Source organism: Oryctolagus cuniculus, chromosome 3 (genome assembly GCF_051225735.1).
Source record: "Oryctolagus cuniculus isolate XC-2025 breed Fujian yellow rabbit chromosome 3, ASM5122573v1, whole genome shotgun sequence".
NCBI classification, from domain to species: Eukaryota; Metazoa; Chordata; class Mammalia; order Lagomorpha; family Leporidae; genus Oryctolagus; species Oryctolagus cuniculus.
The window spans coordinates 161,902,315-161,974,403 of NC_142869.1; the positions used below are offsets into that span (position 1 = coordinate 161,902,315).

A 72,089-nucleotide genomic window follows, 5' to 3' on the forward strand; every position below is an offset into this window, starting at 1 on the left:
ACTATGTTGCTTCAAAGAGGGAGAACATAGAGAAGGCATTTAGCCTAGCAGTTAAGACTCACATTACACACCACAGTGCCTGGGTTTGATACCTAAATCCGGCTCTTAGCTCCAGCTTCCTGCCAGTGTCAACACTGGGAGGCTAACTGATGGCCACTCCCATGGCCACTCACACGAGAGACCTGGATTGTGTTCCAGTCCCCTTGCCCCAGCTCCAGACCTGTTGCCACCGGTGTCTAGGAAGTGAACCATTGGATGTGAGCTCTCTCTATGCTTGTCAGTCAGTCAGTCTTCCTCTTACTCTCTCTCTCTCTGCCCCTCAGGTTAAAACAAACAAACCAATGAAACTAAAAAAGAATAAATACACTTGAAGTATTTTTAATATTTATTTGAAAGTCGGGTTTACAGAGAGAGAGGGGAGAGAGAGAGAGAAAGAGGGAATTTTCTGTACACTGGTTCATTCCCAAGGTGGCCCCAGTGGTCAGGGAAGAGCCAGGACAAAGCCAGGAGCTTCATCTGGATCTCCCACATAAACAGCAGGAGCCCAAGTCCTTGGGCCATCTTCCAGTGGTTTCCCAGGCTATCAGCAGGTGGCTAGATCGAAACTGGAGCAGCGCGGACATGAACCTGTGCACATATGGACTGCTGGTGTCACAGTGGCAGCTTTATCCACTACACCACAATGCAAGCCCTACATTTGAGCTTTTGGATAATCTTTTCATGAGCAATATTATCTAGGGTTAGGTGTAACAGATTAACTATACAAATTATAATAAATACATATCATTTGCTGAAAATTAACTTGCATGAAAGTGGCATAATATGCACTGAAATGGGAATATGTGAAATTTAATATAAGTTTAATTGATGATTCTGAGTGTAAAAGTTTTATTGAATTAGTTTCCATATGCTCAGATACTTATTAAATTATAGAAATTTATTTCACAAGGAGAATATGAAAATGGAAGTACTTCATGGAAATTTAAATAGTTGAGGTAATTTTATTTTAATTTCTTGAATGTGCTTCAACTTTTAATGTTGTCCTGTGTTAGAGATATTTTTCCTTTTTTTCTTCATGCCGACAAACACATATGCTAGAGAAATCCACATAGGTAAATAGAAGTGCTGAATATGCATCACACCGCATTAAAATAATAAAATAATGAGGATGGGAGGAAGAAAGAGAGAGAGAGGGAGAGCAAGAGAGAGAAAGAGAGAGAGAAAATGTTTCATCTGCTAGTCTACTCTCCAAATGACTACAATAGCTAGGGCTGGGCCCGGCTGAAGCTTGGGGTCTGGAACTCCATTCAGATCTCCTGTGTGGGTGTCAAGGATCCATCTACTTGGATCATCACCAGCTGCCTCCAGGGTACACTGAGTACAGTGCTGGAAACCGGAGCTGAGCTGAGACTCGAATCCTGGCACTCTAATGTAAGATGTGGGCATTCCGAGTACTGTTTTAACCACAGAACCAAACACCCCTATTTCATTAATGCGCAAATAATAATTATGTCTACTTATAGGGTACAATATGATGTTTAGGTACATATAAAATGGTCAAGTCAGACTAGCTAACATACCAATCAACTCAAATCCTTGGCATTTATTTGTAGTGGGAACATCAAAAATCCACTTTGACTTTTTGAAAAAAATAATATATATAAGTTTAAATATATAATAAGAGTATATATATTGCTGGTAAAAGCCACCCCCTGACACTGACATTCCATATGGGCATTAGTTCTTGTACTGGCTGCTCCCTTCCCAATGCTGCTCCCTTCCCAATACAGCTCCCTGCTAATGACCTGGAAAAAGCACCAGAAGATAGCCCAGGTGTTTGGACCCTTGCCACACATGTGGGAGTCTTAGAGGAAGTGCCTAGCTCCTGGCCTTTGCAGTTATGTGGGAAGTGAGCCAGTAAATGGAAGGTCTTTCCTCTCTCTCTAAATAAATAAATAAATACACTCATACATATCATACATATATTTTTATTGATAACTATTGATCTCAGCTGGTCCAGGAAATCTGGATCTCTCACTCAAAAGTCACTAATTTTCAGTGCTAAAACTGGAACAATAGCAAGCATATGTACACGTACATAACTTTATTCCAATATATGTTTACATTTATATTGGATAAGTATCTAGAAATGAAGTGGAAAGGAATTGTGGACAGTATGTGTTCAATAATTTAGGAGATTTCAAACTATTTTCCCAAAGTAGTTGTTTGATTGAAAAATAATATTTTTATTCAAGAGGCTCAAAGGAAGTGTCAGAGAGTGCTCCTGATGCTTATTCACTACCCTACTCTCTGCTTCAGCCAGGCTAGGCTGGCCCAAAGTAGGGAATCCAAACATTCAACCAAGGTTTCCTGTGGCAGGGAGTCAGTTGCTCGAACTGTCACACCTTCCCTCCAGAATCTGCACTGGTAGGAAGCTGGAATCTGGAGCCAAAGGCAGGAATCAAAGGTAGGCACTCAGCATGCAACATGAATGATGAAGTACTAGGCCAAACGCCCACTGCCATTGCATCATTAAATTCCTACCATCCACGTATTAGAGTTCTAATGGCATCACATCTGTTAAACTTGAAACTGATACATCTTATAGTTATAGCCTTTGTATTAAATATGTAATTGTCATCTGGGACACTCACATCCCAGGATTCCTTGGTTTGGTTTCTGGCTGCACCTCTGCCTCCAGCTTCCTGCTCATTAGTGGACTCTGGGAAGTCCTAGGTGATGGCTAAACTACTTGTCCCTGCCAACCACAAGTGAGCAGCTCTGAATTCACTTCAAGGCTCCTGGCTATAGCCTGGCCCAGCCCTACCTATTACAGATATCTGGGGAGCAAAGCAATTGTTGGGAGATCTCTTACTTTTTCTCTGTCTTTCAAATAAATATAAAAAATATGTTTAAAGTACCAAGTGGAATGGAATTGTGATTTTGATTTGCATTATTTTGTGGCAGATCATGTTAAGCAACATTTCCTGTGTTTATTTTCTATACTTGCTATTGTGTATCCAAATATTTATGCTTTTAATAGGCTTTATCCTCTTCATATCTGATTTGCAAGACTTCTTTTTTAAAATTATATTGATATAAAGAGAACAGATTTCATGTATTTCACAGGAAGAATTTTTTTATATATTCTGGTACAATTACTTTTGTCCCATAGATGTATTGAAATTCTAGTCTCCTATTTGAAGGTTTGCATTTTTGTTTCCTTTAAAGGTGTATTTTGAGCATAACTTGCTTCTGTTTTGATATACTCCAATTTATCATTTTGTCTAATATGATTTATATTTTTTCTGTCTTATCTAATAAATATTTGCCTAATCAAGATAAAAAGATGTTCTTTTATGTTTTCTTCTGGAAGTTTTATAGCTTTAGCTGTTAAGTTTGGGCTTATGATCCATTTCAAATTACTTTTGGTGTATATATTAATTTTTCTCCCAAATGTAAAACCAAACACAGCATAATTTTTTTGCAAAATTTAGCCATTAAATCGCCTTGTCATCTTTGCTGAAAATTATTTGAAGTATATGGATTATTCTGTCTCTAGATCCTATTCTATCCCGCTAATCTATCCATCTGTTCTTTCATGAGTCGCATACTGCTTTGATGAGTATATCCATCATACTCTTACATTTTATACTATACCTTAAAATTGGACAGTGTAAGCAATCAACTGTGTGCTTTTTTTTTTACAAAACCTTTGTGACTCTTTTCAGACATCCTTATTTCCATAAAATTTTAGGATAAGTTTATTTATTTAAAAAAAAAAACAGCTGGAGTAATTCTAATAGTTGTTGTTTTGAATCTGTCAATTAGCCTGCAAGAATGTTGAATATTAAGATGATTTATTTTTTCTCAAACAGTAAATTGGATATGCTCAGTTTTAGCTTTAAATTTAGTTAAGAATGTTCTTTAGTCTTCAGTGAAGTGATTTGCAAGGCTTTTGTTAATTTATTTTTAAGTATTTTATATCTTTTACTGTGAATGTAATTTTAATATTGTATTATTCAGCTTTCTAAGAAATCTATAGTAACATTTTAAAATATGCATATATATATAAATGTAAATTATTTATATTATTTATTTCAAAGACAGAATAATAGAGATAGATCTTCCATCTGCTCGTTAACACCCTAAATGTCTACAGTAGCCAGTGCTGGGCCAGGCTGAGTCAGGAACTCCATTCAGATCTTCCACCTGTGTGGCAAGAATGAAAGTACTTGGGTCCTAATCCACTGATTTTCCAGGAGCATCATCAGGGAGTCAGGATATGAGTTGAGCAGCTAGGACTTGAACTAGCACTCCAATCTGGGATGCAGGCACCCCAGCAGTGGCTTAACCTGCTACTCCACAGTTTCAACCCTTTGACATACTTTTCTATTAATTATATAATCTGTGTCTTTTCAGAGTTAGTTTTGATTTTTATTTTATTAAAATCATAAGTCATATCACTTTTGAAAATTTTTTTAAAGATTGTTTAAAATTTATTTTAGAGGCAGAGTTATAGACAGAGAGAGGGAGAGACAGAGAGAAACATCTTCCTTATGCTGGTTCACTCCCCAAATGGCCACAACTGCCAGAGCTTGGCCAATCCAAAGCTAGGAGCCAGGAGCTTCTTCCAGGTCTCCCACATGGGTACAGGGGCCCAAACACTTGGACCTTCTTCCACTATTTTCCCAGGCCATAAACACAGAGCTGGATTGGAAGAGCAGCAGCCAGGACTTGAACTGGCATCCATACGGGTCGCTGGCATCAAAGGTGGAGGCTTAGTCTACTATGCCACAGAGCCTGAATACCACTTAGTTTTTCAAGATTTATTTACACAACAGACTCATAGAATGGCAGATGTCCTAAACAGCACTCTGGCCTCAGAATCAGCCCTTAAAGCATTCAGATCTGGCTGAAGAGCCCATGAGAATATTTTAGGCATGGAAAACCAAGACACTCTGGAAAAAACAAAAAAACAAAAACAAAACAAAACAAAACAAAAAAAACCACCAAACTAAATGAAAGATCTCTGTGAGTGAGATCCCAGTAGAAAGAAGGAGGTACCTTGGTACCTTTCTCTGAAGGGAGGAGAGAACTTCCACTTTGACTATGACCTTGTCTAAATAAGATTGAAGTAAGCGAACTCAAGAGTTTTCCACAGCCTTGGAAACTGGAGCCTAGGGAGATTTCTGACACCATAAACAAGAGTGTCAAATTGTTAAGTCAACAACAGGAGTCACTGTGCACTTACTCCTCATGTAGGATCTCTGTCCATAATGTGTTGTCCAATGTGAATTAATGCTATAATTAGTACTCAAACAGTATTTTACTTTATGTTCTGTGTGGGTGCAAACTGATGAAATCTTTACTTAATATATACTAAATCGGTCTTCTGTATATAAAGATAATTGAAAATGAAATTGATGTGAATGGAATGGGTGAGGGAGCGGGATATGGGAGGGGTGCGGGTGGGAGGGAAGTTATGGGGGAAAAATACATTGTAATCCATAAACTGTAACTTGGAAAATTATATTTACTAAATAAAAGTTTAAAAAATTAAAAAAAGAAAAGTAAAAATGCTGAGGAAGCCCAAGTTTGAGTTGGGAAAACTCGCGCAGCTTTAGTGTGACAGCAGTAGTTCTGGAGAAGCCACTGGGAATGAGAAAGGTGCTGAAGATGAATGAATTAATAGGCATGAACCACTAGTCCAAAAATCTGTTTAAAATTTGGATTTTAATAGTGACACATAAAAAGTCCTATTTGTGGAAAAATATTGCACTGTATCCCATAAAAAAGTACAAGTGGTACGTGTTAATAAAAATATTAAAGGTTTAAAAATTCAAAAAATGATTTATTTCTTTGAAAAGCAGAATTATAGAGACAGGAAGAAACATAGAGAGGTCTCCCAACCTATGGTTTTTCCCAAAATGGCCTTGATAACCAAGTGTGGGCAAAATGGAAGCCAGGAGACAGGAACTTCATCTGGGTCTCCTTCATGGGTAGCAGTGTCTCAAGCACTTCAGTAATCATATGCTGCCTTCCCTGAAGCATTAGCAAATAACTGGGTCAGAAGCAGAGTACCTAGGACTCAAACCTGTGCTCCAACATGGGATGCCAGCATCATAAGCTGAGGCTTAAACTTTGGGGCCATGTTCTGTCCCTGACTTGCTGTTTGCATGCTTGTCACTTTTAAAATATAGTAGTTAAAGTGAATTTTCCTTATGAGTACTTGGCATTTCTATATGCTATAAAAATTCTCAAGTTTATTTTTCATGTTTTGCTTTAAGATTTTAGATGGAAGGCCGGCGCTGCGGCTCACTAGGCTAATCCTCCACATTGCGGCGCCGGAACAGCGGGTTCTAGTCCCGGGGTCCGGGCGCCGGATTCTGTCCCGGTTGCCCCTCTTCCAGGCCAGCTCTCTGCTGTGGCCCGGGAAGGCAGTGGAGGATGGCCCAGGTGCTTGGGCCCTGCACCCCATGGGAGACCAGGAAAAGCACCTGGATCCTGGCTCCTGCCATCGGATCAGCACGGTGCACCGGCTGCAGCGGCGGCCATTGGAGGGTGAACCAATGGCAAAGGAAGACCTTTCTCTCTCTGTCTCTCTCACTGTCCACTCTGCCTGTCAAAAAAAAAAAAAAAAAGATTTTAGATGGAGCAGGGCATTATTTTGTCTACATCTTGTTTGCCCATAGTTCTGAGATAAAACAAAGCCTTCTGAATACTCCAGTCAATATCCCATGAAATAAGATACTCTCCACTTTGGCTATGGGAAAAAGACACTATTCTTGGTAATCAATGAATTGATTTTTTTTTCCCAGTTAATCCATTCAGGTCATTTTTTATTAACCCATTATCTGAAATTATATTTCCATCATAAAGTCTTCTAATAGTTTGGTTGGATGAAACATGGATAAAAAGGTGGAAATATCTGAACTCCCTTGAGATTTAAAAGCTTAGAAAGATTGGAAGGCTAGAGTGGACTTGTCACTTAAGTCCTATTCACCCACACTAAGAAAGTCCAGAATAAATACCTTTTATGAACACATTGCAAAATAAACTTTTAAGGAGAGTTCCAACATTCTAGAAGAGCTCCGTGATGGTTATTTTCTGTATGTGAGATCTCACAGTGGGTCAGCCACTCAAATGTATTGAGAATAATTAGATCCCTGGATGGCAGGTACAAGTGGTTGCACTCAAGCACCAAAGGCAAAGTGGACTGGTAGTGGACAAAAAAGTTTAAGCAGCCATCAGAACAATTTCACCTGAGCAGATTACTCATGATGGCTAAACAATAAAGATGTTCAAAAGAGTGAAAAAGATAGGGAGCCTACTAGATTCTTACAGTAGCTGCATAAGCAGAAAGTTCCTAGGTCAAATGAACAGATGCCTGAATGGAAATATAAAGACAAGGAACACAGTCTAGAAATCAATGGGTAAAAATGGGAATGGCACCAGTCACAATTGCCTCTAATGTTCTTCTAGAAGCATGTTTGATTGCTTTTCCAGTGCTCTGGTAGCCTAGAAGTCTTATATTCACAGAGAGAAGGCTTCCACTAGAAGATACACCGATGAATCCCTTGGTAAGGAAATTAAGACTACCACCAGGCACTTTGGGCTACTAATGCATCTGAATCAACAGATAAAGAAGGTCTGGCTTTGGTTAGTGATCTGTAATTCCAAGGGGAAATTCCCTCACAGTGAAAGTAAGGTAGACTGTGTCTAGAATATAAGAAATCCTTTAAGGTACCACTTACTATTTCCATAACCTGTATTTAGAATGCTCCAACATGGGAAACAGTCCACACAGCAGACTCACAGAATGCCAATCACTTTAAGTAGCATTCTGACCTCAGAACCAGCCTTCAAGGCATCCTGGTCTAGCTGAAAAGCCCATGGGAGCATTTCAGGCATGAAAAACCAAGATACTGTGGCAAAAAATGTTCCATGTGAAGGATCTCTGTGGGTGACACACCAGCAGAAACAAGTGGCCCTCAAAGAAGGATGTACTTTTCTCTGAAGGGAGGAGAGAACTTCTACTTTGCTTAAGGTCTAGTCTAAATACTGACAGAGTTTGTGGATTCAAAAGGTTTCCATAGCCTAGGCAGCTCATGTCAACAGCCTTGGGTGGTCACTGATGTCATATATGAGTGTTAATTGTTAAATTAGCAACAAGGGTCACTGTACACTAATTTCACATGTGGGACCTCTATCCTCAAGGGGTTGTATTATGAGAGTTAACTGTAAAACTTGTTCTCTGTGTGTGTATGTGTGTGTGTGTATGTATATAAAAATTGCTAAAATCTTTACTTAGTGTAGAGTTGATCTTCTGTGTATCAAGTTAATTGAAAATGAATCTTAATGGAGAACGGGACTGGGAATGGGAGAGGGTGGAGGAGGAGGGGTGGGAGTGTAGGTGGGAGGGCGGGTATGGTGGAAAGAATAACTATATTCTTAAAGTTGTACTTAGGGAATTTGTATTCCTTAAACAAAAGGTTTCTTTGGGAAAAAAAATAAGATTAATGGAAAAACACAATTCTGTGCATTCCTTACTCCAGATACCTAGAAAGACATGATTTCTGGAATTGCCAGTGAAGGTGCTTCCAGATAGGTTAGCATTTGAATCAGTAGACTGAGTAAATGAGTTTCCCTGCACCAATGTGGAAGTGGATCACTAAATCCACTATGAGCCCAGATAGAACAGAAAGGTAGACAAAGGGAAAATTCACTCTCTGTTCTTGAGCTAGATCTGTCTTCTCCTACTCTTGGATATTGGCAGTCCTATTTCTTGGGCATTTGGATCTGGTGTAGTCTAATGAACATTGTTGCCCAAATCAGATTGTATTATACCAATGGCTTTCCTGATTGTCCAGATTACAGAGAGCAGATGAGAGGTTTCCTTGGCCTCCAAAACTTCATGAACCAATTCCTAAAACTACAGAGAGACACATAGGTATATATACATACATGCTATTCTCTGGGAAATCCTTACTAATCCAGATCAACTAGCAAAATCACAGTACAATATTATATTCAGCTCTTTACTACAAGAATACTGTCAAGCTGTCAAGATGTAGAACATTTCTATCTTCAGAAGGATCTCTCAGAACTCCCATTTATAGCTACTTCATTTGCCTCCTATTCTCTTCCCTTGCCTTAAATTTTTGCTTGTTTTTGCCTTCATTCTTAACTCCTGACATCCGCTCATTTGTTTATATATATATATATATATATATATATATATATATATATATATATCTTTAATCTCAACAATGATATACAAATGTTCCTTAACTTATGGTGGGGGTCCTGTTCTTAGAAACTGAAAATATTGTAAGTTGAAAATGCATTTAAAAAAGTAATCTACCCAAAGTCACAGACTACCAACACAATATACTAAAGAGTATCAGTTGTTCAGCTCCAATCATCAAATGGTTGACTGGGAGCTGCAGATAGCTGTGCACATGGGGGTTCCTGAAGTTGATACACAAGATGACGTGGAAGATTCATTCTCCTTCTTCTATACCTGACTCTATTTTACATCTTTCTGTTCATCTGTATCCTTTGAAATATCCTTTATTATTAATTGGTAAATGTAAGTAAAGTGTTTCCCTGAATTCTATGAGTTGCACTGGCAAAGAGATCGAGCATGAGGAGAGGTTTGTGAGAATCCAGGTTTATATTGGGATGCTCAGAAGAACAGGTCACGACCTAGGACTTGTGACTGGCATCTGAACTGGTGGATTGCCTTGTGTAACTGAGCTCTCAACCTTTGAGACTTGGTATAAGCAGGGAGACAGTTTCAGAATTTAAATGAAGTAACATAATACGCTTTTTTCCCTCAAGCACTTAAAAAATAAGACAGATATATAACACGTTTTTATGATGAAAGCATTCAATAAAATAGGAATGTAAAGAACTTCCTCAATCTAACAAAGTGTATCTTTGAAAACCCCACAGTTAACATCAGACATGGTGCAGAAGGATAATGCATTCATCCTCAGATCAGGAGGAAGAACCAGATGTCCATTCTTGCCTCTTATAGTAAACATTGTGCTGGAGGTTCTAAGCAGGACAACTAGGCAAGATTAAAAAACAATAAAGAATAGAGAGTAGATTGAAAAGGAAGAAGTGAAACTATCCCCATTCACAGATGATATAATTTTTATATAAAAATCCTGAGATCACAAAAAAATCACAGAACTTTCTTCTGAAAATTACAAAAATTTTAAAATTGAAAATATTTAAATTAGTGGGAAGACATTTGATGACTCAATATTGTAAAGATGACAGTTCTCCCCAATTTGGTTGGCAGATTCAACACAATACCTGCTAAATGACATTTTTTTTTCAATACTTGCAATCTGGTGTTAAAGTTCTTGTTCAAGGGCCATAAAATTACCAAAACAATTTGAGGAGCACAAATAAACTAGATATTGACTGCTAATGGGGATGGGGCTCATTTGAGAGGTAATAAAAATGTTATGGAATTAGATGGTGATGATGGTTACACAAAGCTGCAAACATAACCATGCATTTCCTTAAAGGAATCATCAAAGAATTCTGCTGATGGGAAAAAAAAAGCTAATTCCACAAATACACAATGATACTTCCAATTATATTTTGTTTTCTTTAATAAAATCTTTAGTGATATATAATTAATTGAGTATATTTGCCTATTTTAATAGTTCATTCCTTGCCATTGCTGAGCAAATCTTCATGGTATTGAAGTACCTGATTTTTAAATAAATCATCCCTTGAAAAGGGGCATGGGATTAATTTCTACTTTGGGGCTATTACAAATAAAACTGCTAAGGAAACTTTGTTCAAGTTTTGGAAACACAATTTTGCATTTCTCTGGTATAAAATCCTAGAGTTAGAATTACTGGATTACATAGAAATTTCACATTGAATTGTTTAAAAAACTCCCTTCTTCCAAGAAAGGATATGCTATTCTTTTAAAAAATTTACAACAACAATATATAAGATATCCATTTTATCCACAATATTTGCCATTCTTTTTCCATGGATGGCCAGAAATTGGCTTGCCACTATTTTCTGCTTCATCCATTCTGATAAGTGAGTAGTGATTTACTAATGTGAGTTTAACTGGCATTTTCCTGTTGAGTAAATTGAACTTCTTTCCAATTATATAATATATGGTGTACACTATTTGAGAAATGTCTGTTTTTGTTTTTGAACATTTTCTAATTGGATTTTCACTGTTGAATTTTCAGAGTTATTTATATAGTTATACATATATGGCATATATATATATAGTAGTCCTTTGTTAGACATTTTGTTAATAAATATCTTCTACCAATTAATAGCTTATAAGGTATTTTTTCATAGAGGAAAGAGAATGCATTTGGGAAAAGTTCAACTTTAAATATTTTCTTTCAGGAATTAGGTTTTTATGTTAACTCTAAGAACTCTGCCTAGCTCTATAATTCAAATATTATTTTATAGGATTTTTAAAAATGTGTCATACTTTCATATTTTACATTTAGTTTTGAAAATTTGAGGTTGAGCTTGAAGGTTTGTTTGCTTCTTTGGTTTGATTTATTTTTTAATATCATTAAGTCACTTTTTAAAATTTTGTTTTGTTAAAAATTAGTTAAGTATATCTATGTGGATCTATTTTTAAGTTTTTTTTTTCCTTCTACCAACACCTACACCATTTAACTCTTGATTACTGTGGCTATATAATAAATCATAAAATTAAGTAGAGTGATATTTACAACATAGTTCTTTGTCACATTTATCTCATTCTACCTTTATTGACTTTTCATTTAAATTCATAAACAACTTATATATGCAAAAAATCAACCTGTGATTTGGGTTGTAATCATTTTAAACTTGTACCTCAATTTTATGAGAATTCATATCATTAATATATTGAGTTATTTGAATCTCTAAACATATACTTCTCCATTTATTTAGATTTCTTCTGTTTGATTTAAGAACTTTTATTTTTGGAATAAAAGTCTTCTAAAATTGTGTTAGGTCAGCATATAAATATTTTAATTTTTGACATTTTAGTATTAATATTATAATATTAATTTTGGTGCTCACTTGTGCATTGTTAGTGTATAGAGCCACAATTAATTTTTGTGCATCATTCCTGTATCCTATCCCCTTGGTAAACTCACTTAGTAGACTTAGGTGGTTGTTTTTTCTAAACAACATGGAATGTTCTATGTGGATGATCATGTCCTCTGCAAATAGGAATAATTCTACTTATTTTTAAGATCTGTGTGTTATGGTTTCTTTTTCTTCTTTGCTTCACTAGATAATGGGGCTTGCAGTGCTATGCAATTAATTAAGCATTAAGTTTTCTAGTATATCTATAGATTTATATATATATTTATATAGATATATCAATATATCTATATGTATATTTATATATCTATAGATATATATATCTATACATATCTATATCTATATATAGATATATTGATATATCTAGATAAATATATATAAATATATAGATATCTATATCTATAGGTATAGATATATTTATATCTATAGATTTTGTGTAGGTGGTATTTTTCAACTTGGCGAAGTCCTCCTTTTTATAATCTGTGAGTTTTTATCGTAAGTGTGTGTTTACTTTTGTCAAATGTTACCTTGCTGTTATGTTCTATGGTCACTCAACAAGAACATATATTCTATTACTGGGAGAGCCATTGTATAAATATTGTATAAATCTTATTTGATAATGTTTTTGAGTTCCTCTTTATCTCAGTGAGTTTTCTATTTTTTTATAAATTGTCAAAAATGATAGACATTGAAATCACTGAATTTTCACTTAAGTTCTATCAGTTTTTGTTTCAGGTATTTGTCAGTTCTGATGTTTTGTGCATAAACATTAGGGACTGCTATGTCTCCATGGCAGGCTGAAGTTTTTATCATTATGTAAGTTCCTTCTTTGACTCTGGTAACATTCTTTGCTGTGAAGCCTAATATCACTGGATATAAAATGTTGGGTCAAAAGTTACTTTCTTTAAGCACTGGAAACAGGTCACTTCCTTCTGACCTATGGTTTTGATGACAAATATGTTACCAAGCAAATGATTCTTCTCTTACAGGGAAGGTATTTTTGTCTCTCTCACTGTTCTTCATCTTTAATTTGTATAAGCTAGCCCATAATGGGTCTTCTTGCATATTTCATTAGGCTAGAGTGAGATTCACTTAGCTCCTTGCATCAACAGGTTTATAACATTTGCCAGATTTGGATTTTACAAGCCATTATATTTGTTTGTTAGTTGTTTTAAAATTCATTTACTTTTAATTGCCATATGGCAAGTGTACATAGCCATCACCTCAGGCAGTTATCATATTTTTGTGTTGGGAGTATTTCATTATCTCTTTTTTTAAAGTTGCATTTATTATTTTGAAAGACAGAATGACAGAGAGACAAAGAGAGGCAGAGAAGAAAAGAGAAATCTTCCATTCATTCATGCGCTCTCTAAAGGCTGCAATAGCTGGGACTGGGCCAGGCTTAAATTTGGCACCAGGATCACCAGCTGGGTCTGTCAGATGGAACAGTACTTGAGATTCAAGTGCTTCGATCAGCATCTACCACCTCCTAGCTGCATTATAAGGAAACTGGATCAAAATCGGAGGTGGGACTTGATCCCAGGCATCATTCAGGCATCCCAATGATGACTTAACTCCTGCACCAAAACACATGCCCCTGCCATTTCTTTTCATCTTTCATTTTTTCCTTCTGATATTCTGATAAATATAATTCAATCTTTAATCAATCATTCCACAGATCCTAAGGTTCTATTCAATTTGTTTTCAGTCCATTTTATAGTATTGAGATTACATGATTTCTAATAGTCTATCTTCAATTTCCTGTATTAATTCTGCCCGCTCCAAATATTCTGAAAGGTCTACACATTGAATTTTCATTCCAGTTTTTGTACTTTTGAGTTCTGAAATATCTACTTGATTCTTTATTGCTTCTGTATTTTGATGGTATATCCTTTTCTGAGACTTTTTGTTTTACTTGTTTCAAATGTATTTATATATCAATCAGGAAGAACTTTTAGAATGACTTTTCTAAAGTTTGTGCTTAATACAATAGCAGAAGGATATAGAAATATCTCTTTCCTGTTCCACATGACCCTCACTGACACCATGGGGGTGGTGGCCTCATAATTACTTGGAAGGTGGTGAAAATCCTAACTCATATCTCGGTTTCTTTTGATCTCATTCCATCAGAGTGGGGGGCAGGGAACCATATTAGTGCTGCCAAAACAGAGTCCCACTGATTGGGTGGCTTAATAGAAATCTGTTTTCTCACATTTCTGGCAGTTGAAGGCCCCAAATTAGGTGCCAGCAGGATTGGTTTTTTGGAGACCTGTCTGCTTGGCTTACAGACTGCTGCTTTCGCATGACGTCCCCAAATGTCCTGTCCTCTGTGTGTCCCTGTGTCTCTTCCTTGTTCTCTTTCTCCTCCTCTTCCTCCTCTTCTTCTTCTCCTTCTTCTCCTCCTCCTTTAAATAAATAATGAAACCAGTCTAACTTTTATTGGATAAGGAAACGACATTTGTGACCTTTTTACTTATACTCAGATAAGGACACTGCCTCTCTGAACTCTGATAGCTCTTAATTCGTACTCGTATTGGAAAAAGGCACCTGTTTGTGATCTTAATTACTTCTTTACAGGTCTTTTCTCCAAATGCAGTCACAAAACAAGCATTAAGCTTTGAAACTCTGAACTTGGGAGGGACAGAATTCAGTCTGTAGTCTTCTTTGTGTCAGTGGAGGTGGAAACCAGGATCCCTATGTGATCTCCAGTGACACCATGGAGTGATGAGTTGGTTGATGATGATGTCTTACTGTTTCCCAAAGGCAGATGAAAGTCCCGGCTCTTTATTCAATTTTTTTCATTGTTACCCCAGCAGATTTTTTTTTTTTTTTTGTATCTCATTATTTCCTGGTACAAAGTCTAGAATCCTCTTGTCATCTCTCCTAGAATGGGAGATGGTAGAGTCACTGTTTCTCTGTGATATTTGGCCAAAGTAGAGCAGCTATTGTCTAAAAGTTTTCCATTTGGCAGGCTTGTCATTTCCTGGCCCTTTAGCTACTCAGAGCAGGTTTTTGTTTGCTTGTTCTTGCCTGGCACATAAGACATATTTCTAGGATGCCTGTGTCTTTAATTCTGGGATATATATGAGGCACAAAGAAAACCCAGTGAAGTCACGACTATAACATTTCCTGAATTCTGATGTCCTTAGCTAGTTTGTCTTTTCTCCACTTTTCAAATTCTTTTTGCTATATATAATCCACAAGTTTTAATTGTTAAAGATACATAAAATATTAAATAAGCAGTAGCTTAAAGTATATTTCTTCATTTTTCCTGAAAATATAAGCTTCGTTACTTCTAAATATGCTAAAGCTACCCATTGATTTTGTTAGATCTGATTTTTAATATTGTTATTGTCGAAAGACTTTATATCATATGATTAATGGGATTTCTAAAGACTTTTTTTCTGGCTTTAAGCATATTCTTTTTTTATGTTTGTTTCGGAAAAGATTCATTTGTGTTTGAGCCACTTGATTGACCATAGGTGGTGACGTTTATTTAGGGATCTTCCAACTATGCATTAGATAAACTTTTAACTGATTTGTTGAAAATATCCATATTTTTATAATATTTAAATTTTTTTTTCTTTCTAATTATTGCAGAGCTGTATTACAATATCATTGTCAGATCAAGGCAAATTTATTTCTCCTGAAAATGTGTTCTTTAATTTATCTTTATAGATTTTAAACTGTTGTTTTCAGGTTAATGCAACATTTAGTTTTTACCTTTACTTAAAAAATGATCCTTTTCTTATTTAATAGTATATCATAGCATTAATTTCATTAATATTTTTGTCTGAATTTCTAGTTTTTCTGGTAGTAATTCAATTTTTATAAATGTTTTGGATAATATTTGTTATATGTTTACTCAGTTTTTATTCTTGGTTTTCATTCAATTTTAGTGTATCACTCATATTTGTTCATGCTATTTGATTCCATATTTTTTAAAATCAAGTAAATCCATGTAGAGAAGATTTCATAAACTCATTCATACCATATTTAAAGTGTTTTCTATTTGCTATAGAGTTTATAAAATTAATTGCATTAACTTTATAGTTTTCTAATTTCTAAACTTCTACTCACTTCATAATGTATTTTATTGTGACACATTTCCTTTTTTTATGTTTGACAGAAAACTTTTTAATTTTTTAAAATGTATTATTTTATTTATTTGAGAGGTGGGGGGTGGTGGAGGAGAGAGAGAGACAGAGAGATGCTGCAATTCATTGATTCACTCCTCAAATGCCTGCAATGGCTGGGACAGGGACAGGCTAAAGCTGCAAGCCAGTACTCTCCATACTTCCAGTGTGAGTGGCAGGTACTCAACTACTTGAGCCATCACTACTGTTTCCCAAGAGTGTGCTAGCAGGAAGCTGGAATTGGTGGTAGAGCTTCGACTCTAACCCAGGCTCTCTGATATGGGATGGGAGCATTCCAACTGGTGTTTTAACTATTAAACCAAACACCCACTCCTTCTTTTGTTTTAAATTGTTAACTCCAAATTCCACTACTAAATAGTATTAATAAATTAACCTAAGTTATGGATATGTATCTTACTTAGAAACTAGACAAGAGCCTGGGTACATGGAAATAATATCTCCCATATTCCATGTTACAGGTTTTTTTTTTTTTTTTTTTTTTTTTTTTTTTAGTTAAGCAAAAAAAAAAAAAGCATTTTATAGTCTTCATTTTTACAAGGCATAGTAATTTACTTACATAAACATGCTTTACTAATTTATTTTTCCGACTGCTTTTATGTCAGCTACTAATGCACTATTTTAATATGCAACCCGGCTCAGATACTTTGTCGCCCAGGAATCCAGATAGGGCTGGTTCCAGAGGGTACTGACTATCAGCCCTCTGCTGAATTTACAACTAGAATGAAAATATCTCAAAGCACTATGAAACAGGGGTTAGCATGGTGGCACAGTGGGTTTAGCTGCTACCTCTGACCCCGGCATCTAATATCAGAGCTCTGGTTAGAATCCTGGCTGCTCTGCTTCCAATATAGCTCTTTGCTAATGTGCCTGGGAAAGCAGTCTACATGGGAGACCTGGATGAAGTTCCAGGCTCCTGGTTTTGGCCCAGCTGTTCTGGCCTTTTGATGAGTGAACCAGTGAATGGAAGATCTCTTTCTCCGTCTCCTCCTTTCTCTCTGCTACTCTGCTTTTCAAATAAATAAAACCTTTTTAAAAAATGATGTGGAAAAACCAATCTTACATCTCAAGCTGCATCTCTAAACGCATGTGCTCTAATCTAGTCTCTGTTTTGATATCCTCATTCGTGTATCTTGTTTTTGAGTTTGGCTTTGTGTTCTAACCATGTCTGTAATATTTTTTTTCTGTCATTGATCTGTGATTGATGGGCTTTTCTTTTGAAATCACAATACCAGCAAGAGAAATTTGATAATTTTATTATTACTAAGGCACTGTTTTCCTTTAACCAATGTTTCTTCAATTACATGGTGATATTGTTAAAATTCAGTAGATCTGAGTGGAGTTAGGATTCTGTAATTCTAACAAGCTCCCAGGTGATACCCTGCAGCTGGTCCATGGTCTACACTTTGAATAACAATGCTTTAAATATCCACACTGTTTTCTCAGAGTGATGAGATCAGCAATTACAAAATTGTGCTTGCTTTGTCCAAATTTGATCAAAAGCTCATTAAAAACTCCTCATTTCCCTGCTTTGAAATCAGTGTCCATAGGAAAAACTGGGCTTCTGTTCATTTAAGAACTGATTTTCAGACAATCTGGTATACATGAGGAAGGTAGCTAGCAAGGAGGAGCTGAGGTTGCCAGCCCCATCCAATAATTAGGCTTGTGCTACAGCCGCCCCTGCTGCACCCAGACCCCTCCCATACCTACAGTGCAGCAGAAAGACTGCAGCCTCTGTGAAATCAATGATTAGCACAGGAACTAGATAAAATTATCAACCTTAGCTGGTGGTGCAACCCTCATGATTTCCTTTACCTCTTATAATGTCAGCATAATAAAATTACCATGGTTGACACTTCCACTTCCATCACGACCCTGATGTCACTATACTTACAAGATCTCCAAAATGGGCAAGGATATGGGTCATTCTCAATCAAGGCCCAAAAGTCTATTTCTTCGTAATATTACATGAAGTCTCACCCCACTGTCACCTATGAGCCCAGATCATAGGATGCACCTGCACCTCATTGAGTGTAGCTGTCTTTGGATTGTGCCCATACTCTATTTTTTAAAATTTTATTTATTTATTTGAAAGGCAGAGTTACAGAGACATGGAGAGAGAGAGATCTTTTATCTGCTAGTTCACTCCCCAAATGGCCCTATGGCCAGGGACAGGGTCAGGCCAGAGCCAGGAGCCTAGAATCATCTTCCACAGCTTTCCCAGGTGTACTAGCAGGGCGCTATATCAGAAGTAGAGTATCCATTACTCAAAATAGTTCTTACAAGGGAAGTCAGTGTGGCAGGCAGTGATTGACCCAATGTCCCACAATGCTGCACACATACCCATCTACACCCACCCTGCACCCCTTCTTGAGTATGTGTTTTCACTTTGCTTTCAAATAAAGCTTGCTTCTCTGATGATCTTTACATACATCCCATACTGTAATTCCTTCTTGTAGCTGAGACAAGAACCTGGACTGAGCTATCCCCTACAAACCGATGGCAGATACATTTCCATCTCTGTTCTTCACAATTTAAACCAAATCAACTCCACTAAGTAGGGAGATGTGTCATTTTATTATTTAAAGCCTATCTATATACATTCTTTGATAATTAATTGGAAATTGAGATTTGGATAAAAACTGGGTAAGGGGGTTTGTTGTGGCATAGTCAATAAGCCACAATCTAAGACACTGGCATCTTATACGGGTGGGTTCATGTCTCAGCTGCTCCACATCCCATCCAGCCAGCTAATGGCCTGGGAAAGACAGCAGAAAATGGCCCAAGTGTTTGGGCTCCTACCACTGACATGGGAGACATCCCTTGTCAATGCATCCAACCGCGGAGTGAACCAGCAGATGGAAAATCTCTTCCTCTGCGTCTCTCCCTCTCTCTCTCTTTAACTCTTACTTTTAAGTAAATAAATGAATCTTTAAAAATAATTGGGTAAAATATTGTCCATATGACCAGCACATGCCCCCTAATAAGGCATTTTTTTTATTTTCCAGTGGTCTACTTCACAAAATATCTTAAATACAGTTTATTTATTTATACTTGCAACAGAAATTTGTATACAAAGTAACTAATTGCAAGATTTTTTGGATTTTTCTAACCATGCAATACTGAGATGAATATCTTCCATTCATACAAAAGCACTAAAATTGTTCATATTTTGGATTGGGTATTCGGCCTAGTGGTTAAGACATCACATGAGATGCCTGCATTTTATATCAGAGAACCCAAATCCAAGTTCTACTTTCCTTCCAGTTGCAGCTTCTTGCTAATGTAGACGTTGGAGCAGCAGTTGATGGCTCAGGTAGTTGGATTGCTTGCACCATAAAGGAGACCCGGATTGAACGCCTCATTCATGTCAGTGACCTAACTTTGTCCTGATTTGGAATTGTATTTGGGGAGTGAATCAGTGGAAAGGAGATTTCTGTGACTCTCAAGAAAAAAAGTTTTTAAAATTATATTTTAAAGCAAAAGCCACCTGATCTCTTATAAATGCCAAAGAATATGCTTTTCAGTCACAAACATTTGCTGATATTTTACCCATCCCTGAAATAAACCACAGCTGTGTTATTTTTGCATTTGTCTTATTTATGTAGTAAGGTCATAAACATGATGTTCTTATTAAATAACTGTATTTTAATTCTTAAAATGAGCAAACAGAAGGAAAACAGGAAAGATGTGACTGCTTCCATTTCTTGCATACTACTTCCTAGAAAAAAAAAGGTTGCTGATATGCTAGTAGATAGTAAGCTTACATTTTTAGTTTATAGTAGAAAATAAAATATATTTAGTTCCTAAGACAACAATTTTTAGTACACTCTATTTCCTTTAAAAAAAAGACTGATTTTGCCTAAGGAGTAATATCTTACATAACAAAATGTCCTTGAAGGATTCCACCAATGTCGTTTATAGACAAACAAGTCTTCCTTCAGCATTAGTCATACTGTGACATTGAAAACACTTTGTCTTATATAAACATATTCATTGTATTCATTAAAGTAAAATTCCATTTCCTCTTATTCTCAGCTCCATATGTCCCTACTCCACTACCAAGCCAATGATGCAGCACAAGATTCTTGCCCCAAACACACATTTGCTTTTTTTGGATCCTTTCTTGTGCTATGTCATAGAACAGCTGGTCAAGAACAGTTACCTTCTGTGGCTGTAATTTATCTCTTGGAGCTATTGCTTCCTATTTTTATACAAAAGAATATTATTTTACTTCCAACTTCTAAAATAATGATATAAATATGATAAAATATTTAGGGATACTGTAAGAATTAAATAATACTGCTGGAAGAGACAATTGGACAACATTGAAAATGAGCTTGCCTTCTACTCAGAATCTGTGTTTGTAAGCAATTTTTCCTTAAGATATGAGGTTGAAAATTCCACTTACCACTTTTTTCAAGTAGTTAGAGGTATTTAATTGTAAATATTACACACCTAATTCACTCACAGTGCATTTGAATTTACCTGTTTATGCGTAAGAAGAAATGCATTGGTGAGAAGTAAAAGGGATAAAGGCAAAGTTGTTATTTGTGAACTAATGAAATTTTTAATTTAAATTACTTAAATTTCTAATAAAGTGTATTTTAGAATTATTCTAGTGTGTTTCTTGGTATATCTGTTAGCAATATATAATGGGTAATGGAATATTTTTGTTAAAAGTAATTTGATGTGCATGAATCAAAATATGTATTTTTCTATTGCCACATTGGAAGTAAATTTCTTTGAAATTCACAGATCTATTGTACTAATAAAGTGTACTTATACTACATTTGTGAATTTCCAAAACCTAGATCTAAATGAAAATTTTATTAGGGAGAATGCTGAATGAAATCAGACAATATGAATCCCAAATTAAAAGCATTTATGTTTTATGTCCAACAAAATCTATATTTATTTTTCAAAGCTTGATATTTAAAAATTTGTGCTATTTTATTATTCCATTTACTGTTTATGGGACTACAACAACAGTTCATCACTACAGTTCATATTAAGTGGGCCAACTGAAGGATGTTAACCAGCCTTTTAAACTATAGGGCACTTAAGAATGCCTGGAGCTTTGTCTTTTCATAATTCTTTATCTAAGCGTTCTATTTTAAAGAGAGATACAAAATCCATTGTTACACTTGGCATAGCTTGCTAAACCTAGTTTAATGAAAAGAGAAGAGAAAGAGGTAAAGATAGTGAAAGATCACATATAAGCAAAATTCTGTAAACCCTGGAATAAACTGATTGTGGGAAATCTTTGTTCAAACACCCTTAGGAATAAGCCTTTGTTGATTTATCACCATACAGCACACAATCAAAACAACTGACACAAGCAAATAAGACTAGGAGTTGCTGTACACCACTATTTCTTAGGAAGAAGCATGATTAGAGCACTAAAAGCAATTTAGCATGTTACGCCATAAAACATTAAATTTGGATCAGAATGTATCAGAGTCAGTAGCACTACAAACTCATTCCTCTTGTTGGATGGTAAGGAATTGGGCAACTTCTGTGGAAATTCTTGTACAAGAGAATCCTAAAAGTATATCTGGACAACATCCACAAACTTTCTAATATTTTCCAAGAATAAGTATAGGCCAGCGCTGTGGCTCAATAGGCTAATCGATTACTCCACCTGTGGCGCCAGCACACCGGGTTCTAGTCCCAGTTGGGGTGCCGGATTCTGGCTTGATTGCTCTTCTTCCAGTCCAGCTCTCTGCTGTGGCCCGGGAGTACAGTGGAGGATGGCCCAAGTCCTTGGGCCCTGCACCCACATGGAGACCAGGAAAAGCACCTGGCTCCTGGCTTAGGATCAGCGTGGTGTGCTGGCAGCAGCGCACAGGCCACAGCAGCCATTGTGGGGTGAACCAATGGAAAAAGGAAGACCTTCCTCTCTGTCTCTCTCTCTCATTGTCCACTCTGCCTGTCAAAAAAAAAAAAAGAATAAGTATATGCAAGAATAAGCAAGACTTCATGAAAAACAATTTTTCCAGACATTAGATATGGAACTCAGAAATACAATAATCAAATTACCAAATTCCAGGCTTCCTTCCTAGCTAGTTGCTTAGGAGAAAAGTAATATGGAAAATATTGGTAAAGGGAGAAAAAGAAAAAGAGACAAGAAAGGCATGAAGGCTAGCAATTTTTCTCCACAATAATGGAAAAGTAAGATTATTAAAGCCATAGGTAGAGGGATGCAATTCTACACTCAAGCCATCAACTTCAGCAAAAGGAGTGTTAAAATATAGTTCTGAAGATATATATCAACTTCCATAAGTAGCTTATAGACTTATCTTCTTCATAAATGCATATTTTAGTGATATTTCTAGCTTAGAAATTTTTAATATCTTTCATTCTAGAGTACAGTTTCCAACATGGTAGCTACTAGCAATATGTGACTTTTCAACACTTTAAATGTAGCTAGTTTGAATTGAAGTGCATTGTAAGTGTAAAATATATTCTTCATTTAAAAGATTTAGTATAAAAAGAAAAACTATCTTAAAATTTTATGTTAATCAAAAGGTAAAATTATGATTAATATACTGGTTTAAATAAGAAACGTTATTAAAATTAATGTTACTATTTCTTTTAAATTTTAGAATGTTTAATAGTATGTTTAAAATTATACATGTGGCTAACATTTCCAGGGAAGGTTATATTTGTATTGGACAATGCTATAGTTGTGACTAAGAGTCCTGGTGAGATCAGCACACACAAAAAGTTGGAATACATACTCAAAGTCTTTCCTGATAAAATTTAATTCCTGTTTGTAGACCTTATCATGTATTCATAGACATAGATTTGCATTCATTTCTCAGGCCAGGGACAATTCCGTTTTCCCAGGTCACTTTGATTTCTAAAAGATGACTATTTAGTACTTCCTTATGTAAGTAACAAGTTATTAAGCACTGAGATACTACAGTACAAAATAAAATTGTGTGGCCAGCAATGTGGCTTAATGAATTAAGCTGCCACCTGTGACACCAGAATCACATATTGGCACTGGTTCATGTCTCAGCTGCTCCACTTCTGATCCAGTGTCCTGCTAATATGCCTGGGAAGCAAATATAAGAAGGTCCAGTACTTGAGCCCCCTCACCCACATCAAAGCTGTAGTTGAAGCTCCTGGCTCCTAACTGACCTGGCTCAGCTTTGACCAATGGGGCCATCTCTCTCTCTCTTCCTCTCTCTCTCTCTTCCCAATGCTACCTTTCAAATAAATAAATAAATCTTAAAAAAGAAAATAAATATACAAATGTCTTCCACTCAATGAGTGTGTATTTGGAGGTGGAAACTAAGCAACGTTAATTACATAACTCAACTGAATTTGGTGTTAGAAAGAAACACAGGGTCTTAGCTCTTGATGTGGGGCGTACTTAACTTAGCCAATTTTTTTTTCTGCTATCAAGTCCAGGATACTATATATATATATATATATATATATATACACATATATATATTTGACAGATAGAGCTAGACTGTGTGTGAGAGAGAGAGAGAAAGGTCTTCCCTCCCTTGGTTCACCCCCCAAATGACTGCTACAGCCAGAACTGCTCCGATCCGAAGCCAGGAGTCAGGTGCTTCCTCATGGTCTCCCATGCGGATGCAGGGGACCAAGCACTTGGGCCATCCTCCACTGCCCTCCTGGGCCACAGCAGAGAGCTGGAGTGGGAGAGGAGTGTAAAGACAAATTTTTAGGATGGAAAGGCTTGTATCTAGGTTCGGCTCTGGTAAACAAGTAACTTGTCTTCCGGATGACCTTCTCCTGCTCCTTGGGAGCCTGACCAGTTCCCAAGGAGGAGGATAAAAGAATGTTTCTGATAAACATGTGGGCATGCTTTGTGTCTTGGCTCTCTGGCCAAGATCTGAGACAGGACGCACTGCTTACCTAAAATCTTGGCAATGAGCCACCTTTGTCCTTGGGGTCTTTAAGAGGGAGCCAGAGCAAGCCTCTGCTGCTGCTGTTCCATCCCGGGGGAACACACAGTCATGCTGAACATTGACGTGCCCGTGTTGATTACTGATGATGTTTAATTCTCAGTATGGATCCTTTTCCGGTGCTGTATGTTGCCCGTGATGATTACTGATGATGTTTGGTTCTCAGTATAGGTCCTTTTCCAGTGCTGTGTGAAGATTGCCTAGGGGTAAATTGCCGGGTTGAGTCCCCTACTCTTGGGGACTCCCCCCTACCATTCTTTCTCTCTCTCTCTCCCCTGCTTTTTAAAATTTGCTACTTAAATAAACTACTTGTTCCTTTATACTACAAGGCTTGCAGAGTATTTCTTGCAGATCGAACTAAAAGCAACTAAGTCTGTGCAGAGCAGACAGCTGAAAAATAATTTGCTGTCACAAGGAGCAACCGGGACTAGAACCGGCACTTATATGGGATGCCGGCGCCGCAGGGTGAGGATTAACCAAGTGAGCCACGGCCCTGGCCCAGGATACTATATTTTTAAGGAAGTCAGAATTCAAATAATTTTGAAAATTATCAGAAAACTCTTTGGCTAGAGTCTTTTTGTTTTCTTTTTTGGTATATTTAGCATGTCATTTTTTGGTAATGTTAAAGACAACTTGAAGAATAATATATCAAGCACTTATGGCTAAGCAGTTAGTGGTTTTAATGATTTTCAAAATATTTTTATATGATTCTTACCTGAGAAAATCTCTGTGAAGGATGTGATTTTCAGAAGAGCAAAATAATCCTTAGTGATAAAGAATATTGCAACCTTAAGCATCTGATCTTTAAAAGAATGGTTTGATAATATAAAATAAGTAATGTATGTGGCATATAATTTATATAAAGTATTTCATTAATCAACTTAATAATTCTATATTTCATATATTTTTCTTATTTTATACATTAAACATTTGAGGTTTACTGAGTTAAGAATTTAGTTATGGTTATACAACCCATAACTTGTAACAAAGGTTGCTATAACTACTATAAAAAGCAAAGCGTTTAAGCTTAAAAAAAGGATTTTGTAATTTTTGTAATTTTTTCATTTATTTTTATTTTATTTGGAAGAAAGGTGCACAGAGAGACAGCGCAAACTCTTTCATCTGCTGACTCACTTCCCAAGTGCTTGCAACAGTTACAGGCTTGAGAAAGCAGAAGCCAGGAACGTGGGACTCACTGGTGACAAGGACCACAACACTTACTCCTAGGATGCACACTAATGGGAGACTGGAACACAGAAGGAAACTGTTGCACAAAAAGATAATTATTTCGCAGATTTATCATAGTTAAAATATCCCTGAATTGAATTTTAATGTTTTAGAGCCTTTATACAGCTAATGTTTTGTTTGATTTCCTTTTTTAAACATAATGTTGGATTAACCAAGAACTGATGTCATGGATTGAAATGTTATTGAAAAAATATTGCATGAACCTAATGATGCTATAAATATTAATTTCATTCTTACAAATCAAACCAAATGTTTTATGTTAGCTTTTTTTTTTCTGTTTTGCCTTGATTGTAAGTGTACATATTTGGCAGGACACTTAAAGCTCAAGAGAGCTAATTGTAGATTGAGAGGATTAAGCCCTGAGGCTGTTTCAGTATGATGACATTACAATTAACTGGCAGTTTGACCAAGCACTTCATTCCAGATTCTGAAATTTTTTGAACTGATTGCAATTGAACATGGTGACCTTGATATTCTTGCAGAGCAATTAGAACTTGTTTAGTAGCTTTAAATTGGTGAACTACTGGTGCTCTGTTTATTATATTAAAAACTTTAGATTGTTGCCTGTTCTTTACATAATTTTCTAAAGGATAATTTACCTTCTTTTTTTTCCTCAAAAAAGAAACTTTTTATTTAAGGAAATAAAATTTCATAAGTACAAAATTAGGAATACAGTGATTCTTCCTACCATACTTGCCCTCCCACCCAGATTCCCATCCCTCCACCTCCTAACTCTCTCATTCCCATTCCCATTCTCCATTAAGATTCATTTTCAATTAACTTTATACACAGAAGACCAACTCTATACTAAGTAAAGATTTCAACAATTTGCACACAAACACGCAAACTGTTTGAGAATAACTTTTACAGTTAACTCTCATAATACAACTCCTTAAGGACAGAGATCCCTCAGGGTAAGTTAGTATGCAGTGACTCCTGTTGTTAATTTAACAATTAACACTTTTATGTATGACATTAGTGCCTACCTGAGGTTTTTGACATGAGTTGCGTGGGCTATGGAAACCTTTTGAAGTCACAAACTCTGTCAGTGTTTAGACAAGGTCACAAGCAAAGTGGAGCTTCTTTCCTCCCTTCAGAGAAAAGTACATCCTTCTTTGATGGCCAGTTTGTTCCACTGGGATCTCACCCAAAGAGGTCTTTTGTATAGAACATTTTTTTGCTATAGTGTCTTGGAGTTTCATACCTGAAATGCTTTCCTGGGTTTATCAGCCGCACCAGCATGCCTTAAAGGCTGATTCTTAGATCAGAGTGTTAATTAAAGTGATTGTAATTCTATGAGTATGCTGTATGGACTATTTCCTATATTGGCATATTCTCTCCTTTATATCTATTGTTATAAACCAGACATTTGATCTTATTTATATGATCCTTTTAACACATAAGTCTGTTTATATGTTCACTTTATTATGTAATATGATCACTCTAGCACTTTAGATGATAATTTTACCACCCAGCTTAAAGGGACTTGGGATCCCATGGTAAGATTTTAAACTGTACCCTTAGAAGTAAGTCCATAGGAATGTGTGTGGAACTATACAACTTTACAGTTACAAATTTCATCCTCTCTCTTATTCTCAATCTTATTTTTTACTGAAATCTATTTTCAATTGACTTTATATATATATATATATATATATATGATCAACTCTATGTGAAGAGTTCAACAAATAGTATGAAGAAAAAAAAAACTGTTCCTCAATAGTCAAGACAAGGGCTGTTCAAGTCATTGCCTCACAAAGTCAATTTCACTTCTACAGATTTCCTGTTACATGCTCTATTAGTTATTAAAGAAAGAGAGAGCATTTGGAATTTTTCACTTTGGGACTGGCTTATTTAAATAAGTATGATGTTTTCCAGATTTATCCATTTTGTTACAAATGATCAAATTTCATTTTTTACCACTGTGTAGTATTCCATAGTGTACATTTCCCATAATTTCTTTAGCTAGTCTTCAGTTGATGAGCATTTAGGTTGATTACATGTCTTATTATTAATTGAGCTGCAATAAACATGAGGGTGCAGATAACTCTTATTTGCTGATTTCATTTCCCTTGGGTAAATTCCTAGGAGTGAGGTGGCTGGGTCATATGGCAGGTCTATATTCAGATTTCTGAGGTATCTCAATACTGTCTTCCATAGTGGATTTATCAGTTTACCTTCCCACCAACAGTGGATTAGGGTACCTTTTGCCCCATATCCTCGCCACCATTTGTGTTTGTTGATTTCTGTAAAAAAAAAAAAAAAAAAAAAAAAAAACTATTCTAACTGGAGTGAGGAGAAACCTCACTGTGGCTGTGATTTGCATTTCCCTGATGGCTAGTGAACCTCAGCATTTTCCCATGTGTCTGTTGACCATTTGGATTTCCTCTTTTGAAAAATGTCTAAGTCCTTTGCCCATTTCTTAACTAGATTTTTTGTTTTGTTTTTGAGTTTCTTGATCACTTTATATTCCAGTTACTAATCTTTTATCAATTGCATAGTTTGCAAATAATTTCTCCCATTTTTCAACTGCCTCTTCACTTTCTTGAGTGTTTCTTTTACAGTATAGGAGCTTCTCAATTTAATGTAATTACATTTGTTAATCTTAGCTTTGACTGCCTGTGCTTCTGGGATCTTTTCCAAGAACTCTTTTCCTGTGCCAAATCCTAGCAGGGGTTCCCTAATGTTCTCTGATAATTTCATGGTGTCAGGTCATAGAGTTAGGTCTTTATTCCATTTGGAGTAGATTTTTGTGTAAGGTGTAAGGTAGGGGTCTTGCTTCATATTTCTGCATGTTGAAATCCAGTTTTCCTAGCACCATTTGTTGAAGAGACTGTCCTTGCTCCAGGAATTGGTTTTAGGTCCTTGGTCAAATATAAGTTGGATGTAGATGCTTGGATGGATTTCTGGCACTTCTATTCTGTTCCATTGGTCTATCCATCTGTACCAGTACCAGGCTTTTGATTATAACTGCTTGTAGTATGTCTTCAAATTTGGTATTCTGATGCCTCCAGTTTTGTTTTTGTTGTATAAGATTGCTTTTGCTAGTCAAGGTCTCCTGTACCTCCATCAGCAATTGCAGCATCATTTTTTCCAGATCTGAGAAGAATATCTTTGGTATTTTGGTTGGTATCACATTGAATCTGTAAATTGCTTTCAGAAGAATGGACATTTTGATGACATTGATTCTTCCAATACATGAAAAAGGAAGATTTGTCCATGTTTTGCATCTTTTTCTGTTTCTTTCTTTAATATTTTATAATTCTCATCATGGAGATCCTTGATATCCTTGGTTAAATTTATCCCAAGGTGTTGATTTTTTGTAGCTATTGTGAATAGGATTGATCTTAGACATTTTTTCTCAGTATTGGCATTGTCTGTGTATACAAAGGTTGTTGATTTTTGTGTATTGATTTTATATCCTGCTACTTTACCAAACTCTTCTATGAGTTCCAATAGTCCCTTGGTAGAGGTTTTTTCACCCCCTATATATAGAATCATGTCATCTGCAATAGTGGTAGTTTGACCTCCTCCTTCCCAATTTGTATCACTTTAATTTATTTTTTCTTGCCTAATGGCTCTGGCTAGAACTTTCAAGACTCTATCAAATATCAATGGTGAGAGTGGGCATCCCTGTCTGGTACTGGATCTCACTGGGAATGCTTGCAACTTTTCTCCATTCAATAGTATGCTGATTGTGGGTTTTTCATAAATTCCCTTGATTGTGTGGAAGAATTTCCTTCTATCACAAATTTGTTTAGTTTTCATCATGAAAAGGTGTTGTATTTTATCAAATGCAGGTAATCACACAGCTTTTGCTCTTCAATTTGTAAATGTGAAGTATCACATTTGTCGCTCCCCCTCTTCGTGGAGGAACGACACAGGACCCTGCGCTGTTCTTTCGTCTGCTCGGCCCTCCCCGGGTTTGCTGCTGATTCTTCCCGGGTTGGCTACTGTCCCTTCCACCTCCGTGGAAGGGCAGTTCCCCCTGGCCACATTCCCCACTTCCGCAGGGGAGCGGCACACCGCCGGCCGGTTCTCTCGGGGGCTGCACAGGTGTTCCTTCAGCTAGATGTTCCCCTTAGATGTTCCCCTTAGATGTTCCTGGTGCATGCCGTCTCTCTCCTCCTTTATAGTCCTCCTCCGCCAATCCCAACTCGGCTGCCCACACGCCGAGTACGCTGCTCTCCAATCAGGAGCAAGTCCTACAGTTAATTGGTTGAACTGGAGGCAGCTGTGCGGAAGCTGTTTACTTCTCTCCCAGCGCCATATTGTGGGAGAGCAGATGCATAGAATAAGTCTTAATTCCAGTAACTCAGTCTAGTCCGGGTTGCTCCCCACAACATTGATTAATTTGCAAATGTTGAAGCATCCCTGAACACCAGAGATAAATCCCAGTTGGTAGGATGGATGATTTTTCTGATGTGTTGTTGGATTCGATTGGCTAGAATTTTGTTGAAGATTTTTGCATTTATGTTCATCAGGGAAATGGGTCCATAGTTCTATTTCTCTGTTGCATCTTTTTCAGGTTTAGGAATTAAGGTGATGCTGGCTTTATAGAAAGAGTTTGGAAGGATTCCCTTCCTTTATCTTCCCTGTGTTTTTATGATATTTTCCAATGCATTCTCTTATTAATCTGGATTATCTTGTTGATTTTGATTTCATTTATTATTTGTAAAATTTTACTCATGTGATTATACATAGACTGGGCAATGTGTAAGTGCTTTCTCAATATTTTGATTAATCTATCTTTGTTTTTGCTGGTAGTTCTCCCTTCTGATGTTGAATTGATACTTATAATGAGATTTTTTTAAAAAAACCTAAATTAAAAGCTCTTTATATTTTCAGTAAAATAAGAGTGAACGTTTCTGTGAAGATTTACCCATAAAATTAATCCTCAAAATTGGTTGTACATCTACCTACTTGGGAGAAACAATTTGATGTCCATGTTTAACTGACAAGTATGATCTGCTTGTTGATTATGCTTCCCTTTTTCAGTGTGGCAGCCTCTTCCTGGTGAAAAAACACTGGCTAGTAAAAACTAATTAGGAGCAGAGTGGATTTTAATCCACAAGTATCATCTGAAAGGGCTCTTGTTTTCTCTACCAGTCTGAGGCCTTCCAGTGGCTGAATGAAACAGAACTTAAACCAGACTCAAAGTTGGAGGAAACACTGCTCATGTGTTGGATGACATTCTGTATCTTGTAGCCATTCATTCAATATGAAGCATTCTGTCTGTCTTTCTTTCTCTTTCTTTCTTCCTTTCTTTTCTTCTTTTTTTTTCTTTCTTTTTTTAGAACACAAGATGCTAATATTGAGGTAGAGTAAGGTCCTAGAGATGTCCCAGCAAGATGCCCTTAATGACATCAATTCTTGTAAGGGTGTGTGGTGAAGAAAAGCAGAAGTGCATGATACAATACATTTGTGTGCATTTGAGGATTGTGGCTAAAATAACCGAGATTTGTAGGGCCCTGGCAGGGCCCATCTGTATCTGGTCACAGACAAGGGTCCCAGTGGTGGTGGACTCGGACCTCAACCCAGAGGAAATGACCTGTCTGTGCTTTTACAACTCAAGCTGTAAAAGCTGTAAATGTTGAATATGCACAATCTTTTCTAAGTCAATAATGATTTTAAAAAATCAGCCTGTTTTTTAAAAAGGTGTTGAACTCAGACTAGGTTCTGTTCTTTCTTTCTTGTTGCAATTCTCTTGACTAAAGTCTCTCTTATCTGTTTAATGGTCCTGTGCAAATTTGCTATGGCATTGTACATGGGTTTTCTAGTGTAGGAGCAGAGAGATTTGGGATAGGGCAGTGGGCATGGAGTGGGATGGATTTCACAACTGGATTCCCTGAGGGTGATGCCTGATTTGGGCACTGTCCCAATTTTTTTCAAGGACAACAGTGCCCAGATGGTTGTATCCGTGGGTTTTCATTGTTCCTGTCAAGGTAGTTTGAATGAGCAGGTTCCTGAAGCATGCACTTAAAGACCACTTCTCTTAGGAAGTTTATCTCCTTTATCATGGAGATGAGTAAATCAAGCTCTAAGATTTCTTCAGGCCACTGAAAGAAGACATCTTGTAGGGATCCATTCTCTTTAAGAAGAGAGCTTTGGAGTCCTGTGCTGTAGAATGGTAGGCTAAGCCTCTATCTACAGTGCTGGCATCCCATGGAGTGCCGATTCCCTAGTTGCTCCTCTTCAGATCCAGTTCTCCACTATTGCCTAGGAAAGCAGTAGTAGATAACCCAAGTGCTTGGATCCCTGCACTTGTGTAAGAGACCTAAAGAAAGCTCCTGGCTCCTACCTTCAGATCAGCCCAGCTCCAGCTAATGAAGCCATCTGGGGAGTAACCAGCAGATGGAAGACCTCTCTGTTTCTCCCTCTATCTATAACTCAAAAAAAAAATATATATATAACTCAAATTTATCTATCTTTCTATAACTCAAAAATATATACTGTATCTATAACTCATATATATATTTATATATACATATATAATCTCAAAAAAGAAGAGACCCTTGAAAGTAAATCCTCTTATTAATTACTTGTCTGAGAATATCTTTATTATACTCTATTTTTGGAAATAAATTTTGACAGAGTATATATTTAGTAGTATGTTACCACATTTTCATCTCTGGTCTTTGATGATGTTTTGCTAATATTTGCAAGTTTCCCTTGTTTGTGAATTTAACCAATGATCTATAAACCTAATCCTTATGTACTAGGTTATAAGTCTTTTGCAACATCTGGCTGTTTTAATGCTTGACAACTGTGTGTCAAAGTTAAAATAATTTTTTAAAATTACTTTTAAGATTCATGTCTTGTTGTAGTATCCTGAATTTGAACATTGGTGCCTTTCTTTTCTTACTTATTTCTTTTACATAATTTATATTAACTAATTCTAAAAATCCAACTATACATATTTGTGAATTACATTATCTTTCGTGCTATTAACTCCTCATACATATTTTCCATTTATTTGTTTTTAGATGTCTTGTTCCTAATAACTTTAGTCATGTCTTTTTATTCATTAATTCACTATTAAGTAATATTAAACCTGTTACTCATTTTCTCTCATTTCAATTTTGTTAATATATTTACATTCATAAATATTCTTGTAAAAATCTTTTTGCTCAATTTTTATAGATTACTACACCTTTGTATCATTTTCTCTTTTTTTAAGATTTATTTATTTATTTGAAAGTCAGAGCCACAGAGAGAGAAGGAGAGGCAGAGAAGTTGGGGGGGGGGTCGCCCATCCACTGGTTCCTTCCCAAATGACCAGGATGGCTAGACCTGAGCTGATTTGAAACCAGGAGCCAGGAGTTTCTTCTGGGTCTCCTACACGAGTGCTGGGGCCCAAGGACTTGGACCATCTTCTACTGCTCCCCCAGGCCATAACAGAAAGCTGGATAGGAAGTGGAGCAGCCGGGTCTTGAACCATTGCCCATATGGGATGCCAGCACCACAGGCAGTGACTTTACCCACTTCCCCACAGCACCAGCCTCACCTTTGTATTACTTTCAAAATCTCCTTTACATTTTATGTATAGTAAATAAATTATACCTGATTATAATTTCTATTAATCTTTCAACATTTTCTGTCTGGCACCTAGGAGCACTACAATTTGGGACTAGACTAAAATAAAATGTTAGTTTGTGTCCTTTGGACAACTCAGGCAGTATTATCCAAAGAATCAGATTCAGGAGCATGTGGGCATCTGGTTAGAAATTGTTAAGATATGTGTACTTAATTTTACCTGTTCTACTCAGAGAAGACATTGAGATAGGCATTTATTTCCACTTTGTTTTTCTGTAATTTTTTTTTCTTTTTTCCACATATTGATGTCTTTTGGGATCCAAACATCACAAAGGGTAAAAGTGGAAAGTCTCTAATATGGCCTTAAAAGTATTGGCAACATTCAAGCCCTGCCTTTTGTACTCCAAGCCAGACATCTGTTACAATCCCAGCTTTATCCTACCAGATACCTCCAGGGAAAATGTCAGTGGCAGTTCATCTCGCCTTCTGGAATAAAGTTTCTTGACATTTGTGCCATTGATGTTACTGCCATTTTAAACATGGAATTAAAAGAAAAAGTATTATATTCCTTGAGGACACATTTAGTGTGCTAGGTTGGGAGAATTTCTTCTGAAAATTCAGTCAGAATTTGCTACCAGTTTCAGCAAGTAATCTTGATACATTTTAAATGTGGCAATTTTACCTTGTTCTGTATACTCTTTTTCAATGAATCACTTTGATTCTAGGATAAATGACGAAGTACTGAGCTTGATGTCTAAGCCTATTTGAGATTAACCTCATCATATCCCAACTCATGCCCCAAGTGTCACCGGGTTCAAATTGTGCATTTGCATTACTTTAATATGCCATAATCTCTCAGTCCTCCAAGACAGGGCTTTGATGGTGCTCTTGTTACTAAACCATTTTTTTTTTTTTTTTGCATTGCTACAGCAGTTGAGATTCAGCTCTTTGTCTCATGGCAATGAAGAATTATGACACAGACAACACAGGGGTGAGCAAAACAAAAGAAACAGACATTCCTGCTTGCCAGGTGGCGCCCTCCAGGGAGAATTCCACCAAGGTCTGGGTATTCAGAGCTTATTTAAGGAGTGCATATCAATTTATCAATTCTTCCACGTTGTTTCAATATGTCAGGGATCTGGTTTGTTTTGTCTGTGTCTGTTGCATAGAGGACATGGCTCCTGATGAGTTAATAAATGTTACCATGTCGACCATTTCAGGGGTGTAAGAGTTGGGACATATTGACCTGAACATTAAGACAGGTTATGCGGGCTGGTGCCACGGCTCACTAAGCTAATCCTCTATCTGCGGTGCCGGCACACCGGGTTCTAGTCCCGGTCGGGGCGCTGGATTCTGTCCTGGTTGCTCCTCTTCCAGGCCAGCTCTCTGCTGTGACCAGGGAGTGCAGTGGAGGATGGCCCGAGTACTTGGGCCCTGCACCCCATGGGAGACCAGGATAAGTATCTGGCTCCTGCCATCGGATCAGCGCGGATCCACGGTGGCCATTGGCGGGTGAACCAATGGCAAAGGAAGACCTTTCTCTCTGTCTCTCTCTCTCTCTCACTGTCCACTCTGCCTGTCACCTGTCAAAAAAAAAAAAAAAAAAAAAAAAAAAAAAAAAAAAAGGACAGGTTATGCCTCCCTGGTCAGCTGTTAACCACTCAAGACAAGCTGCTTTGTGGTGTGTTCTGGTATGGTGCCAGAGCCTGGTTTCTCATATGGTTACCTGTGGATGTGGCCTATTGTCCATATCAATCTTTTCATTTTCTTTGGGCAATGTCTTTTGTCTAAAGTCTATAGCAGGTTTCATACAAACACCAAGTTCTTTATTCATACAGAGCCCTTCACTAACTTTCTATTGACATTTCTAACTTCTCACAACATTTTATATAATTTCTAAATTTGTGTCTGTTATTTTCTGCTTTTGTATATCAGAAAATCAACTACCATGAAATTTCTTCTAGTTGCTTCTATTTTATTTATTTATTTTTTTAGTTTCTGACAAAGTGTTTCATTAAATACAGTTATTAGAGAAAAGCAAAATACTTTAACACAATTCAGATCAAGACCGGATATTTATTTAGAAAACCTCCATGCTATACCAAGTACATTTGATTGGATTTCATAGGCACCACTATATAATCAACTTGGGAACATTTGATTTATATGTATATGCATATATATGTCAAATATGTTATTTTATAAGGACAGAAATCTTAAACTTATTTTGAAAGAATCCAAAGAAATGATCAGTATTAAATATGTATAAAATACATAAAGGTCAACTGTTCTGTTTTTTTGTTTTTGTTTTTGTTTTTGACAGGCAGAGTTAGACAGTGAGAGAGAGAGAGACAGAGAGAAAGGTCTTACTTTTCCATTGGTTCACCCCCCAAGTGGCCACTAATGGCTGGCATGCTGGGCCGATCCAAAGCCAGGAGCCAGGTGCCTCCTCCCAGTGTCCCATGCTGGTGCAGGGCCCAAGGACCTGGGCCATCCTCCACTGTACTCCCGGGCCATAGCAGAGAGCGGACTGGAAGAGGAGCAACCAGGACAGAATCTGGCGCCCCAACCAGGACTAGAACCCAGGGTGCCTAAGCAGCAGGTGGAGGATTAGCCAAGTGAGCCGTGGCGCCAAACTTACTGTTCTGTTTTCACTATTCAATTTAATAGTTTAATTAATTAAATTTTAATTAAATTAATTAAATGATTGCTTGAGGTATCATCTATTTTAGTTAATTGGTTGCTTAATTTGAACCAATTTTATTTTCATCTGAAACTATTCAACATGAATAAAAGCATGAAACAATTGAAACAGTCTGTGTATACCCATAATCAAGGTATATACATCTTGTCTTTTTTTTTTTAATTCTATTTATTTATTTGAAAGGCAAAGTTACAGAGAGGCAGAGGCAGAGAGAGAGAGAGAAAGAAGTCTTTCTTCTGATGGTTCATTCCCCAGATGGCTGCAATGATCGAAGTTGCACCTATCCCAAAGCCAGGAGCCAGGAGCTTCTTCTGGGTCTCTCACATGGGTAAGGTGCCCAAGGACTTGGGCCATCTTCTACTGCTTTCCCAGACCATATCAGAGAGCTGGATCAGAGGTGGAGCAGCCGGGACTCAAACCAGCGCCTATATGGGATGATGGCTCCATAGGCAGCCACAGCCCCAGGCCCTCCCCCGCCATCTTGTCTTCTTTCCACAGGTAGCTCCGCCCTCATGCAATATAAGTTGCTCACTCTACACCACGTGGAAATACTTCTAAGACAATTCTTAGGTCCCTTGGTTCTATCTGAGAATACTATTTTAATTGGAAAAAAAATTGCTGAACTTCTTTTGTGAAAGCTATTTTTCATATAAATCAGAAGCAGTTTTTAGACTACTGACAACTACAGTGTTCAGACCACACAGTTTATATTAACCCCTGACTGCATTCAGACCCCAAAATATGTCCATATCCGATAGGTGCTGCTAATTATGATAGCAACTACAATGCCTGAAATATAACCTCTACAAAAGATAGGGCCATTTAAGATCCAGAAGTAGAATGTGTATTGTGGCCCTGGCTTTGTGGCAGTTTATATATCTGTGTTGGGCCATTGCTGGAACTGTTTTACCAGGCTGGAGCAAATCTTATTCTAGTGCCCTTTCTCTGTTCTCTGAATGTGATTCAATGGAGACACAAATCGAATTTCCTGGAATTTTATGAAAGGAGAAAAGAAAGTCAAGAATTTAATTTCTTAGAGAGAGTCTCAAGATAGGCTACTGAAAACATGCAATTATCAAGTGTCTATTTACTGAAATCATACAAAATCTGTCAGAGTTTCATTATCTAAATTCAACAGATTGCAACTTCTCAAAATAACTTGAAATAATAATTGCACAATTTTATAACATAAACCATATTCCTAGAGTAATTTTTTCACCCAGCAATCTGTCTTCCAAATAAAGAACACTGTAACAGCTAGAAAACACTCCAAAAGTTGTATTTTATGTTTTTCATAAATATCTGAATGAGTATTTTGCAAAATGAAGAATTCCAAATAATCTAGCATCTAGGGAAATGTCTAAATAATTACAGATTTTCTCCTAAATGTGAGAGTGTTGAACATCTTTTTCAATTGCCTGTTGATTAATACATTCTGATTTTAAGGATTATTGAAATGATTACTTAAGAAATGATAATGTCCGCAAATACACAAAAGAATCTGTTATCTGCCTGAGTAGCTTAAAGTTTAAGTTGTAATGACAAAACAAAATTAAGTATTATGAATAAGGGATAATCAAATATCAGTTTTAAAAATATTTTGATTTATCCTAAAATAATCATTATCTTGCTGAATAGATTCTTTCTTTAAAATATTATAAAAACAGGCACTGTCCCTGTGTATTTTCACAAAATAGTCAGTGAATGCTTGTCAGTTCTTAAGCAATGTTGTGCCTCAGGTCCTTTGTATTGCTGCATTAGCCCTTGAAAAGCATCTGGTACAAAATATAGTACTTTTTTTTTATCATTCTAAGATTCATTACTGAATTTATTTGATTTATTTAGGCTTTTTTACTACACAACTCAAATGTAAGTAAAGAAATTGAAAATAAATAAATGTCTTGTCAGAGACAAAGGTTCTTGCCACTCCTCACCAAATGTCCCATGTCAAAGTGCAGAGAAGAAGCCTCAGGGAAGCCCTGCAAAAGGCGTTCAGGCCTAACATGAAGTGAATCCTGCAGGTAAGATGTATTTTCATCTACGTAGGAGAAGAGTAGGGTCCCAATCATAGCAGCTGACATAGCAATATCACTGGGGAGACTCAGAAAGCAATGATTGCGTGAGAAGAGGAGTGGAGAAAATTCTGTTAACAACCCCAAAACAAGATGCAAAGCAGCAAATCAAAGAGCCATTTCCATTTCTTGAAAAAGCATAGCTCAACATCAAAGCATAAGAAGATCTTCTGAATCATATCGAAGGTCAGATCCCACACCCTGCTGAAGGAAAAGGTCTAAACCCAGCCTTAAATCTTAAAAGTGAGTGCAAACTGATTATAATTAAAACTTAAATAAAGCCTAGAATTACATCAGTAAATTCACATACACTCTCATTCTATTAGCCTACATAGGAAAGGGTAAGTCTCTTTCTGGGATTAAAAATTATTTACTTCACTCTTTATTATTCTTTTAGACAATAATTACAACATGTAATCAAAACTCATAATGAATATATTCACAATAAGGAAAATATGTGCCATTGTCAGAAGCAGAAATGATCATTATAAGTAGATCCGGAGATGGCCCAGATATTGGGATTAGTAGAACAAATGTGAATTAACCATTATTAAAATGAAGTGATTTTGTGGAAAAGGTGAAAAGATTTAATGAATGAAGAGATGAAAATATTGGCTGAGATCTGGACATTGCATAAAAGAACAAATAGAAATGGTAGTATAAAAAGAATCAGATATAAATAGTTCATTTATGAACTTAAGAAGATTAGTAAAGAAAAATCCTTGAAGAAAAAGTGTACAAACAAAACTAAGAATAGAAAAGTAGAAGAGTAAACAGGGAATCCAGGGTGATGAAATATTGACAAATTTAAGGACTGTGCAATGAATTATCAAAAGGAGAAAAGCAATACAATGAGTAAGAAGAAATATATAAGGAAATAATGGCAAAAAAACTTCATAAAATTAATTAAAAAATCCAGGGTTCCAAGCTCACTGAGTATACAAGTAGGATAAATGAATAAATACAAAATATACATGCACACACATACACACACACTCATACACACATCAGAGACAAACTGCTAAGATCTAAAGTCACATTCTTAGAATTATAAATCAGGGGGAAAATGACTTAAAATAGGAGAAAATGATACTAATAATGACATTCACAAAGGCATCTTCTGACACAGAATGCTAACAGATTTTATCCAGTAGACTAATACTATAAGAAATTCTGAAAGAAGCACTTTTAGCTATAGTAACCTTACAGAATTCCAGATCTATAACAATGAATCCCTGAGTACAGGAAATGGAAAATAACTGGGAATATGCAAAAGGGGTTCTTGTGCTTAATTTCTTTACAAGACCCGTCCAGGGATGTTGCAGCTGTGATGTCTTCCATGGGTGTTCACTGAAATAGCGACCCTAGGTCACAAGTGGGGAAACCTTAGAGGCGACACTGTGGGTCCCATAGGCAGGGCTTCCTCTGTGGCTGGCGCCCTTAGTCTGGGCAGGCTCTGGTCATGTTTGCATTTCAAGGACCAGAGTGACTAGAACAACAGACCCAAGTTGTGTGGCTTGTTTGATTATTTTCCACCTCTGTTGCCCTATCCTGAGTTAGGGGACTCCCTTCCATAGCTGTCCAAGCACCGCTTGGAGCCTAAGTAACCTGACCAGTTGGAGATTGGTTGAGATCTTTGCGCAAATCTTAAGAGGGAAACAAACAAGAAAACCCTCCCCATCTGGTCCTTGAGTGCAGTCCAAGTCCTGGAATCCTGACTTGGGCATCACGTGAAATTGGTGCCACAGTGGTTGCACTTGAAAGTGATAGGACTTTCATTCTGCATTTGGAGTCCTTAGAAAATAATATGGATGGAAAACTATAAGTAGCTCACTGAGAGGTCTTTAAATTGGACCCTAACTTCAATTGAACTAGTTAAGACCACCTGTCATGATCTCACATGTGCTCTTTCAGATCTAGGAATAAAGTCACTTCCTTGGTTAGAAGGTATCCCCTTAAAAAATTTTGGAACCTTCCCAATTAAAAGTGAAAGGAAGGTACTTTGGAATCTTTTACATAACCTATATCCCTGTACTTCTATATAGTGGTATGGACGAGGGAACTAAAATTTGTTTATAAGTGAAAATAAACATCCAAGCGTATGGCGTATGTAATGTGCTCTGGCAGGTAGCTTGTGAGATTAAGATTCTGCACATGGAGCCTTGGTCATCATTTGATGGATATACCCAAAATGGGCAACTGGAAAAGCCAAAGTGTTGAGATCCCTTAGAACTGATAAAACAAAACCTGTATTTCATTCGAATGACCCCATGTTGAAGTTTATCTACAGAAAATTTAACTCCGATTAACTAGGATGTATTTTTTTGTGGTAGACCATTGTTTTGGGAGGCGCAATGTAAAGCTAAAGGAACATTTAAGGTCATTGAGTTCATTTGATGCAGTGGGTATATTGATGCAAACGAGAGAAAATAAGGGTGAAAATAACTAATATGTACCCTCAAAACTTCAAATACCTTTTTGAGACCATAGAGTGCTCCAAAGACTATATCCATCAATAGCTACATGATGACAGCATGGGAAGCACATATGTAGGGAACTGGGCTGTCAAGACATTAGCTGGAGCAGTTCATTCATCTGGAAATTATAGCAAATGAGAAAGAACTGAGCTTGGAAAGCTTTTCTGCTTTCAACTGAAAAAAAAACTGTTCTTCTTTGGCACACCCTAGGCAGAACATTCTGAAGCTGATTCCACTCATCTATTGGATAAAACAGTGATTGCTGTTTTATTCACAGCTGAATAAAATGAAAACTTCAGCTAATTGTGGGTTTGATTCAATTGAATTTGTTTTGCTTTAAAATGTCTGTCTACTGTAAACTGTAGTTGTGAGTATTGCCAGTCAAAATTTATTTTATCTTTTCTCCAAAAAAAAATTTTATTTAAAGAATACAAACTTCATGCATTTCATAAGTGCAACTTTAGGAATATAGAAATATTGGAATATATCTGCCCTCCCACACAGCTGTACTTCCTGCTCCTCCCTCTCCCATTCCCAGGACCATCCTCCACTAAGATTTATTTTCAATTAACTTTATAGACAGAAGACCAACTCTATACTAAGTAAACAGTTCAACAATTTGCAAGAAAGAAAAAAAACCTGTTCTTCAACAGTTGAGACAAGGGCTGTTGAAAGTCATTGCATTTCGGCTGGTGTCACGACTCACTAGGCTAATCCTCGCCTGCGACTCGAGCACCTCGGGTTCTAGTCCCAGTTGGGGTGCTGGATTCTGTCCTGGTTGCCCCCTTCCAGTCCAGCTCTCTGCTGTGGCCCGGGAAGGCAGTGGCGGATGGCCCAAGTGCTTGGATCCTGCACACACATGGGAGACCAGGGGGAAGCACCTGGCTCCTGGCTTTGGATGGGCACAGTGTGCTGGCCATAGCGGCCATTTGGGGGGTGAACCAATGGAAAGAAGACCTTTCTCTGTCTCTCTCTCTCTCTCTCTCACTATCTAACACTGCCTGTCAAAAAAAAAAAAAAAAAAGTCATTGCATCTCAAAGTAAATTTCACTTCCTTGTTTTTTTTTGAGAAACTTAATTAACTTTAAAGAAACACCCAAGAATGATACATATCTTGCAAGCAATTAGACATAACTATAACTTATGAGACACAAGACCTCCATGTAATGCTTTATTTTATTTTATTTTTTTATCTTTTATTAGGCCTGAGTGATCGGCATAAAAGCAGCATTTTTTTCCAGATTGGTGCACAGCCCACCACATCAGTCCCAAAAGTCCAGGAGGGGCAGAGGGATGACTATTCGTCTTCAGAGCCACCCCTACTGATGTGGGCAATGAGGCACTCTTCGCTGGCATGGGGTGATGTCTTAAGCCACTGTCTCCTGGGTGGGGAGCTGAGCACATTCCTATAGTAGCATTTGGTTGACTGCCCAGTTGCTGAAACCTTGGTTCGCTCCATCACCAGCTGTAAACACTTAAACAGACACTGTAGTATACAGACAGGGTGAGAATAAAGCAGATTCCAGCCAAGACTGGGAGAAAAGTCACTCATTAGTGTGGGAGAGGATTATCAGTACACACATGCTGGGAGTATAAACAGCAATCTACTACAGAGAACAAAGAATTTACAGAAATCCTCAGCATTTAACTTCTGCTCTGCTTTTATACACAGAATAATGAATAGTTATTTTCAATAATCTTTAACTTTTTAACTTTGTGCACATACTTTTCCTGAACAAGGCGGAGCTGCTGCTGCTATGTGTAACTGAGACAGTAGTTGATATTTAATAGGAAACACTGCTCACAGAACTGTACTCCCTACTAGCCAAATTTACCTAATAATGAATTATCTTGATAATGGAGATTAGATACCATATCACTAATTACACAGATGTTAAAGTCACAGTTTTAAAGAAGTTAATTTACATTTTGAAGTACACTACTTATGGTAATACTATTTAAGAGATACTACTGCTGTCCCCACACTGTCTGTATACACTGACTTTAATAAGCAATAAAATTACAAAGGAATGAGGCCCAGGAGTGGGCCAGACAGGGTCCAGAACAAAGGACAGAGTTGCTATTAGAGGAGTCAAGAAAGGTGTTATAAGTTTTCTGATTGAGAGGCAAAGAAAACCTGAGAGAAGGGGCTTGATAAGAACCTGATGGGCTTTAGGCCCTGTAAGTTAAGGGGTCTAGACCTATCTATCTCTTTACATAGGGTACATTTTAAGGGAGGTATGAACCTCCTTGGGGAAGGAACCTGTTGACTTTTATTACTTACCTGGCCTGGGAGGAGAGCTGGCCAGGAAAAGGCAGGTGGCATCTTCAACAGGAAATTTACAGCTCTGTTTGCAATGTTACTGACCCTACTTGGCCATTCTCTCAACAGCGGTGGTCACTTTGGAGGCTGGGCTGAGTGAAGGGCTTTTCAGCTTAGAGACAATAAGATCTGTGGCTCTGACCTGAAGTCCTTTGACTCCAGGGAAGGTCCATTTTTAGTGATCCAACTCTTGGCTGGCAGAGCTGCCAGGGTTCTTTATAAGCTGACTTCTGCTGAAGCCCAGGCCTTCTACATCAAAAGTCACTGCAGTAGACTGGCCCATTGGGTCTCCCTGAGGGCAGATCACTGTACAGAGCTGCCTGTAATTGGCCTGCCACCCATCTTCACATTGCTTCTGATGCCCAGCTCTCTTTTCCTCCCGGTTCTTGTAAAAGCAGACCAGAGAATGCAAGTCAAGGGGGTGCTCTAATTTTTCTAGAAGTCTATAGTCATAGGCATGTTTCTGATGAATATTTAGCTGGGCTGAGTTACTCTGATTCCTGAACATGGTTTACCTTTAACAGAACTGACTTATGTCCTTACCCAAATAGGATACTGCCAGATTGTCACTACAAAATCTTACCAGTTACCAGCCAATGTTAAAAACCTTGCACCACCAGAGGCAAAACAGATACGTTACTCTGTGTGGTGTTGCCTGGCAGTGGCTTTAATTTCCTACACTAGTCTTTAATCCAAGTAATTAAGTAATCTCACAGGAATATTCATATAGGGCAATAGGGTCAAAAAGGCAGGGCAGCTCTTACATGCACAAACATTTCAAGAGTAATATCAAATGAAAACTTAGCAAGCAGATTCAAACATTAGACAACAATTTAGGAAAACACCTACCAGTAGGTCCAATGTCCTTTACAAATTTTAAGAGTACATGTACTCAGAAACATCTCTTAAATACCCAATACGATATAGCTTGTTTAACCAGCAAATTTAAGCACAAGTATATAAAATGTTTCTAGTTTTTCTCTTTTAACAAGTTTAAAGAGATTTAGGTTACACGAATTTTTGATTGACTTTAGCTGTTTAAACTTACAGAAAACATTGTTACAGATTATAATAAAATCAAGCGCTACAGCAATAGGTAACACTTGAGATAACTTTTTTGTATACAGAACATTTAGACTAGCAGACGCATTAGAAAAAGATACATAAACGATACAGAGGAGTTGATTTAAAGGTTAACTACATTCAGATAGATGCATTTAGTTCCACAGCAAACTATGGGGTCATATATGTCAGAACAATAAAGCAGTTTCAGTAATAGCTGTTAAAATCTTTACCCTTTTCTTGTAAATCGCCAATTGATTTGAATTACTTTCTGATCTCAGTAAACTTAGTTAACTATACTTTTTCTCAGTTGGTACCTGTAATACATTATTGGCTTTATCAGTTTAGAGAGTCATCCTAAAGGGCTGAATACAATAGATGTGGCTGGAAAAAGTCCATTGTAACCTATAGGAGGACAGTTAAACACAGAACCAACAGCTTTAGTTTTACGAACAGTAAATCTCATATACAAAAATGCGGATGACAAGAGACCTCAAGTTGTCATATTTAAAATGACAAACTTGTTAACCAACAAGAGACACTTGTTTACTTTACATAGCATTTTTGAAAGCAACTATAGGATTTTACAAGGCACACTTAACTCTTTTAGGCCTCTGGGGCCCACTCACCAAGATGATCATTATGTTTAGTAACACTAGATTACCAGACTTTTCAGACATTTGTATCAATATTATTTTATATCATGAGGTAATACAGACCAAATTTGATTATTGTCACAAGGTGATTATTCAAATGTTTGAAAATAAGCACATATTTAAATAATAAAAACTCAGTTGTTTTTAAACAATTAGAATTTAACAGAGGCATCAAGAGAACATAATAGATTACTTTAACTCATTGCTTTAACAGAGAATCAGTAATAGCTTTTGTATCTAAAAATTTTTTGCTTCATAACTTTTTGTGACTTCCACACACCCTGTTGAACTTACTTGAAACATTTTCTCATTTTTATTTCAGTCTAGAGTAAACTAGCCATTAGGATGAAGTAATTTTTGTAAACCAAGTCCTGTCTTTACTTAAAAAAAAAAAAAACAACTTTTCTTTTTAACCTTTTTTACTAAGCACGTATCTCTATACTTGTGATGTTTTCCATCTGTGAATTTTCTTGCTTTACATTTTGAAATAACCTATTAAAAATCTCCAAATTAAGACAACATTTCTAAATAAGGTAACACATCAATTTTCAGCATTAATTACTTTTAAATGATGTTGAACTATTTTCTATATGGACAATCTATGAAAACACGTTAGCAAATTCAAGTAGTTTTTCTATAGAACATAAGATGTTGAGAGTACCAAAGTTTACATTTAGACACATTTATCTCATTTGTCTTTACCCAGTTTGAATTAGCAATTACACCTAAATGACTTAAGATGCTGATATTATATATCTTTATTTGAATTAAATTAAATTAAAATTACATTTATCTAAAACAAGAGCTAATTACCTATTACTGTTTTATTGAGTACTGACCATCCAGAAATTTCTTAAAACAAATTGCAAAATAAGTTCAGCAAGTTACAAAGCAATATATTCTGGCTTGTTTGAGATAAAACAAAAGAGCCATCAGAAGCGTGGGCTACCCAATTTGTTTCATTGATAATATAGGGAGAGTAGACTTTGGACCAGACCTGGTTCTAAGATAAAGTACAAATTCTGAGATAAGGCAAGGGGGAGGAGAGTTACCCAGTCCGCGCCAGTCTCTAAGGCCAAATTCAAATTTTGCGCCAAAAGCCAATTTCAAATTTTGCACCAGTCTTGTGCACTGCCCCTTTGAGACACGCCAACAGAGCCTGGTGATAGACATGGAGTCTCTCCTTACCTTGTGCTGTGGGGCTCTGCTTTGCCTCGGTACAGCTTTCTGGGTAGCCTCCAGGGTCCAGTTTTTCTCTAGCATGACAAAGAGACTTGTCACCATCAGCATCCACCATTCCTGCCTGTCTAAGAGGCAGAGCCACCATGCTATCTGGCTGGGCCTGAAAGACCAAATCTTCAACTCTGGAAATAACACTCAGGTTAAAAGTTCCTTCCCTAGGCCAGCCCACATCGAAAGTGGGCCATTCTGAGGAACAGAAATTAACCCAATTGCAATTGTTCTTTTTAACATTTACATTGTTACCATGAGTTACCTATTTAACATCTTTCCAATGTGCCAGGGTTAGATCCAGTGGAGAGGGTGGAGTTGCCCCCATGCTCTGTCCAGTTATGTCAGTCATCAACAGAAATAACACAAGACAAACACCACTTAACAAAAAGATGATCAAACACAGGGCCTGTACAGAGTTAGAGTTTCCGTGGACAAATGGTCTCAGAATCCTCACCCAGACTACAGATTGGACCCTCCTTCCCCAGGTCCCAGACTGGAAGAATTTCGAGATACAGAGTACAAATGGTGATGCCCATATGGGACTCGAACCCACGTGACACCAGAATGGTATGAGAACTCTGCCCAGCGTGTGCGCTCGGGAACAACAGAGTTCCTTCTTCATCCCTACAAATCCAAGTGGGACCCAGTCCCAAAACACATTCCAGATGCAATGGCAGCTGCACCAACAGGATCAGAATTGAAAGTTAGATACAGATAGACAAAGAACAAATAGACTAATGAACTCACCCAGTTGACTGGTATAAACCTTTGGGGTCAAGGCCACTGGGGACTTCTGAGGATCCCGGAATGAGCCCCCAGATATTATGCCCAGATAAGTGGATCCCCAAGAAGCTATCAGTTGTCGCTCCCCGTCTTCGTGGAGGAACGACACAGGACCCTGCGCTGTTCTTTCGTCTGCTCGGCCCTTCCCGGGTTTGCTGCTGGTTCTTCCCGGGTTGGCTACCGTCCCTTCTACCTCCGTGGAAGGGCGGTTCCCCCTGCCACATTCCCCACTTCCGCGGGGGAGCGGCACACCGCCGGCCGGCTCTCTCGGGGGCTGCACAGGTGTTCCTTCAGATGTTCCCCTTAGATGTTTCTGGTGCATGCCGTCTCTCTCCTCCTTTATAGTCCTCCTCCGCCAATCCCAACTCTGCTACCCACACACCGAGTACGCTACTCTCCTCCAATCAGGAGCAGGTCCCACAGTTTATTGGTTGAACTGGAGGCAGCTGTGTAGAAGCTGTTTCCCTTCTCAGCGCCATATTGTGGGAAAGCAGATGCATAGAATAAGTCTTAATTCCAGTAACTTAGTCTAGTCCGAGTTGCTCCCAGTTGCTCCCCACAATCAGTGACCAGATCTCACCGAAATGCAAAAGCAAGATTTTCATTATAAAGCTACAAGCCGCGACAGGGACTTCATCCAAGCAACTGGTGCAGTGGAGGAAGGAGGAAAGTCCCAGGTCTTTGTTCAGGGATGCTTTTAAAGGGAAGCTACCTCAGCAAGGGCTTAGGGTGTGGGGCCTTGTGGGATTGGCAGGGTGGGGGGGTCTCCGTTTGGCTTAGGTTCAGGGTGTTACCTCATTTGATAATCTCTACTGAGCTGCCCTTGGTCTGCTGAGCTCGCTGTCCTTGGTAAGCTTTGATGTCTCTGGAATGCCTGAATGCCTGCTTTTACAAGGACTCAGTCTGCTATGGGAAAGGGAGGCTGCTTTTTATTGTTTCAAAAGAGAGTCCCTTTGGCTCTTCAAGGACAAGTTTTATCATTAATTAAGGAAGCACCTATGAAAACAAGCAATGAAGCTGGACACTTAGGTATAACTAAAATTTATGGGACATAGGAATATCCTCCACTTGATACACTAAAATGAGATAAATATTTGAGAACAAGTTTTACTGTTAACTCTCATAATACAACTCATTGAGGACAGAGGTCCTGTGTGGGGAGTTAGTGCAGAGTGACTCACTCCTGTTGTTAATTTAACAATTAACACTCATGTATGACATCAGTGATCACCCAAGTCTCTTGACATAAGCCACCTAGGCTATGGAAAACTTTTGAATACACAAACTCCATCAGAATTTTGAAAAGGCCATAAGCAAAGTAGAAGTTATCGCCTCTCTTTAGCAAAAAATACCTCCTTCTTTGATGACCATTTCTTTCCACTGGGGTCTCACCCACAAATGTCCTTCACATAGGACATTTTTTGCTAGTGTCTTGGCTTTCCATGCCTGAAATGCTCTCATGGGCTTTTCAGCCAGACCAGAATGTCTTAAGGAAATTTAGTTTACTTTAAAACTCTTTTTGGCTGAACATTTTACTTTGTATTAATTTAAATATCCCACTTTCAGAGTGGCATCCTTCTGAGGGTGGGGAGTGAGAAGAGGGCGGAGTTTGTACATCAGTAAGCTTAGACAATAAGCTTAAATTTAAGCTGTTGACTTCATCTTTCAGTTTGTTGGAATGTACTATCAATTACTGTACAATGAAATTATGTAAATTTTAATATACCTTTTTAGAAATTAAAATATTTTAATAAAAATTTTCTTTCTAAGAATAATGTCATTAAAAGCTATAATAATAGCAATGCAATGTGGCATTTATAGCATACATACAAAACTAAGAAAACAATATAAGCATAAAATTCAAATAGGTTTTTTATACCATTTATAAAGTTGTATAATGTTGTTTGAACCTACAGTATTGTAAAATAAAAATACATATTGTGATATATATGGGTACCACTAAAATAACAAAATGAGAAATAGCTAAAATATCAAAAGGGGATTAAAAAAAACACAACTCCAACACATATTTAATTGATCCAAAATAATAGTAGTGAATAGGGAACAAAGCACATTGCTAAATATACAATAAATGTCAAAATGGGAAAGTCACTTTGTGAGGCTGTAGGGAAAGCTCATAAGACTTCCAGTCCTCATTAGAAAGTGCACTCTATGCCCTGAGGGTGGCATCTGGGATAGGCCTCCTTCCTTTAAACATCTTAAGTAGAATCTGGTAAAGAAGACGGGAAGGTACACTACATACAGCTGCAGCAAGTGTCTTTGAGTTGATAGCCTTGTGGAATGCATTGTTGTGTACTGGGCTGGAGGTGCAACTCACTGACCAACTAAACACCAGCAGTCCCTCCCATATGTAAAGTTCATGTCTCTCACAATTGGACATTTGGATGGTTTCTTTGGAATTAATGAACCTTATATGTGAGCACTCTCAGAACTTGGGCTCCCATGGCAGGACAACTGGCTTAGTCAGCAGGACATTCTAAAGACTTCCCTTGTGGCAAAGTCAACTGGGGCAGATAGGAACTTCTAAAGTGGGAGAATTGTCAACTAGAGGAAATCTCAGGCCACAGATTTAATGTGGCTCTTAGGTTGCCAGGCTGCAGAACTGTTGGGAAACACCTGTGAATATGGAGGTACCCTAAAACACCTGTGGGTTTGTTAGGAACCCTATATGATCACAGAGAAAAAGTCCTGCTAAAGAACAAAGGCTAAAGTGGCCCTTGCACTGCCATGTGAATGTGAGGCTAGAGTGACAGGTAAAGCTCACGCAGGCTGATAAAATGTGCTGCAGAGATGTTAGGAACAGACTAAAGAAAGGGATGATGTGTACAACTTGTCTGGAAGAATTTGCAGAACCCAATGTGGTTGTTTTTACAGGTCAATGAAGGACAGAAATTTACAATCCACCCTTATCAAATGGTGAGGAATGATGTTGTTTTGTTCTCCAATGATGGGGGCCACGGGACAGAGGGCTACCCAATCCATGGCTAATTTAGGAGAAACTGATCTGTGATTCTGGCTGGTAAAGAAGTCTAGAAGGCAAAGAGATGAACAATACAACTTGGGCCTGATGGGATTGTGAAAACAGCTCACTGTAGCCAAGAGTCCAACCTATCCTTCAAAAAGAAAAGGAAATACCAATTCAGGTGCAAGAGTTAGAATAGACCCCTTCCAAGCCCTCACTGGAGTTGCAGGATATTCTGAGGTGAGGAGCAAATGGAGAAAGGGGAGTAGCAATGGCATCTCCCTTAGAAGAGGACTCTTCTCCCTCTTGGCTTCAACCATATGACTAGGGATAGGGCCTGGGTCCAAAGACTCTGTGACTGCCTCAGTGGACTAATGACCACATGTTGATATCACTTTCTACCGGGGGCCACACAATATCCAGCAAGTCCTGGCCCTAGTAGATACGGATACCTAGTGTATTTTGATTTATGGTAATATCACATAGTTTGATAGCTTTTTTACCAAGAGGATTTTCTTTTTCTATTGCTAACCTCTGTTTTGTATATACTTTCCAAACCTCCTTTCAATTGGTAACTGTCAGGAATGGTCATATCAGACAGCTACTGACTGAGTCTGAGGTGATAAGCAGGCTGCTGTCATGCTAAGCCCTGAAAATCTCTTATGGTCAACCTTGCACATCCTACTATGAAGGGCCCTGAGGATACTAGAGAATCCTGGATTGGATTCATGGTCTGAGATGTCAGGACTGAATCAATCAGCAAGGGAAGCCTAGGGAAGCCTGGGAAACAAAGGGATGTGTTCAACACTGAGGGATGACAAGTCCAAACTGATCTACTCTCTTTCTAGGTTATTAAGAGGCTTTTTAAGCCATGAATACCTCTCAGCTCACTTCCATGGACTCACCACTAGATTGCCTCCTTAAAAAAAAATAGAAAATACCATTAAGAAATTACTAGCTAAAGATACAAATTCAGGCAAAAGGTCATCATATATGTGTTAACAAGTTAGGTGTTGGGGCTGGCTTTGTGGTGTAGCAGCTAGGGCCATCACCTGTGATGCCAGCATCCTCATGAGCACAAGTTCATGTCTGGGATGCTCTAGTTCTGATGCAACTCCCTACTAATGTCCTGGGAAAGCAGCAGAAGATGGCCTAAGTGTTAGAGTTCCTGCCACCCATTTGGGAGACTCAGATGAATCTCCTGGCTTCTGACTTCTGCGTGGCCCCTCACTGGCCATTGTAGCCATCTGGGGAGTGAACCAGAGGATGAAAGATTCTCTCTCTCTCTCTCTCTCTCTCTGTAGCTCTGATGTCAAATAAAGAAGTAAAAAGTAAGATGATAGGATAACGTCTCTGAAGGCTGCCACCTCTTTGCAGTTGCCCCTCCTATCACTGCTGCGTGGGAGGCAAAGAAGTGGACACCTGTATCAATGATTATCTGGGGTAGAGTGAGTTCATGAAGGAGTTCCAGGTGCACCGTGTTGTTGACAGCTATTGGCATTGTCCATGTGGTGCTGGTTTGGGAGGCATACACAATAACAGAGTTAGGGGGTCATGGCAGTTTTAATTGATACTTCAAAGGAGACTGTGAGGCCAGGCAGGGTTGAGCTATAGGACTATGCCCCACTCCCAATGTGAAGCGCAGTATGGTAAAACTGTAAGAGTGGAGCTGCAGAAGAAACCCCAAAATAGTAAAGGCACCAGCGACAAAAGCTAAAATTACAGTGGCAAGGCAGCCTGGAAAGACAGCAACAGATAGGGATCTGGAAATGGCTGTAACAGCCAAGGTCCCAGAACAACTTATTGCCTATTACCCTGTTTAGGCTGGGGATGGCAAAGAAGGCTACTATTTTTTTTGACAGGCAGAGTTAGACAGTTAGAGAGAGACACAGAGAGAAAGGTCTTCCTTCTTCGTTGGTTCACCCCCAAAATGGCTGTCACGACTGGTGCGCTGCGCCAATCTGAAGCCAGGAGCCAGGTACTTCCTCCTGGTCTCCCATGCATGTGCAGGGTCCAAGGACTTGGGCCATCCTCCACTGGAAGGCTACATTTTTTTAAGCTCAACCCATGTAATGTGATTTATGGGAGGTTCTTCCTCACCTTCGACATCCTATTTGATTCAGTTAGCTTCGTGTGGAAATTATAGTCATGCAGGGATCCCAGAAATTGCCAATCACTGGTGCAAAGCTCTAGCTCCTCAAGTGAAATCTCTACATTCGTTAGCAGGGGTTTTTATTCCCTGGCTATGAAGTGATGGCATCCTGACACAGCATAAAGAATTACAGAAAACAGATCTTCCTTCCTCAATCTATCATAAAGATCAAGGGATGACAATTTCTGAGAGGGGAAATGATGTGGGAAGGAGACGTCGCAAAGAGGAGTTGAGGAGTGCCAGCACTCATGCTGAAGCCCCTCTGTGGCTGTGAATTTGAACTCAGGAAGCCAACATTGACCTTGTGATACAGACAATGATTTGCTCACTCTGGTAGATACTGGATTATTGTAGATGAGGATTTATTGGATTGGTTAAAACCCATCAAAATCACCACTTAAAATCTATGCATTTCTTTTTTTTTCTTTCTTTCTTTTCTTTTTTTCTTTCTTTTCTTTTTTTGGACAGGCAGATTTAGACAGTGAGAGAGAGAGAGACAGAGAAAAGTCTTCCTTTCCGTTGGTTCACCCCCCAAATGGTCGCTATGGTCAGCGCGCTGCGCTGATCTGAAGCCAGGAGCCAGGTGCTTCCCCCTGGTCTCCCATGCAGGTGCAGGGCCCAAGGACTTGGGCCATCCTCCACTGCACTCCTGGGCCACAGCAGAGAGCTGGACTGGAAGAGGAGCAACTGGGACAGAATCTGGCACCCCAACCAGGACCAGAACCTGGGGTGCCAGCACCACAGGCAGAGGATTAGCCAAGTGAGCCGCCGCACCGGCCACATCTATGCATTTCTTTCATCAGTAATGAACAGCAGAACTTGAATATCTAACAAAAACTATTAAAACCTATTTGCATTTGTACATGCAGTAGATTTTCACTCTGATCCCTGCTCACATGTTGGATGGAATATCAACAAAAATAGCCGCTTTGAAAAATCTGTCTTCTTATATGGAACAAAACTGCTTACTGTAAAGTGCTGAAATGGTTACTTGAATGCAAACAATTAACTGTTTCTCCCCAACTTATCTCTACAACATATATTTCCCATCACATTTATCTATTATTTGATTAAAACCTACTTAAAAGTACATGTATTTTATACATTCCCAAATGTATAAGATTGGCTAACATCCTTAAAACCAATATTTTTTTCAATTGATATCTAAGAGGGAGGGGGAAAATGAAATATCTTGGTTATTAATTGCATTGTAATGTAGTTTTCCCAACAGGGTGCCTCTTCTAAGCAGCAGTCTACAATCTGCAATCCTTATGCAAGAAATTCTGAAGATGGATGTAACAGCAGCTTGAAAACAGGACTCTTCAAACTGAGAGATGCTGTTATTCTTTCCAGTATTCTGCTATTTGTGTAGTAAGGCTATGTATATATAATGACTTAACCCCTTGATACTTATGTCCCAGTCTTGATGCTTTGAATCATAATGAATCTAAAATCTGAGTTTTTGATAAAAATGCAAACTATTTTGCTAACAAGTACCTCAGTGGTTTTAAATCTTATAGGCTATTATAATCAGCTAGGGTTAAAAAGAAGAAAAAAAATCCTTGTGTGAGCTCTATCCCAGAACAATTTAATTGTAATCTTAGGAAGTCATGCTAAGCATCAGTAATTTAAAAATCTTACCAGTTGATTTTAATGGGAAGCCAGGATGAAGCATTACTGATAGCAAATGTTGATGGCTGTGCACAACATCAGAGAGAGCATGCGAAGCAGACAGGTGGGCATAAAAGCTGCATGTCACTAAACCTTGCACACCTGGGAACAGTGATTAGAGAGCAGAGAGCTGTGATTGACAGCTTGGAAGACTGTAACTCACCTTGAGCTACAGGAAGAACAAAAACTGAAGACAGCTCTAGTGGCCCATAATATTTTGTACAAAACTGTTTATTAATAAATTTGCTCTTTCGCCCAAAGCAAGATCTAAGGCATAAGGATTGCTTAACACAGTTGTTCTCATGTTGCATGAGAATCACCTCTCAGAGGGTGTTTTTAACCAGAAGTTAAGACGTCCTTGTCCCAGATCTGAGTGCCTATACCCAGCTCTGGCTCTTCCTTCTGATTCAGACTCTGGGAGGCAGCTGTGATAACTCAGTGAATTGGGTCCACACTGGTCCTGAGGCAGACCTGGTTTGTTTCACTGGCTCCTGTCTTTGGCCTGCCATGGCCCTGACTATTACAGGTGTTTGGGAAGTGAACCAGTGGCTGGGAGCTCTCTGTCACATTCTCTTTTTCTGTGCTTCTCAATTAAATTAAATTCAAAAAAATAGAACCAACCTTCATGCAGGTATAAGAAGCATGATAATCTAGAGGTTTGGTTGAAATTTTTCTTTGATTAGGCTCATGGATCTGTGTTTTTGATAAAGGTTATTCTGACATAGTCAGATAAATGGTCTACAGGATGAAGATGCTCAGCTTAGAAGAGAGTGTGTGACCTAAAATGGAAATGGAGGCAATATCAAGAAAGAGGAAGAACTGACAGGTGAAAAAAAAAAAAGAACTAATGTATTCTCCTATGGTCATTCCCAGTCTTTACACGGAAAAAAATCAGATTTTTCAGTAATGTTGAAACAAGGAACCTTCACAAAGATTGTCACCTATAGTAAGTTAGAGGGTGAAGATGATTACATCTAGCATCAGGTGCAGCACTGAGCTGACAGTGTTTTTAGGTGATGTGCAGGTTAGCCATGTATTGAGGAAAAGTATCTCCTGTTGACAGGTGAGGACCTTGAGTAACCCATCCATTCCACACTCTGATGCCATGTGACTTATTTAATGTCTTGATTCAATTTAATGTTTTTTTTTGTTTTTGTTTCCTTTCTATGTCACTAGTGATCAGATATGGATGCAATTGGAATCACTTGTGAAATTTTAAAAATTTCTCCATTTCTCTATTTTTATATGGAAGGCAGATAGAGAGGGAGAGAAACAGTGACAAAGAGTTCTGGTTCACTTCCCAAATACATACAACAACCAGGACTGGGCCAAGCCAAACACAGGAACCAGGAACTCAATCCATGTCTCCAATATGGCTAATAGGAACCCAGTGACTTAGACTATTACCTGCTGCCTCCCAGGGTGTGCATTAACAGGAACTTGGAATTAGAAGTAAGGCCAGGTACTCTGATATGGCATGCGGGCATCCCAATCTGTCTTTTAACCACCATTCAAAATATCTGTCCCACTGAGGACATTTTTTTTTTTTTTTTAAGATATTTAGACCTCATGTCTAAGGATATACCATGGCAAATCCTGGAAGTTTTATTTTATGAGTTTTTAAATTTTTTTAAAATTTTTATTTATTTGGGCCAGTGAGAGAGACAAACAGATGGAGAGAAAGAGCTCCTATCTGTTTGTTCACTCTTGAAATACCTGTAATGTTTAGGACTGGGCCAGGGCCAAGGCCTGGAGGTAAGGACTTTATCCAGGTGGGTAGGTGGTAGGAAACCAACTATTTAAGCCATTACTGCTACCTCCAATCATCTATATTAGTAGGAAACTTGAGTTAGGAGCAAGAGTCAAATCTGAATGTCTAATCTAGGCACTGTGGTCCAGGACAGAGGTGTCTTAACTGCCAGGCCAAATGCCCCCACTAGGAAGCTTTTGGAGCTCTTCAGATTAATATTTAGGGCAGTAAATTTTGAGAACAACCACTTTAGGTGAAAGTAAATGGGTTTATTAAGGTCATTATTCAACTAATTGATAACTACATATAAAGAACTGTCCTAAAGAATCAGAATTATTAAATGAATCTTAGCATTATTTGTTAAATTATTGTAATAGGATAGTCTGAATCCCAGAGAAAATAAAAATTTCGGAGTAATTTAGGGCTATGCTGTGTGATTAAAGTTGAAAGTTGTATCCTGCATCTTTATTTTTCTCTGGCCAGAAAAAGTAGTCCCCCATAGTCGATAGAACATCATATGCTTGTTTCATTTTTTAACTTTTGTTTATTTATTGGCAAGGTAGAAAGATAGATCTTCCATCTGCTGGTTCACTCCTTAAATGCCAGCATCAGCTGGGGCTGGGGTTGACTGAGACTAAGAACCAGGAACTCAATCCATGCCTTCTATGTCCTGGGGGCATCACCTACTACTTTTCAGGGGTTTGCATTAGCAGGGAGCTGGAATCAGAAACACAGCCAGGATTCAAACCCACGTACTTCTTCAGTATGGGATATGGGAGTCGCAAATGGCATCTTAGCAACTGCCCCAAATACCTTCCCTTGTTTGTCCCATTTTTCAGCAAATATATTCATACTAATCTACCTAGCCTACTTTTATAATACATTTAAAATAAAGCCTTTCAAAGCCATTCACAAACCTAAAGTTCTGTGTAAATGATAAATAATAATGTCCCTTTTGTTATGTGCCCTTCTCATTGATCATGCTGCAAGTCTATTAAGATCTTTTCACTCCAGCGCCTATTCACCTGCCAAATATTCAAATGAAAGGCAGTCTAAGGAAGCATAACTACACATCATTCTGTTATTTTATTTTAGGTCTATGGCCATAAAAAATATTTTTCCCCTATAAGATGACAGGCATAATAATGCTATTAATCTAAATTAAAATGCAATATTTTTCTGGTTTTTTTTTTTTTTTGCTTTTTTTTCTATACTTTATGACAAAGGTTGCTCTCTTTTTTGTTCTGGTATTCTCAGGAAATCTAGCGAGATTTATGAGTTTCTTTAGTATGATATATAGAAACAAAATCATAGGCTTGCAAGTAGAACAATGTATGCTTTTAAACCTTGGATATGCTAGTATACTACTTTCTGTTTCTTTATCAGTGTTTTAAATAGTGAGATCTGCTAATAGTGAATCTATTAACTATTTTTGAGGCTTGTATAAGCACAAACAATGTAGCATGGCCCTTTAGCTCACATTATTGTGAACTTTGCCTATATTCATAAAGAAATGACTACATCACAGATAATGGTTTGTGAAAACAAATACAAGGTCATTTCAAAAATTTGTGGGGAAAAGGAATTAAAAGGTAAGTTTATTTTGGTTCAAAAACTTCTGAAATCCATACATCCTAAAGTCATCAGGAAGGTCATGAAATATATGTATTATGAAAAAGCTGCAAGGATTTCAATAATTTCTGAACCACAATAAACAGCTTTTAATTCCATTTTTCATGGACTTTTCATGTAATATTTTGTCTATGTTTAAAAACACTATGAATTCTCTTTTCAGATTTCTTATGTTGTGAATGCCTACTCAAAACATTGGAGTGACCTAGGCTTGATGTACTCATTTGTATTTAATTTTCCTATCTAAACTTAATTTCTGAAGATGCTTACATTTTCATTTCTTGCATGAACTTTATTGTTGAGTTTCAGATTCATGAATTGAACTCTATAGTTGACCTCAACACTTGGATAATGAATCAACATCTCCAAGAACACACAATAAGAATACTTCTTGATTCCTTCTGCCTGGAAAAATTTTCTCCAGTCCTTGCATTTTCCATCTCAGGTAATTGTACAATCAGATGCTCTATATATCTCATTCTGTTCTTCACCTTCCAATATTTTGAAATAATTACGAAACGTGCCACATTACACGTAAATAATATAATATATTCATTTCCTTAACACCCAATTGCATCTTAGTTTACCTATTGAAAGTTAACTTACAGTCCCACAAAATCTGTCTCTAACTTCACCAATAGCTGTATATTTTAAAATTCAATGAATATATTTTAGTCCTCATTTTAGTAGACTCCTGAAAAACACTTGATACTGTTGACTTCTCACTCATTCTTTTTTTTTTTTTTTTTGGACAGGCAGAGTGAACAGTGAGAGAGAGAGACAGAGAGAAAGGTCTTCCTTTTGCCGTTGGTTCACCCTCCAATGGCTGCTGCAGCCGGCGCATCGCGCTGATCTGAAGCCAGGAGCCAGGTGCTTCTCCTGGTCTCCCATCGGGTGCAGAGCCCAAGGACTTGGGCCATCCTCCACTGCACTCCAGGGCCATAGCAGAGACCTGGCCTGTAAGAGGGGCAACAGGGACAGAATCCGGCGCCCCGACCAGGACTAGAACCCCGGGTGCCGGCGCCGCAAGGCGGAGGATTAGCCTATTGAGCCACGGCACCTGCCCTCTCACTCATTCTTTAAATACATTTTTGCTTTAATCTATGTCACAACAATCTCTTATTTACTCACCACTTTCCTGGATATTTCTTCCGTTTGGTTTGTAGACTTGCTTTCCCACTTGACCATTAAATATTTAAATATTTTAGGTCTCAGGGTTTGGCTGTCTCCTCTTCTTGTTCTATGTCCCCTAAACAATTATTATGTTTCTGATAAAGTTTACCTGTAGGCTTCCTTCTGGTTCTAAGGACACAAGAGTGCACAAAAAAAGTTCCCCTTCCTCATGGGAGTAGTAATAAATAATATCTATGTATTAGACACCTATTATTGCATAGCAGATGAGTCCCACTGTGAAAGTTTCTCATGAGGTGTCAATCAAGCTGTTACCTGGGGCTGCAATCCGACCCGAAAGTTCAATAAGGCAGTAAAGTTTCTAGGGAAGGATCTGTTTTCAAGTTCATTGGTATTGGCATTTCTCATTTCCTCACTGAATGTTGTCCGGAAAATTTGTTTTTTTAAAACATAGTCCTTACGGTTTGAAAGTGCAAGTGATTGTGTGTGTGTGTGTATGAGTGAGGCAGGGAGAGAATGAAGATGCTGTAATGCTCATATAATCTTAGGTGTGAAATATCATTTTTACCATATGAAACCCGCTACCCTGTTGGGGAAGATTAATAAATGTGGTTTCCCTTTGTGGGACAACTGCAGGCATCTTAGAGGTGGCCACCATCTTCAACTTAACATTCTCTTTGCTGTCTCAAACACCTCGTAGTGACTATTTCCCAGATGGAATTCAAGTTCCACCTTCCATGCTTCCAAACTTGATCTTCTAATGTTCCTTGCTTAAATGAATGGAATTATTACTCATTAAATTAAACAAATGTGCCTTCTATCACCTTAATATTCTTCCCTGCACGTTTCTATAACCAATTTGTAATCCAAGTTCCAGAATTCACTAACAAATATGAAGATGTACCAAGACAACACCGTCTCTTACCTGGACCACCACAAGAGGCTTCATCTGCCTTTAAGTAGCAGTTTAGGTTCTGCCCCAGCATGCTCATCACTATGCAAATCTGAATGTATCATTTCAGGATGAGTGTTGTGGTGAAGCAACATCCCAGCATCCCATTTCAGAGTATTGGGTTTGAATTTGGGCTACCAAGCTTCTGTTCCAGCTTCCAGCTAATGTGCCTGGGAAGGCTACAGAAGAACGCTCAAATGCTTGAGACCCTGCTACTCATGTAGGAAACCAGAATGGAGTTCCTGGCTCCTGGCTTCATCCTGGCCTGCCATGGCCATTGTGGTCATTTGTAAATTGAATAAGTAGATAAAAGATTCTGTTTCTCTATCTCTCTCCCTCTCTGCCTTTAAAATAATTAAGTCAATATTTTAAAAATTAAAATAAATATTTCATTTCTATTAGCATAAAGATAAATATCCTTGTCTACCTCCAAGAACCTGCACTATCTGATTCTTTCCCAATTACTAATTAATATTGCATAGAGCCCCTTGTGATACTTTCTAAATAAATATGACGAATATTGGACTGGTTTATAATCTTCTACTGCAGGGCATGGTGTCAAGGAGGAAAACAATGTGATCAGACATCTTCTGTTTCTTTTTTGAGTGACACCTACCACCTATTTCTCTTTTAGCTTCTCCACATCATTTGGGTCCCCAGAAAACTCATTATGTCAACATATGACTCAAATTAACCCCATCCAATTCAGATTATTCTGTTGAAAATTAGTAAAAATCCTTCTATGGGTTTATAAAAGTCAAATATCCAAAATACATTGCTTTTCAGATTACTATTTAAGGATATTTGTAGGAGAGGAAGACACATTGTTGATGAATATGAACCATTTCTTGGCTCTTGGATATAACCATTAATCCTGCAGAGATTTGTATTTAACATGAATTTTTAAGATTATTTTCTGTCCTTAAATGCGCTTACCTTCATTAAGAACCTCCTGCTTTCCTCTGAGAAATTTCCTGCTGAGCCATAAAGTTCTAGTATTAAAATCACTCTAACTGCTAAATAATAAAAATGATTAAAGTTTACTGAGTTAAATATTCTAGTAACATAGAAACACATATTGTTCTCCTCACTCTGCTTAACATAGTTTCAGTGAGGTGTGCCTCATAAATTTTGTTCTTTTAAAGAATGAAGTCCATACACACATGCTGCAATGTGATAAAGCCTTTGAAGTGAAATGGACACCATGAGAAAAAATGACTTGATCAGCCCTTGTTCTGACTGTCGAAGGAAAACTTACTACTTTATTCTTTTTAGTATTTTTTTGTTCTACTTAATACCATTTGTTCAACTCTTTAATTAACACACAATTATTCTTAAGTGTTTAAATTTAACTGAAAAGTGATCCCTGTTAAATAGAAGAGTGGGCATAGAGAGAGAGGAGATGTACAGTTCGGCACATGCTCAATCAGATTTACCCCTAATGGTGGAGTTAGAAATGTGCAAGGGGATTCCAATTCAATCCCATCAAAGTGGCATGTACCAATGCCATCTCACTAGTCAAAGTGATCAGTTTCAGTTCAAATTTATCATAATGATAGGATTAAGAGTCAAAGGGATCACATAAACAAGACTAGTGTCTGCTAATATTAACTGATGGAATCTAAAAGGGGGAAAACAATCCATCATGGGAAGTGGGATACACAGCAGACTCATAGAATGGCAGATGTCCTAAACAACACTCTGGCCTCAGAATCAGCCCTTAAGGCATTCAGATCTAGCTAAAATCCCATGAGAGTATTTTAGGCATGGAAAGCCAAGACACTGTGGCAAAAAAAAAAAAAAAAAAAAAAAAAAAAACACTAAATGAAAGATCTCCACGAGTGAGATCCCAGTGGAAAGAACAGGCCATCAAAGAAGGAAGCACCTTTCTCTGAATGGAGGAGAGAACTTCCACTTTGACTATGGACTTGTCTAAACAAGATTGGAGTTGGCGAACTCAAGAGGCTTCCATAGCCTTGGCAGCTCATGACAAGAGCCTCGGATGACTACTGACACCATAAACAGGAGTATCAATTGTTAAATCAACAACAGGAGTCACTGTGCACTTACTCCCCACGTAGGATCTCTGTCCTTAATGTGTTGTACTGTGTGAATTAACAGTATAACTAGTACTCAAACAGTACTTTATACTTTGTGTTTCTGTGTGGGTACAAACGGTTGAAATCTTTACTTAGTATATACTAAATTGATCTTCTGTATATAAAGATACTTGAAAACGAATCTTGATGAAGAATGGAATGGGAGAGGGAGTGGGAGATGGGATGGTTGCAGGTGGGAGAGTGGTTATTGGGGGAAAAAGCCGCTATAATCCAAAAGTTGTACTTTGGAAATTTATATTTATTAAATAAAAGTTAAAAAAAAGCTATTGCATAGTACCCAGTAAACATTTGAAGTTATAAATTGTGAATTTGAGAAACAGGGTATCTTGTAGTATGCTGAGGGTGCTAGTTGAAGAAATTTCAAAAAGTTCCTAGAAAAATAGAATTAAGAGATTTTTTATTTTAGTGCAAAAATTTTTGGAATCCATTCCCTTTTTTCATACAACACCTTTTCCATAAATTTATTGAAGATCCTTCATTTGATATGGATGTGTAGCCATTTGTAGCTCTTTGATATTTGACTTCTTGAGTTTTATCTTCTGTACTACAGAAAACAATACAGGTACCCTCTTTCCACTACTTGGGTCTTTAGGTAATGCCTATCCCAGGCCAAGGAGATAAAAGTGCTTTGACTCTCTTTTACAAATAAGTGAGAAAGAATTTCGTTTATTTGCTTTTCTTTTGTTGTTTGCTTGTTTGTTTGGAAATGTCTAATGCCTGGTCTCCTAGATTCAGTATCTAACTATTTGTCTATTTCCCGTTTTCTATCAGGATAGAGCATTTTAACTATGGATATATAAGGTCAAAATAAGTCTAAATCAATAGCCAATGTTTTTTAAAAGTTTATTTATTTATCTGAAAGGCACAGTGACAGATGAAGTCTTCTACCTGCAGGTTCACTTCCCAGATGCCCTCAACTCCCAGGACTGGGCCAGGCCCAACTCAGGATCCAGGATCTCCACCCACATATCTCACTTCAGACAAGCACCGAAGTACTTGAGATATTTTTGGCTGCCTCCTGGCATATAAATTAGCAGGAAGCTCAGTCTGAAGTGGAGGCAAGAATCAAACACAGGCCGGCGCCGTGGCTCACTAGGCTAATCCTCCGCCTAGCGGCGCCGGCACACTGGGTTCTAGTCCCGGTCAGGGCGCCGGATTCTGTCCCGGTTGCCCCTCTTCCACGCCAGCTCTCTGCTGTGGCCAGGGAGTGCAGTGGAGGATGGCCCAAGTGCTTGGGCTCTGCACCCCATGGGAGACCAGGAAAAGCACCTGGCTCCTGGCTCCTGCCATCGGATCAGCACGGTGCGCCAGCTGCAGTGCGCTGGCCGCGGCGGCCATTGGAGGGTGAACCAACGGCAAAGGAAGAACTTTCTCTCTGTCTCTCTCTCTCACTGTCCACTCTGCCTGTCAAAAAAAAAAAAAAAAAAATCAAACCCAGACACTTCAGTATGGGATGTGGGTATCCAAAGTCACATCAAGTAATTTGCTGTGACTAAATGCCTGCTCCAGTGGCCAAATTTTATAAATTTTAAACAGAATTATAGACTTTTCAAATAATGTCTATTTGTATGTTGGAAGTGATCTACGTGAACATGTTTTATAAAATAGAAAAGTTCTTATTTCTTGGTCATAGGTAAATTGATAAGGCCATAAATTACTTATGAAATCTTTCAATAATTGTTTGGGAATTTTCTTTTGCTGATGTCTTTTCATGAACACTATGAGAAACGGGGACTTGATCAGCCCTTGCCCTGACTGTTGATGAACAACTTAATACGTTATCCCTCTTAGTATTTTTTTTGTTTGTTCTACTTAATATTTTTGGTTGAATACTGTAATCAATACACAATTCTTCTTAAGTGCTGAAACTTAACTGAAAAGTGATCACTGTTAAATATAAGAGTGGGAATAAGAGAGGGAAGAGATGTGCAATTCGGGACATGCTCAAGCTGACTTACCTCAAACGGTAGAGTTAGAAACATACCAGGGGATTCCAATTCAATCCCATCAAGGTGGCATGTACCAATGCCATTTCACTAGTCCAAGTGATCAATTTCTGTTCACAATTGATCATAATGATAGGACTAAGAAACAAAGGGATCACATAAACAAGAATAGTGTCTGAAAATACTAGCTGATAGAATAAAAAAGGGAGAGAATGATCCAACATGGGAAGTGAGATACACAGCAGACCCATAGAATGGCAGATGTCCTAAACAACACTCTGGCCTTAGAATCAGCCCTTAAGGCATGCAGATCCGGCTGAAAAGCCCATGAGAGTATTTCAGGCATGGAAAGCCAAGACACTCTGGAAAAAAAATGAAGAAAAACAAAAAAAAACCTAAATGAAAGATCTCCGCGAGTGAGATTCCAGTGGAAAGAACGGGTCATCAAAGAAGGAGGTACCTTTCTCTGAAGGGAGGAGAGAACTTCCAATTTAACCAGGCCTTGTCTAAATATGATCAGAGTCGGTGAACTCAGGGGGCTTCCATAGCCTTGGCAGCTCATGACAAGAGCCTAGGGTGATTACTGATGCCATAAACAAGAGTGTCAATTTGTTAAGTCAACAACAGGAGTCACTGTGCACTTACTCCTCATGTAGGATCTCTGTCCTTAGTGTGCTGTACATTGAAATTTAATGCTATAACTAGTACTCAAACAGTATTTTTCACTTTATGTTTCTGTGTGGGAGCAAACTGTTGAAATCTTTACTTAATATGTGCTAAACTGATCTTCTGTATATAAAGGGAATTGAAAATGTATCTTGATGTGAATGGAAGGGGGGAGGGAGTGGGAAAGGGGAGGGTTGCAAGTGGGAGGGAAGTTATGGGGCGGAAGCCATTGTAATCCATAAGCTGTACTTTGGAAATTTATATTCATCAAATAAAAGTTAAAAAAAAAACATAAAAAAATAAAAAAATGAAAAAAGCATTGTCAACATTCAAAGTCTTTTAGATTCATTTTATATCATATTTATATACATTTTACATTTAGGAACTGTTATGAAAAGAATCATAATTGAATATTCCAAACATTAAGTAAATTCCCCATGCCTGATTCCAGAGGATTTTCTGCTAGACTGTAACTTAAAGTGGATTCCCCTCACAATTGTTGGATGCAGACTCACAAAACTACTATAAATGAAACACTATTTGAAATAGTCATCTATAAACAGATATATTGGTGTAAGTAGAGGCACAATCAGGAACAATTTTAATATGTGGGAACATAGAATATTGAGAAAAATATCAATCTTGAGTGACCTCAAGACTTATTTTTTTAAAACCAGGAGAATGAAGTCACTTATATTTCCCATTTTTGTTTCAGTCTTCCACTGAACCAAGATTTTTGTGACCTTCACAAAACTAGCTTCTTTCATAAATCCAAATCTTATTTCAAAGTTCCACTTTATTACTTCATTTCCTTTCCTTTTCCTGGCAGTGAGCCAAATTCACAAAACTCCTATTGGAATTTTCTCGAGTCTTATTCGAATTGTGATGAATTTAGTTCAGCCCATGTAAGCAGGAATCTTTAACCCTAAAACAAAAGAAAATTGTGAGAAAATGTACTTCAGTGATAACACGTAAACTTCTTGAAAATATAACATAGATGCAAGAGTCATTTTAAGAATGAAAGTAACTCTTATTTTGGCAATGTGGAATAAGTAATTTTTCATGAGATGTTATGTCTGTGGAAACGATGAGGGTGGGATTTTAGAAAATAAAACCAATTATTTAAAAATATGTATATAATCTCAATAAGGCATTGGAATAGAGAATGGACTTTGCTGGGAATAATATTTAAATAGCTAATTGGCTGAAACTGAGTGGATGCGCTCTCTCTCTCTCTTTCATAAGTTAGCATGTAAGGAACTCCATCAATGGGATATGTGTTTTGATCTTTTAATTTAAGAGGCCATGGTAGTTTCCCTTATTTGTCTGCATTTTTCTTGTATATTACCCTCACACACACTAATTTATTGTCTAGCTTGATGATCTCTGAAACTTAACTAAGTTATCTTGATCTGTCTTCTCTTTCTCTCTCCCTCCTTCCTAAATGCACAAAAATAAAAGTAATGAAATGGATTTCTTCTTATGAGCAATGTGCAAATGAAAACAGAAATTTAACTGCAAAGATTGTTTATGTTTATCTTTTATTGTAGCTATTTTATAAAATTTAAAATAAATAAGTTTTACAAATTTCTATTACTAACATGAAATTCAACTGCCCTTGAAATCATATTCATATTAGTTGGAAGCCTTTAAAATTCTTTATTAGAAAGGTTAAAACTTTAACGAAAAGGTCTCTGTATTTTAAAAGAAATGTTTTTTCTTTTCATATTTTATTCTTTCACCTAAGAAATGAATGGTTTTAATATTGGATATTCATTTATAGGAAAGATTAAAACACTCCACAGGACAATTTTCTTTTGGACCCTATCTCAATTTTTCAGAGAGGTTTCCAGAAATTTAGAGAAGGAAAATAACCTTTGTTAAAATTTATCAGGGTAACTGGTTAGAGCCTGTTCCTCAGAGTGATAAGTCTGGATGTAAGTTAAAAAAAAATAAATAAAACTTGACTACATTCCCACACAGAGTATAATGTACTAAAATGAAGGATGTTTAAAAGAAGCAGATATTTGAAATCACATTCTTGAACAGAGGCAGTTTCTAAGTCTACAGTGACATATTCCAACATCTTGCTGACTTATGTAATTATTGATTTGGTTCATGCTGCCACCTAATTATTGTTTTCATGGAGCACCAAACACTAACAGAAGGACTACCACATTCATTGGCCAGACACCAACCATGTGTACAAATATTGCATGATGGTGTCGCTATTCATAGCTTACACTCTACAAAGGCAAGTAAATATCTACACGAATATTTATGCGAATTAACTATGTCTCTGAGTCTGTGAATTCTGTAGGACGAAAGGAAAACCATCATTTCATGAATGGAAACAAAACTTGCAAATAATTTATTCAAAACCTTAAAGAAAAAAATTCAATTTAAATTTTTAAAAGTTGACAAATTTAAAAATCAAGCTTGTAATTTACTGAAACTAGAGTTCATCTGGGATTTATCTTTGGAGTTGAAGCATGGGAGACTTTGAGAAAGAAAATAAATTTTTGAAAATCCCCTTCTTAAAGGTAATAAAGATTTACCTGTAGATCATTCACAATAGAAGAAACAAAAAGAAAAGAATCTGATAAAGAAAAACAAAAGAATTAGCACGTTTTTCATAGAGAAAAAATTAGATCTAGGCAAGAAAAGAAAAGCAGGAAAGGAGAAAGACCAGGAAGAGGAGGGATAAAAGGAAGGGAACGATGAAGAGGAGTCTTTCAAGTGCATCTTTTGTTTTTTAAAATGAAAAGCACACTTGATCAGAATCACCTCAAAGTCTTGTTATGCCACTGATTGCTGGGCCACCGCCAAAGTTTCTGATTTAGCCATCTTGAATGAAGGAAGATATTCTGAATTTTAAAAATTCTGAGTGACGCTGCTAACACTATTCTAAAAACCAAACTTTGAGAAGCTCTGAAACAGCATGTCATGGAAGATAAGCAAGGAAATTTTCAAGAAAATGAGGTAACCCAAGTATATAACATCACTGTATATTCAAGAATAGTGAGTCCTGAGGACTGACAAATAGGTTTTCCTGTTCCAGTATATTTGGTCCCATTCATTCTACAAATGAGTTAAAATTTAATAACATTTGACAGCATTAAAAGTATCTACAAGAAATGAATACAGTTACCATAGAACCCTTAAATTGGTTAATGGTAGAAAATCCTTTAAAACGACATATAAGGTTTTTAGTTTTTTCTCTTAACACTCCCAAGGTAATAAGCAAAGTGATAAAATTTTCCATACTAATGTGATAGTATGGAGGAAATGTTATCTTTCTGGTGTTAGTAAAAAAATCTCCTGTGAGGAAAGACTGGCTTAATAAGACTCACTGCAATCCACAAACTAGCCTTATAGATCCTACAGAGCTAAATACTCTAATAAAGCAAAAGAATAATGGAAAGAGGGGGTAGAGAGGAATGTGAGGTGTGCTTAGTGGCCTGGAACCAGGTGAAGATGCATTAAAAAAGAGACTTCTGGGGGATTTCCATTGAAATTATATGGAGAACATAATCAAACTTCTCCCTGGTACCTCCTCATTGCATAAAATTATAGATGACAGCTGGTTAAAAAAATAAAATGAGCTGTGACTGCAGATCTTGGTACATGTCCAAGAAGAATTATAACTGTTTACACTGATGTACTAATATAATATTGTTTTTTCTTATTCTATATCCATGTGATAATTTAAAGAATTTGAAGACTATTCACAGTGATTATTACAACTTAAACATTTTATATAGAAATCAGATATCTAACTCCCGGAAAAAAACACAATTTTTTCAATGAAAGAGACCTGATGGTAAGCTCTAATTCACAAGAAAATTCTTTGTGTTCTCTGCAAATATCATCCTTTAAGACATCAAATTATTAGCCTTGATCTGTTACTTCCTTTGTAAACACAGATGGAAATTTCTTCACTTGAACCGCATTGAAAATATTTAAGATAATTTTTTGGTGGTTATGGTTTTGCTTTCATTTCAGCTACTCCTAGCACATCTTATTCACATTTCATGTGAAAAATGCATTTGACAAAGCTCAGTGACATTTGTCACTACTCCTCTCACATGGTGATGTTCAGAGCCAGATGTGTTATAGACATGGCTGGTTTAGAATTATCATCTAATTCCTCTTGTCTTACTCTTATCTATTCTTTTTTTTTTTTTCCTAATGATAGAAATGCTTCTGGGGAAATCTCTCTGCTTGCACTATCACTACATGTGGTTTAGGGACACACACGCTTTGACAACAAGAACTTACGTAACCATGGTATAACCAAATACAGACTGAATCAACTCGCAATAGCAATTGGTTCAGGATAGCCATTTGATGGAGCTGATCAAATGCAACTTTATTCAGGAACTCTTTGGAAGTTTTGAGATGAGAGATTCGTTCCATCAATTTGGAGTTGTGTAGTTAAAGGTCTTAATTGCTGTCAGGGAACCAAAGTCTACCTGAAAATGAGTCTCAACACAGTAAAAAGTAGTCAAAGGATCCCTGTTACTGATGACATCCCTTTAGTCTTTAAAGCAAAAAGGGCAATACAGACAGCTCGGCTCTAGAAAACAATATATTGCCTACATCTATTAAGTCAAATTTGGTTATTAATGTTTAGTTCTAATTTTAAGTAAGAGTTGTGGAATCAGTATAGAGTGATGAATTCTGGGGTCAAAAGGCCACAGTTCTGCTTCTAATTGAAAAATATTCAGGATGGTAAGTTTGCAATAGAATTCATTAATCTATCCGGCTATCCCTCCAAAGCTTACTGCATCCCATCTTCCCACAGGCTATTGTTAATCAGGATAGTGGAATAGCAGCATCCTCTCCCACGCATCTGATACCTACTTAGAAATGCGGAATGGTAGCCTCCCTCCCCTATACTTACTGAATTAGAGTCTTCATTTTAAGAACATCCACCATGTATTTGCACGTATATCACAATTATTTGAGAAGCAATGTCACAGATCTTTTCTCCACTGTGCCCTGCCTGCTTTCATTTGTGGCCTTTCTATTGGTCACTTCCTTTACATCTAGAATATATTTCTCCCAAATTTCTGCATATACTACACACTTAATGTCTTACACATTTTTCTCAACTTTCACCTTTTCAACGAAAGCTAATTTTTTTCCTACCTCTGCCCATGAAAATCTGAATTCCTCAAAGCAAACAGTTTTGGCTGTTCTGTTTTATGAAATACCTCTGACAAAGACTCTCTTAAACCAAACTACAGCCAGGTTCCTCTGTGCCCACTTTTGACTTGGTGTTCAACTTGAATTTCCATGTTCATCCTAACAGAGTCCAGTATGAGGAGAAATCACAGATTCAGAGAACTTTCCCACACTTGATCTCTGAACACCACCTATAACAGATTGAATTCCTCAGTTCCCATCATTCCCCATTTTTGCTGTTTGTGTTATAATCAAATCATATTCTTCAAGTTTCAGGAAATGATGTGGTTCTCTAAAATCCCAAAGACCTTTCATATAAATTAATTTTCTCTTTATCACAACTTTGATACTGTTTATATTGCCTATACTTGTAAGTTAGGACAGGTTAATTTTTCTATAATCATAAATTTGGATATACAAAGAAATTGTTTTATAACATATGTTTGCTAATTTCCAGCCTTTAAAAAAAAAGGATTATTTATTTATTTGAAAGGCAGAGTTACAGAGAGATGGAGAGACAGAAAGACAGATCCTCCATTTGCTGGTTCACTCCCTAAATGGTGGCAATGGCCTGAGCTGGGCCAATCTGAAGCCAGGAGCCAGGAGCTTCTTCAGCACCTCCTACATGGGTGTAGGGGCTCAAATACTTGGGCCGTCTTCCACTGCTTTCCAAGATGCATTAACAGGGAGCTGGATTGGAAGTGGAGCAGCTGATACTTAAGCCAGCACCCATACAGGATTCAGAGATAACAAAATATGATATTGAATTGTATCCCATTGCTGTCCGTCTGAGAAAGAAGCCAGTTATTACACTTCTTCCTGCCAGAAATAAGCCCAGTGACATTTGGAGTCCTAGTCTCATGTAATCCGGAACTACAGACTCTTTCCTTCTTCTGATATACTTGTCTTGGCTCTTCTCTCATCTTCCTGTTTCCCATTTTGTAAAGCTTTGGCAACTACATATTCCTGCTCTGTTACCAGTGAGAACAAGCCAATGTTTCAGTGGCTCTGTAAGTAAACACTGATTCCCTTATCATGGGAATAGCCAGGTTATGAAGAAGGCTGTGTTTCACATGTGCCATTTAGAGACCCTGCTGACACAGACTCTACCGTCTTGTAGCAGAGATACCTTCAGACATGGCTTCCGGAGAGAAACGGAGGATTTGTGTCAGGCAAGAAGACAGACATTCCTTTAGCTCACACTTATTTCTTAAACCCAATAATGTGACCTCACCAAATTGCAAAGGACCTAGGATTCACATTGCTCTATTAGGGAACAGAGAACTGAGAGGAGTGTTGCTAGAAATCTCCGCCCAAATAAGGAGCATCACCAGAATTCATTTCCATTTCACTGCAGTTATTGAATGATGTGTTCCCAAGTTTCCATGTCACAGAAGATATGACTCCACACAGCTGGCCTCCTCTAGAAAAACATCGCTAATTCTCCAACTTGAGATATACTCTGACATTTTTCACACAATGTTATTTTATTGATTAGGAATTTCTGTTCTTGGTCAAAAATTTTCTACTGTCTCAGAACTATCTCCTTAAAATTTCATCAATTAACTCACAGGAGAAAAAAATGTGTGAGCAATGTTTATTAATACATGTCCACTTATTCCAATTACTTATTAATTTATTAAAATTAGAAGAAAATATGATAAGCCCAAATATATTTTCATAAAATAGTTAAGATAATTTTATTATATTTTAAAATAATTTTTATATTTTATCAGACTCAACACTATACTTTTATAATTGGTATTTCTCTCACGTATTTATATTATAATCTGTCCCAATAGTCCCTTTGATAAAACTGGAACTAATTTAAAACTGTACTCTTATCCCAAAAACCTTTTAAAAATTTTTATGTCTGTCTGTCCCATTGCAACTCAGCAACTGCTACTGTTAGCTTTGATGATGAACAAGTCTGAAATGCAACACCAACATGAATCAAGTTGTTCAAATATATTCACTTTGATTATATTGTTATCATATCTTTGATTATTTCCTGATTATTTGTTTGCAACAAATTAAAAATTAGTCTTGATTTAGTATCTATAACAGACACATATCCTTATCATTAGCCCTGTGTCCTACACATTTTAATTGTGATGAAAATAAATATTTTCTATTATTACCAGTATTTCTATTCTTATCACCAATGTTTCCTACTGTAATTATCAATTCCTAAAAAACGTCTGCACATTTCACTCTCTTACTGGATAACTGAGCAAGGAAAGTGGCAATATGTTAATGTGGCCTTTCTGCCATACCTACTGAGTTAATCCATGGGCTAAATTCTATTTTACTGCATTATCGTTCATGGCTTGGTTGACTGCTTTTAGCAAAATGTGAACAGTAAATTAAGAACAGATAGCTAAGTCTTTTGAAAGTACAGAACTAGTAAAACTTCTATAATTCCTTCACCAAAAGTATAATTAAGTTTGAATTTAATTGTGACAACCAAGTCATTTCAGCTGGAGTAGAACTGTAAGTACTTGTATTTACCTATTAACCTGAAACTCCAGTGACTGAAATTCCAACTACTAAAGAATATGATGATCAGAAAGTTTCAGTTTGATTAGAAATTTTGCCCTGTAGTAAGATATGGGTTAGGATGGCAGCATCCCATACAGGAGTATCTCTGTTCAAGTCCTGACCCTGGTTTCTAATTCCAGCTTCTGGCTAATGTGTATCCTGGACAGCAGCAGATGATGGCTCAGCTGAGACCCTGCTATCCATGTGGGAGTCCTGGATTGAGTTCTGAGCTCCTGGCTTCAGCCTAGCCCAGCCTCAGTTATTGCAGGCATTTGGGGAATGAATGGTAGTGTCGGAGCCTTTCTCTGTCTCTCTGTCTGTCTCTCTCTGTCTCTCTTTTTCTTTCTCTCCACCCCTACATTAAATTTGACAAAAATTTTAAATCCTCATTTAGTTTAAGAGTCTTAGTATGAAGGTTTTTGGAAACCAGGGAATTTTTTTTTCTTTTTCTTTTGAATATTTCGTTTTCACATTTGAAGCAATGAATTGTGAGCAACAAATCTGGCTTCAATCCCAAATCCCAGAGCAGTGTGCTTCAGGAAAGTTATTTACTTTTTTATTTTCTAAGTTTTCTTTTATTAAAGTTGATCCTTTATTTTTCTTTAAAGATTTATTTTTTTATTTGTGAGGTAGAGTTACAGAGGCAGAGAGAAATCATCCACCCCCCCCCCCCCAAATAGCTACACAGCGTAAACGAAGCCTATTGGAAGCCAGGAGCCTGGAGCTCCCTCCAGGTCTCCCAGTGTGGGTTTAGGGGCCTAAGGACTTGGACTGTCTTCTGCTGCTTTCCCAGGCCACAGGAAAGCTGGATCAGAAGTGGTGCAGCTGAGACCAGAACTTGTGCCTATATGGGATGCCAGCACTGCAGGAAACGGCTTTACCTGCTGCGTCACAGCACCGTCCCCTAGTTTCTTACCATTTAATGATCAGTATAGATTGCATGTAATTTATAGAGCTTTTGTGGGGATTAATTTGGGCACATAGTTTTGGTTTTATTTTATTTTATTTTTTTAAAGGATAAGTGTAGTTTCTGGCACAAAATCGATTTCGGATCCTCTT

The 72,089-nt window shown here is 37.5% G+C and overlaps 1 pseudogene; it reads left to right on the forward strand.

Moving 5' to 3' along the window:
- Positions 1 to 9,649: 9,649 nt before the first annotated feature.
- LOC149127576 (dimethyladenosine transferase 2, mitochondrial pseudogene) lies at positions 9,650 to 40,377 on the forward strand (annotated as a pseudogene).
- The last annotated feature ends 31,712 nt before the right edge of the window (positions 40,378 to 72,089 follow it).